Source organism: Chelonoidis abingdonii, chromosome 19 (assembly GCF_003597395.2).
Source record: "Chelonoidis abingdonii isolate Lonesome George chromosome 19, CheloAbing_2.0, whole genome shotgun sequence".
NCBI classification, from domain to species: Eukaryota; Metazoa; Chordata; order Testudines; family Testudinidae; genus Chelonoidis; species Chelonoidis abingdonii.
This window is the reverse complement of record NC_133787.1, coordinates 34740830-34812918: the sequence shown is the minus strand read 5'-3', so window position 1 is coordinate 34812918 and position 72089 is coordinate 34740830. Positions and strand designations below refer to the sequence as shown.

At 43.1% G+C, this 72089-nt stretch overlaps 1 protein-coding gene across 1 annotated transcript; it reads right to left on the bottom strand.

Annotated features, from left to right (window-relative positions):
* Positions 1-19086: 19086 nt before the first annotated feature.
* Positions 19087-44789, bottom strand: WFDC1 (WAP four-disulfide core domain 1). The gene is made up of 7 exons (XM_032777559.2): positions 44254-44789; positions 32848-33043; positions 30739-30822; positions 26795-26935; positions 23855-23896; positions 22822-22885; positions 19087-21315 (listed from the first exon to the last, which is right to left on the bottom strand). Exons 1-6 carry the CDS (start codon positions 44407-44409, stop codon positions 22827-22829), a joined length of 678 nt encoding a protein of 225 aa, XP_032633450.1. The 5' UTR covers positions 44410-44789; the 3' UTR covers positions 19087-21315; positions 22822-22826.
* Between the last annotated feature and the right edge of the window lie 27300 nt (positions 44790-72089).

The window sequence follows — 72089 nt, the reverse complement described above, 5'->3', positions numbered from 1 at the left end:
ATTTAGATGCTAGGAATGCTTGTGGACTACGTGAAGAAAATAGGACCATACGAGTGTAAAATGGGTATAAACTGGACATGAATGAATTTAGGCTGGAAATTAGAGGGTGGTTCCTAACCTTTGTGAAGCAGCCTCCCAATAGGAGTAGTGGGGGTAAGTCACCTATCAAGTTTTAAGATGGAGCTGGATAAATTTAAGAAAGGGATTACATGACAGGGTTGCCTGCAATAACAAGGGGCTGGACTTGATGACCCAGCAGGTCCCATCCAGTCCTGTGGCCTACATGCACTAAGATTTTATGATGAGTTTGCTAGAATTGAGCTGGGGCAGAGTGTGACACATAAATTTGCATAACTATGCTAAATCCTCTACCTGTTGGTGATGGACAAAGAGCAGTTAGTTGTCCGTGCGGCCCAAGCTTTAACTCAAGTCATTTGCAGTTCAGAGGTTCACTTAACTCACCATCATCACGGATCAGAACAAAGTAAATCAATTATTCAACTGTTAATTGAATTCAACTGTTCATTCAGAAAGCCACCCAAATGAAAAGAACAGATCTGAACCCCACCAGACCCTTGAAGTTGGCATCTAAAACTAGACATGAATTTCGCAGGTTGGCCCCCCCTCTGAGTAAAATAATGTGGGATATTGGGGTGAGTCCGTATTTCCACAAATTACAGTTATGCATTATGTAATGAGCCTTACATGTAAACTGTTTGCCAAGTCTTCTTTATGGCATTTGCAAGCTTCTTTAGGGGGAAGAGCTATCACTTCTTTCTCTTGTTCAATTGCTGTCTGCATCCGTTCTTCATCTGTCTGAGTAATACAGATAAATTGTTAGGGAAGAACTTAGCTAGTACAGGCATTTCATTCATCTTTTGGTTCCTCTCTTAATCTGGCCTCTCTTCCCTTATCCTTCAGTCATAGAGATTTCACAGTTAACTAACAGTTAAATAATTAACCCGTGCAACCCCTCTCCCCCACCTGTGGCAGGTATATGTTATCATTTCTGTTTTACAGATGGGGAAAGTTAAGGCAGAGAAGTTAAATTATTTGTCCAAGACCAGAGAGGTAGTCAGTGTCTGAGCTGGAATGGCTGGTCTGACTATTCCTCTGGTCTGACCACTCAGTCATGCCTATAACTCACAAATTGTTATGCTCCTGAGAGGGGATACAGTTCCCGCTTGTACTGTGTGTGTGCGCGCGTGTCCATTTTAAGTTGGAAGTGGAAACTTATTCTCCAACAGTTCCAGGAAATCAGGCCATGCTACAGGAAGAGGGGAGAAGAAAGAAAGTATGAGGTAAATATGTTGGTAAATGCTGAGAAAAACAGTCAGCCATCTGGCAGTAGTTCCAGAGAGGAGTAGCAAGGGAGTTGCACATAATGGCCTGGAGAGGAAAGAGGCAGAAGGTGAACAGGGCCAGGCCTAGTTCCAGAGTCTTCCCCCTGGAATTTTTAACCAGAAATCCTTCTTGGTACAGAAGAACGAACCTGTTCCCGGGAAAGGAGAGCTGGTGATTTATTTTAGAGTCAGCTCAAATTAAAGCTCCTTCATGAAGTCCTTGGGAGATGCCTGATGCAAGGAATCGCAAAGCAACCAAGCCAAAAATGCTTACTGCAAACTACTTAAACTCACATCCACTCAAAGGCAGCCCATTGTCAGATATCACTACGTTAAGTACACCATGTTTCGCGCGGTGTCTTAGGCTTTGATTACACTATGCACCTTTTAGCGACACAAGTGTGCTGCCACTGCCATGCAGCTAAAAGGCATGCACGGTAGCCGCTGTTTGTCCACGAGAGAGACAAAACACTTCCACCCCGCTGAGTGGTGGTAACGATGTCGGCCGGAAAGCGCTCCTGCCAACAAAGTGCTGTTCGCACCCGCGCTTTTAATCTGCAAAACTTTTGTCTTTCAGGGTGTGTGTTTCCCCCCCCCCACCTCTGAATGACAAACGTTTCATCGTTCAATTACCAGTGTAGACAAAGCTTTACAGTAAAGCTATTTCAGAAGTGAGAATAAGTCACGAATGAGGGCACAGTTTTTTCCAGGCAACATAAACAAATCCATGCCTACTTTGTGCCAATGGAGCCAATTTTTCCCATGCCACCATCATGGGCTCTTTCGCTTATCTTAGTCTGTATTTTTAGCATATGCAACAAGGCTTGGAAACTTCCTCAAAGCACTGGTAATTTGAGACCAGTATAAAAAGGTCTATAGGCCTTCTCTTAGATTTTACAATCTCTAAATGATGTCTTTGTATCCTTTTTACTATATTTTTCTTGAACTCCTTAAGAATCACCATCCCAGTGTCTTGAAACAAAATCCGACCTTGGAGTGAGAGCTCCTTCTGAATCGGTGACAGGGCCTGGGAACATGCTGTCCTGGTCATCCTGTGCTAGTAGCTTTAATCACTTTCTGCAGGTTCTCATCCTGAGCTGCTGCTCTGGCAATCGCAGTCCACATGGCCTGTGAGACCTGAGAATTTTCTTTTAAAATCAAATTGACATGCATAATGGCTAACTCTGGACTTTGCGCCATGGGACTTTGGCTGAATGCTCTCCAGAGAGCGTCTGGTGCCATCAAATCTCTCCCGGGTTTGTAATGAATTTGCAAATCACACCTTTAAGTGAAAAACTAAGATCTGTATTCTTGGCAGGAGGGAGAAGGGGAAGGGAAAGGCCCTTTTGGCAATAAGTGGTTTATGGTCAGTTTCAGCTAATTGTCTTCCCATAAATAAAGACAAAAAACTTTTTACACACATGGACTGAGGTCAAAACCTTCTTCTCTGAGCATATCGACACTCAGCTTTTGTTAGCACCTTTGACACACAAGCCACTTGACCTCCGGTATTTGAGTATGGTCCAGTTTTGACCATTCTGCTTTAAGAGGACTGGATTGATACCCTCCTTGGAGTCATCCGAGGATAACTTGGCACAAGAGATATACTAACTATGATGGCTTTATGCTGCCATAACTTGTGTCGACCCAAGCTTGTAGCATAGACCTCGCTCTAGTGCATACTGTCAGTACCTCAGGACTCTAACTCATTTAGTTTCCTCAAAACTCTTTATTCAGATTTGCATCCCAAGTCCATGGACACCTTTGTGCAGCAGCACTTTCAGGTTGCTGGGTTGGGCAGCGAGATTAGGCACACATTTCGCTACTAAATCAGTATCCAGTGTCCTTTAAATGTGTTGACTCCCTCTAAAGCACTCAGATACCACCCCAATGAAAGCTGGACATGCCCCTACCTGGATAGATAGAAAAAAATTCTGCTAGGGAGAAACAGCGTGATTTTCCTTTACAGAACCGTGGTGGTTAGGCAATGTCATCTTCATTATTAAGGATTATTTGTATTACAGTAGGTTTTAGACACTTTAGTTGAGGACAGGAATCTGTTGTGCTGGAAACTGTACATAAAAGTAGTGATAGACTGTACCTTTACAATCTAAATAGGCAATCCAAACAAAGGGTGGAGGAGGAAACTGAGGCACAAAGAAGGAAAGTGATTTTCTCAGAGTCACACAGCTGATTAATGACAGAGCCAGATATAGAACCCAGGTCACCTGAGTCCCAACCCAGTGCCTTATATCTATAATCGTAATTCACTCCTTTTAATAAGGTGGACAGATGTCATACCCACTGATCTGAAATTTGGACTGAGTTATACATAGAAAGCCATTGCATTTTTTATTTTGCTGATATATAGTTATAGGTTTTGCTTAAATAAACTGTATTGTTACAAAGGCACAATTATTAAAGTGAGTTTATCTGCATGTAGTGGGAAAGGACACTCAGAATGATCTTTGTCTTGCAAAGCCACAGTGTTTGAAATGAGTTGGCATGTGCTGGACTAGCATGTAGATACAACCTACTTTAAACACAATAAAGAGTGTGTCACTCAAGGAGGGGTTGGCAGGAGAAAATAAAAATTAGTGTAACTATTGTTTGACAAGCTCAGACGGTGCTGCAAGTTACAAAGGTAGCCTAAATGTCTGCTCAAGTCATGCATAGTGTTCTGCACCACCACACCTTACAAGAGGTCACATCTTCTTTTAGCTCTCTGGCTACTGTTGTTGTCGATCTATGATTCATTACAGATCACACTGGGACAAAGCAAATCTGGAAAGGCAGAGCTATCTACAAATCTCAAATGCTCATTGCCTCACCATTCACCAGGGCATATGAAGACTTTTCGTTTCTGTTTTGGTTAGGGTTGTTCATTCTGGGGTATTGTTTGCTCCCTTCTCCTTCCTATATTTAGTCGGGGAGTAGATTGCAATTTGGTGAAGTGCAAGCTGCAGGAGTGAAAAGTTTTACTCTGCATGGCACTGCAGCAATGGACATAGTACAAAAACCTGGGAAGAACAAACTAGAATTCCACAGCAAGATATTCCCCCCACTTCTCCCCCCCATCTGTGATGCTGTGTCACTAGTGCTGTTTAATCCTGCTTAAGTACTGTTGCCAATTCTTCCACTCTCCTTGCAAGTCTCACAATATTTGGTGTTTTTCTTACAGCCCTAGGCCCGGAAGTCCTGTGAATATACCAGAATTACAGCTTTCACTTAAAAAAAAAGTTTCTAGCCTTCATGGTTACAGAGATAAGCCTGAAAATGTGAATGCTGATGGTTCTAAAGCCACAAGACACGTAAGCTTTAAATATATTTAAAAAAATATTTTAAAAATGATTTTAAAGTCAGGCTCATGATTTTGACGGCCTCACTCATGGCTTTTGAATGTTTGCAGCTAGCAATGCAGTTGACAGGTCCCACATACAGAGACCCCCTCACCCCAGCCCACTTGCCTCCTCCCCACCCCCAATTAGTTAGTTCAACACTGCTGCCACACAGCATATCACACACACACACACACACACTGCTCTCTCACTCTTCCCTTGAGAGAGATTTTAAATGTGTTCCTTCTTGTTCTCACTGCGTTTCCTGACTTTAAAGTAAAGACAGGCAGACTGGAAGTACTTCACTCATGCCTTAGAGGGTGCAGATTACAACCACAAGGAGTTTTTAACCTAAACACAGACCCGCACAGAGTATAGTTCCACCCACTCCACTCAGCAACAGGGTGGGACCCTAGAAGCTCACCTTTGTAAGGTAGCTGCTTATATAGAGTTTCCTGGGTTTCCTCTAAGGGCTCGATTGGGCCTTTAAGCCTCAGCCCTGCTTCATTACTCCACCCTGTAAACCTGTGTGGGAGCTGCAGAGAATGAAGTTTGCATTCCAGCTTGCTGGAAAACATTAGGGCCACTGTTCCCTTTCATGCCCTGTTGGGGACAAGCTGCTTTTCTTTTTGTTAAAGGAAGTTAGTGTTTGCCAAAGACTTGGGCACCTGACTAGGAACCAAAATGTATTGGTTATAACAATAGACTGGTTTCCATGGCAGTGTTTTTCTCCTTTGGTATTTCTGGGGGCAAATTCAGAAGGATCAAGGGCAAGATGACCCCTAAAGAGCCAAATGTGTCAGCCAGCAAACTTGTTCCCTTAGAAAAATCTTTAATCAAATGCTTAAAGACTATGTAAATAGGCTCTGACTTTTTGCTAATGTGTGATATGCTGTGCTGACCTTTCACGTTGTCTGTTTTTAAACAGTACTCCTTTCCTTCCTGTAATTTTCTTCTAAAGGGCACATTTTACCAACTTCACTGCCAGTGTATAAACATACAGTTGAGCAATAAAAGGAGCAAGTAAAGAGGGATAACAATGGGCCGTCTCCTACACCTCTGTTGAGAAGTGAATGAGTAGCAGGGCAAAGCACATACCCCATTACAGTACATGCTGGAAAAAAAAAAAAAAAAAAAAAAAAAAAAAAAAGGCAGGCTTATACTGGAATTGTAACTCAGCACTACATTTAGGGCAAAGAACAAAAGCCAACCCATTTCCATTGCCCGATGGACAGGAAACTTAAATTCTGATCCTGCAAACCCATACATATATATGAAGAGCTGGTAGAAAAATCCAATTTTGTTTCCATGAAGAACTTGAATCAAATGGTTTTGTTTAACAAGTTTTGTAGAAGATTTTGATTTTTTTACATGAAGAAAAAAAAAAAAAAAAAACTCAGAACACCATTGTGCTTTGAATGGAAATTTTAAATTTTGTTTTGGGTTTTCAAACACCAGAATAACAAAAATTTCAAACAACAAAAATAATTTGAAATGAACTGCTTTGTTTCTTTCATTTTTTTCTAAAAAATTGAAATCAAAATATTTTCAAAAATATTCCAACTTTCAATAAAATTGCATTTTTTGTTAAAAAAAGACAACAAAACACAAACCAAACAGGTTGGAACATTTTGACCCAGTGTGTATGTATGTGAGGAATCCTTACAATCCTAGAGCTATTTGTGTGAGTGTTTGCAGCACCAAGTCCACTAAGAGGAAACTAAATTAAGAAAAATTCATTGACATGATTAAGTTGCAACACAGAGAATGAGCACAACAAGGCACAGTAGAATGAAAGGAATGGAAAAACAGACTGAGCTATAGAACCGGTAGAAAAATAGGAAACTCCCCCCCCCCCCATCAAAAAATGTCAAGTTTTGACATTTTTAAACAAGAGCAACTGTTTAAGAAGTTCTTCAGTGGAAAGGGACACGTTTTCCAATCCAGTTGTGGGAGCAAACATTTAACTGGAGATGCAAGGAATCTGATTTGAACCCTAATTTGTTTTGTCACATATATTTTAGGTGTAAATTTTGCCTGAAACAGGGGCGATGGACCTTTTGAAAATCCCATCCAAAATGTTGGATAGTCAACTTTGTCTTGACTAATTCAGAAGTATTGATTCAGGGTTTACACTATCTTTGCCTAGGGCTTTGGAATTGAAAGATTATATTTGCGAGGCCCATTTCATTGTTAGTGGCTTTTCTGTGACTGCAGCAAATGATAATTTCAGCCAAACAGGGCATTTTTCCCTCTTAAGAAAGGGAAACGCCTCACCTATGTTCATATATAACTGAGCATCTGTCTCTGTTCTCTCTACAATATTTACAATGCTTATGCACTCAAAGCTATGGAAATCATAGACATGTCAGTCTGGACGGAACCTTGAGAAATCATCAAGTCCAGTCCCCTGCACCGAGGCAGGGCCAAGTAAACCTAGCCCATCCCTGACAGGGGGTTGTCCAACCTGTTCTTAACACCCTGTTCTGGGGATGGAGATTCCACAACCTCTCTTGGAAGCCTATTTGAGAGCTTAGCTAGCCTTCTAGTTGGAAAGTTATTCCTAATATCTAACCTAACTGTCTTTTGCGGCAGAATCTCCCAGGGCTGGATGGTATCCAACAATGCTCTCAGAGGAGAGAAAAAGAAGGAAGCAGCAGATTAATGGCATGCTGGTTCCCACTCCAGGAGCTCATCAAAGGTCCCTCTACATACATACTATGTGTTGGGGTCTCTCTATATTTGTGGAGGCATGTTGGAGATCTAGAAAGCAGCCACTCAATGCATCATACTCCCCTTTGAGCCTCTTCATAAACCTTTAACCCTCCCACTGACTTCTCTCTCTTCCAGCCTGAAGGTGAGGAGGATGTGGACAGGGGTAAGCCAGTGGCAGCATAAAAAAAAAATAAAAAAAAAATTGAGATATACCTCTCTCTTAGAACTGGAAGGAATGGTCACTGCATCCAGCCCCCTGCCTTGACTAGCAGGGCCAAATACTGATTTTTGCCCCAGATCCTTCAGTGGCCCCCAAGGATTGAACTCACAACCCTAGGTTTAACAGGCCAATGCTCAAATCACTGAGCTATCCCTCCCCTCAGCTACACCTTGCTGGGAAGCTAGATAGGAAGCAAACCTTGCAGGCCAACCATCATTCTCTTCCTGGGAGTGTTGTTGCAGAAGAAGACTATGATAGCTACTGAACAGATTCATCTCCATTTGATATCAAGCACCATCTGTGCGAGGAAAGCACCATTAAAGATCTGTGAAGCTACTATAACACAGCTCAGAAACTGATCTCTGCAGTTTTGTTTTAGGGTTTAGAAGAGACCAGCACTTGGTGGTGTTCATGGAGGTTAGAGGTGGACAAACTTCAACCTCTGTTCTGAACTTTCCACTTTTAAAATTCCCTGTTTGAATCATGTTTGTGCCTTAGCTCACACATAATTGTTGTTTGTGTTACTCCAGCCACTGAGATCAGAGCACCATTTTCCTAGGCCCTGTGCACATGTATTTTCGGAAACAAAACTCAGATCTGAGACGTTAACAATTTTAAACAGAAGTTTAAACAGCAAGTTTAAATAGAAAAAAACCAAAGAATTATTATTCCCATTTTAGTGATAACTGAGGCACACAGATATTAAATGACTTAGAGTGTGATGACATAAGTAGGAACTGAATTTCAGTATACTAGATCCCAAGTTAGTTCCTTAACCGTTACACCATAACAGGCAGAGACTGGTTTAAGTGGGGCTTGAACTTTTTTACTCTCTCTATTTCTCACAGTAAAACAGTGTTTCCAACTAGAAAGTAGACAGTGTATTAGTCAATTACTAGATAATAACCAAAGCAGGGCATTTAGCTTGAGTTATCACATTGTTTAAAGTATGCCATGTTAATGGTTATAATAATAACAGTCAATAGCACCAATATAATAAAGTCTTGGAGCACTTGTGTATGTAGTAAATTAAAACCTTTCTTCCACTTGGATGTAACAACCATATTTGGAATTATGCTTTCAGAATATAATGGCATCCTAATGGAATCTCTATGGATTACCACTGAAATTGTTTTGATGTGTTAATATCACATCCTAATGACATTGTGGAAAGGTCTCCAGTTGTACATTTAAATGATTTTAGTAACTTTGTAGACTTGCATTGAAGTCATACTGACATTGTAATGAGGTCTCTGTGGTCTTGAATGGAAATCATTTTCCCATTGTCTCAGATTCTTCCCAGGCTTACACTGAAAATGTAGGCCTTTAGGAACATAGGAATGATCATACTGGGTCTGACCAATGGTCCATCTAGCCCAGTATCCTGTCTTTTAACAGCAACCAGTGCCAGATGCTTCAAAGGGAATGAACAGAACAGGGCAAATGTCAAGTGATCCACCCCCATTATCCCGTCCCAGCTTCAGGTAGGCAGATGTTTAGGGAATCCCAGAGCATGGGGTTGCATCCCTGGCCATCCTGACCAATAGTTATTGATGGACCTGTCCTCCACTAACTTATCTAATTCTTTTTTGAATCCAATTATACCTTTGGCCCTCACAACATCCCCTGGCAATGAGTTCCACAGGCTGTGCATTGTGAGAAAAAATACTTCATTTTATTTTTTTTTTAAACCTACTGCCTATTAAATTCATTGGGTGACCTCTGGTTCTTGTGTTATGTGAGGGGTAAATAACACTTCCTCATTCACTTTCTCCACAACAGTCAAGATTTTATAGACCTCTATCAGATCCCCAGGCCCCTCCCTTAGTTGTCTCTTTTCTAAGCTGAAAAGTCCCAGTCTTATTCATGTCTCCTCATATGGAAGCTGTTCCATACTAATCATTTTTGTTTCCCTTCTCTGTACTTTTTCCAATTCTAATATATCATTCTGGAGATGAGGCAACCAGAAACTGCATGCAGTATCCATGGTGTGGGTGTACCATGGATTTACATAGCGGCATTATGATATTTTCTGTCTTATTATCTATTTTCTCCCCTAATACTTCCTAACATTGTTAGCTTTTTTGACTCCTGCTGCACCCTGAGTGGATGTTTTCAGAGAACTATCCACATTAACTCCAAGATCTCATTCTGGAGTGGTAACAGCTAATTTAGACTCCATCATTTTGTATGCATTGTTGGGATTATGTTTTCCAATATGCATTACTTAGCATTGATCAAAATGAATATCATCTACCATTTTGTTGCCCAGTCTTCCAAGATCCCTTTGTAACTCTTCACAGTCAGCTTTGGATTTAACTATCTTGTTTAATTCTGCATCATAGAAGGTTAGGGTTGGAAAAGACCTCAGGAGGTCATCTAGTCCAACCCCCTGCTCAACGCAGGACCAACCCCAGCTAAATCATCCCAGCCAGGGATTAAACTTTGCCACCTCACTGTTTACTCTGTTATCCAGATCATTTATGAATATGAATACCAGTCCCAGTACAGATCCTTGAGGGACCCACCTATTTACCTCTTTCTACTGTGTAAACTGATCGTTCATTCCTACCCTTTGCGTCCTATCTTTTAACCAGTTACTGATCTGTGAGAGGGCCCACCCTCTTATCCCAGGACTGCTTATGAGCCTTTTGCATGGGACTTGGTCAAAGGCTTTTTGAAGATACAAATACATTGTATGCACAGGATCGCCTTTTTTCCCCCACATGCTAGTCCACATTGTAGTATCATATTATAGTGGTATCATGTTCTGCATAGACTTAAAGTGGAATTCAAGGAGATCATGTGCTCACAGAGATCCCAAATATTCATATTTATTTACAATGCTGTAGAGAGAATGGCAGAGCCAGAAGACTGCAAGTTCTAATAAGTTACTGACTGACTATAGTTCCCCGACTGTGGACAAGTGACCGGACCCTCACTCGAATATTGGCCAAATCAGTGGACCGGTGTTTAAAAACTGCATCTACATTCCTCTTTATTGGGTTACCAAAAGAGAGAGATTATTTTGCTGTCTTAATCTCCCATCACAGCAAGATCAGAATAATTTTTGGCATCCTAACCATGTCTCCATTTTACTCTGTGAAGTTGGGCTGTGTATGCCGTAGCATCACGTACAGGCACAGAAAGAGGATGGTCTCGATCTCCCTCTCACACATATAATACTGCCACAGTTTTGGCCAACTTGATACTAGAAAGAAGATAACAGATGGGAAGGAATGAAGAGCAGATTAGAGAGTTGGAGGGAATAGTTTCTGAAGAAAGATTAAGAATATTATCTGCGATATACAGAGCTTGGGTAAATGATGATTAAGGGGCACATAACTGCCTATAAGTATTTGGAAGGTGCAAATGCCAAGGAAGGAAAGCAATATAGTGTTATAACGAGAAGGAATAAGTCCAGGTATGGAAGAAAGGATGGAATCAGATTCCTCTTACCCATGTGAATGGGTCCCAAGGTCAACACCTCACATGAGTGTGGCAAGGATCAGGATTCAGAGCACACTTTGTTACTTGAAAATATCCAATCCTGCCATTATCATTAATTCTATTACAATAGACCCTAGAAATCTCGACAGAAATCAGAGCACCATTGCACTGGACAAATCCATAGTAATAAGAGGTAGGCACAGCCTCAGAGCTTACAGAGTGGCTAGAGAAAAAATGTAAAAGAAGAAAGTTGAACATACGGAAAACAGAAACCAACAATTTCATTCTCTCACATTCAGTGGCAAATAGAGGGGACACCAAAAATGTATATTTCAGAAATGTTCCAAACTACATTTTTGAGAAAACAAAACAAAAAAAAAATCTTTCTGAAAATGAGCGATGTTTTGAAAATGTCCATGGATTATTTTGTAATAAAAATAATGATAAAGTGCCATCCGAGCAGCTGGATGTCTCATCCCACCCACTGATAGGCTCTATTCTGAACTGAAGGAATCACCCATTTGAAAGTTCAGCCTCAGGACTCATTCACATCCTTGGGCCTTTTAACTCAGAATACTGGCCTGCATTGTTTAAGTCTGTTTGACCCTAAAGTCAGTGCAAACACAATGACATATGCTTCAAATCTGAGTATGGTTAGCGAAGTCTTGACATAAAGATGAATGTTAATACTTAGGATTTATAACAGAAGTATTCAGTTTGCACACACTTTAATTAACCCACACAACACTCCAATAGGCAGGTCAATGTCATTGTTAATATTATCCTCCATTTTACATATGATGATAAAACAAAGTAGCACAGCAAAACTGCCATAGCTATAGAGATGTAACATTGCCAGCAATGCACTGTAGGCTTAGCCCCATCTACATACCACATTTCATAACTCACAGGCAGGAGACATAGCAAATCCTTACCTCCCCATTCCCAATTGGCTGGTATTTCTGGGCTAAGTGGAAAAGTGACCCTTTCTGGAAGAGTTTGAAGAAGCGTCTTTCTACCATCTTTGCTTTGCCTCAGCAGCAGCAGCTCCTCATTATTCTACTGCTGCTGCTTGAATGTCACCTGTTCCTGGCTGTGGCTCAAATTCCCTTGCAAGAGTTGATAGGCAGGTGTTACCTGATGCCTACAGAGGAAGCCACGCCCACTACAGGTGCTTGGGAGAGGCTACACACCCTCCTTCACTCTGGCTGCTCAGCGCAGCAGATACCTACAGAGTGTGCAGCTTATTCAATGCCATGCCAAAGTATTCCTGTGTGTGCTTAGTCAAAAACATGGTTAGTATTTGTATGGAGCAGTCCCAGCTGTAAAACTGTTAAGGGAGTGTAAAGCAATTAATTTTTGCACCTGGAGGTCTTTTAGCTCTATTGTTTTCTATACTCTCTGATAAAATGCAACAGCAGCACCTTGTGCTGCATTTCAGCATTAGGCAGAAATGGTGGATTGTTTTCTGCAGGCAGCTCCATGCAAATGCAGGTTATAGTCACTGCTGAGCTGAGGGAATGAACAGAACAGGGCAAATGTCAAGTGATCCGCCTCCCTGTTATCCAGTTCCAGCTTTAGGTAGGCAGCTGTTTAAGGACTCCCAGAGCATGGGGTTGCATCCCTGGCCATCCTGGCTAATAGTCATTGATGGACCTATCCTCCACTAACTTATCTAATTCTTTTTTAAATCCAATTATACCTTTGGCCTTCACAACATCCCCTGGCAATGAGTTCTACAGACTGACTTTGCCTTGTGTGAAAAAATACTTCAGTTTATTATTTTTAAACCTACTGCCCATTAAATTCATTGGGTTCTTGTGTTATGTGAAGGAGTAAATAACACTTCCTCATTCACTGTTTGTAAGTTCACAAGGTGAGTATGGGGAAATCACTGGGGAAAAGCTTCCTTAAGAAATGTTTGAATCAGTGTGGGTGTGTGAGTGAGTGAGACAAGGGTGATGATGGAATATCTTTGATTAGACCTAACACATATTTAAAGGATGTTTCAAGGTGAAGTATATCAGTGTCAGGGAAGATGGAGGGAACCACAAACTCCTAATATACTTGTTGGAAGACTGTAATGCTCCCAACTTGTTAAAAACTGGCATGAATTCAAGATGTTTGTCTCCTAACAAAAATGTCCTGTTTAATTTTATGTAGGCTTACTTGTACATCCTTTCCCTATTTGGGGAGCATTTCTGTGGTGGATTACAACCTGCTGAAACAATACTTAAATCAGTTACCCCTTTCCTGTGCTCACAAATTCTCATCTGTTGACATGGAGCATTGTCTTGTGGTTTGAACCAGAGCAGCTGAATCAGAATTCCTGGGTTCTCTCCATGATACTTTCATTGACTTGTTAAGTAACTCACTTAGCTCTAAATTGCTAGCTAGGTCTAACTTTGTTTAATTAAAGCACAGCCCAGAGTTTTTGGTGGTATGAAGATTAGAGCTGTGCTGGAAATGGAATTTCCCTCCTCCCTGCAAATTTTGCATTTTTGGGGCAAAAAAACATCCTTCTGAATCTGAATGAAAAGTTAGATATGCAAAATTTCCCACAAGATGGTCATTTAAAAAAAATCAGTTTGGAAATTTTTCAAAAATGTCCAGTCCCAGCTTCCTGGCTCCATTGTAACTCACCTGGTGAGCTGCTAAGGAGCCACGACCCAGGATGCCCTAAAATCCCTGAAGCCTCAGGTCTGCGGCAGCCTGCCAGGTAGAAATCCTGCCTCGGTTCTGTCTCAAATTTTGTCAAAAGCAACACACTAACAAAATTTCAATTTTCATTTTCAATTTCCATGATCTGTCCTTTTCTAATGGGAAGATGTTTCTTTAAAAATTTCCAACCAGCTATAGTGGAAATGCATCATCTCAATGGGATATCTGGAAGCTTTATGTCTCAGGCAGGATTTCCAGGAGCCCTGGGCATCACAGAAATTACATCTCATTCAAAGGGTATATGCTACAGACCTATGTCCATTGAGCCTACCTCAAAGATTATGGGAACAGCTCCAGGTGGAGAAGGCCAGGGCTAGTTCTTACTTCAGAGGGGTATTGTGAGATGTAAATCGATTGATTGCAGATCATTTGGAGACCTTTAAACAGAATGTGCCTTAGAGTATTGAGCACAGTTATACTATTCTTAGCCATCTGGCTGCCTACGGAGAGGTCCTTGCCTGCTGAACTGATCTGGATGTGCCATAGGCTAAATGAAAGGAGTTAATGAATTGCTGGAATGTGGTTATGCTTATTCACCTGGGAAGACACCAGAGGATGGTGTTGGACATCTTTCAGATCTGTAAAAAGCAACAAAGAGTCCTGCGGCACCTTAAAGACTAACAGATGTATTGGAGCATAAGCTTTTGTGGGTGAATGCCCAGTTATACTTTCAGATCTGTCACCCCCAGCTCTTGTTCAATTGTTTGAGGGAGGACACTGCAAGGTTGCTCAGTATTTACAGCCATGGTGTCACCAGTATGTTGAAGACACTAAGCACCATATCTGCTTTACCTCTGTTTCCTGATTTCCTAAGAATAGGTAAGGATCTAGACAAAAGCCAGCTGGCTCAGCTGAGTGCAGATAAAGCGTAGATAGTACTGTTTGTCAGGGAAATAAATTCTGCACAGAAGGTGAGTTATTAACTACTCCTTTGAATGTGTCTGTTGTAGTCTTTAGTCTCCGGACCATACCAGATAGCAAAAGCGTCTGGAAATATTTTCTTTCATCATTAGTTAACAAAGAGATCTCACCAGACACCCACGTCTAGTCTACTGCAATCACTCTCTTAGGGACCCACATGCAGGGCCAATATATAGATCATGAAAGTGATCAGGGAGCTGGGGCACATGACATGGAGGAGAGGCTGAGGGACCTGGGCTTGTTTAGTCTGCAGAAGAGAAGAGTGAGGGGGGATTTGATAGCAGCCTTCAACTACCTGAAGGGAGGTTCCAAAGAGGATGGAGCTTGGCTGTTCTCAGTGATGGCAGATGACAGAGCAAGGAGCAATGGTCTCAAGTTGCAGTGGAGGAGGTTTAGGTTTGATATTAGGAAACACTATTTCACTAGGAGGGAGGTGAAACACTGGAATGGATTACCTAGGGAGGTCAAGGAATCTCCATCCTTGGAGATTTAACAGAGCCCTGGATGGGATGATTTAGTTGGGATTGGTTCTGCTTTGAGCAGGGGGTGGGACTAGATGACCTCCTGAGGTCTCTTCCAACCCTAATCTTCTATGATCATGTCAATTTCCTACCAGGTATACAATTCATGTATTTTGTGCAATGTGCCTGAACATAGGTTTTCTTAGCCAGGCACAGATGGCTGGCAAGTTATTATCTGCTGATGTCTATGTTTCACTGATTCGTTTGGCAAAAGCAGATGGAAGGCCAAATTGTCTGTTTGTGTAAATGGGTGCAGTACTATTGACTTCTAATCCAGTTATACCACGGGACCCTTTGGCCTGAAATTTTCATTTCCTTGACATTATTTGAGCTGAGAATAAGCAGAGCGAAGGAGATGGAATGGTACAGTATGATAAAAAACACAGACAGCCCGACCACAGAAGTGGAGTGGTACAACTGGACAAGCTTTGTCAGAGTCTCTGTTAATTTAGGCCTGTTTGAATCAATTACATTTCAGTACCCATTTAGCTGAATTATACAGCTGAATAAATACAGATTGAATGTGTACTCAGAATATTCACTAGACATTTCATAGGAATTATGGAGTGGATGAAGTTTTCTCTTCCTATTGCCTTCGATTTCTAAGTGTCATGCACTTAAAAGGAAGTACAACTCCTTTGGCCATTACAACGCACAGAAAATTTGTGGGGCAAAGAATCCTTGTAGAGACAGTAACATTAACAACAGTGCCCTGATACTACTTGTATTTCCTAAGTGCTGACATAGCAACTCAGATCCTTATCGTATCATATTATATTATTATTATATTATGCCTGGGTTGTTTTTTTTTTTAAGTACAATAAATCTAGGAAAGCTAATATTTTAAATAGGCAGGAATCGTTTTTCTCCAAAGCATACAGAAGGCAGAACCATTATCAATTAACATTCTTCTAGGCTACAGGAATGCAAAATGGCACATCAGGGGAAAGTAAGATGCCACCCGATGGCCAGTGATCTAAAGCAAAGCTGATCACTGTTAAGGCAAATAGTCTGTAATTACATAAGGTGAGAAGGAGCAGGGAATTATGTAATACACGATTGCACCCTCTGTCAAAGTGAGCAAATTGAGGGGTGAAGGCTAACATCTGGCTCCACAGTATTCTAAGGAGGCTTCTCTGCCTACTATGTTAATGAGGATAATGTATACATGACTCATAGCAATGAAACATTAACATTTAAGAGAGACTAAAATGGAGATATGCTTGCAAAAATGTGTCGTCACCATTTCAAAATCGGCTGATTCATGGCTTTATTTAGTCTTGGCAACCAGCTTTTGGCACAGGCCAAATCCTGCCCTCATCATGAAAAAGCATCTACACAAGACTTTCAAGGGAAGCTCTTTTCTAGTAAGCGATAGGTCCTGTGCAGAGAACTCAAGGTTTGTGTCTTGGGGGGTATTGCGTATGGCTAGTGCGACAGATATTGCAACCCTATGGAGTATCTTTGGGGACCACTGTATTGCATTTATGAATGGTTTATGTAAAAGTGTTTTATTCCACGGAGGATGGTTACCACAACTCCTTCAGGAACTAAAAACAGGTGAGTTGTGATTACCCCTGGGGACTGTAAACAACTGCCGCAAAGCACCCCCTCCAAGGAAAGAACTTTTGGTATAAAAAGCTGAGCTTGAACTGACACATGGCCTCTTTCTAATCCAGCAAACAGACAAGATCTTCTGTCCAACGGGAGCCCTGGTGCTCACAGAAGGCCCTACTAAGGCCCCACAAAGTGATGGGTGACTCCTGATATGTTTAGTGTGCAGTTAAATCTGTGCTTTGTTCTTATTATGGTTTTTCTCTGTGATGCTTTTTCCTTCTACAGTACTTGTGTTTCCTGGTGTTGGCACTTTACAGCAATTCACACCATCATAGACCCACACCCGCTGCCACTATAGTGTCACAGTTTCAGAGTTAACTGCACTTTTGACAGCCTCTGCTCTAATTTTTCCTACCCATGTGCAGAATGAATTTTGTTACGTGCACCACTATCGAGGTAATGTGCAGATGTGCGTCATCAGTAGAAACCAAAAACCTAGATATATGTCCCTTCCAGTCCTACACTTCTATGCTTCTGTGCTGTGAGCCTTACAGTGAGATCTGTTCTGCCATAAGAGAAGCAGCACCCATTAAAATGAAAATTGCTTTGCCAATTGCCAGTGAGCCTTCTGAAGCCAAGCCTGCTACCCAAATCCTCTCTTTGGCCTCAGAGAAGTGTGTGCGTGGAGCCTTCAGACCTCACTGTGCCTCTTGTGTTTGTGTAAGCTGGAAAAGTCATAAAATAAACAGGAATCTGACATAGCCCACAGAAGAATGTAACCGGAGTGCTCAGTGTGGGTGTGAGATGGTTATACAATCAATATGCATTAGCTAGATCCAACCGGTTGGATTGACGGAGGCTCCCCAGCTACACAGACAAACCAGACTTTCTTGCTCTGCTGAGCCATGTTAAAAGCAGAATATTTCAGGACTAGCACTAGATCTACCGCAGGGCTTCTCAAACAGGGGTCACCACTTGTGTAGGAAAAGCCCCTGGTGGGCCGGGCCAGTTTGTTTACCTGCCCCGTCTGCAGGTCCGACCAAACTTGGCTCCCACTGGCCGCGGATTGCTGCTCCAGGCCAATGGGAGCTGCTGGAAGCGGTGCAGGCCGAGGGACGTACTGGCCGCCGCTTCTAGCAACTCCACTTGGCCCAGAGCAGCAATCTGTTGCCAGTGGTAGCCATGATCGGCCAGACCTGTGGATGGGGCAGGTAAACACACCAGCCTGGCCCTCTAGGGGCTTTCCCTACATTAGCAGTGACTCCTGTTTGAGAAACCCTCATCTTATTCCCATCTGATCTAATCCGACACCAATGCCATTGAACCCCTTCCCCAAACACAATTAAAAACTATTCTCTTTCTCCTCGGTGGATAAACTGATGGTTCGTTGCTCCTACTACATTTATAATTATGGACATGTGAGAGGAGCTGCACCCTTTGCTATACCTATACAGCAGGAGCAGCAAGTACAGTGCACCCATCCAGAGTGTGGGTGGAGGAGCTGGGGGAATGGGGTCATGGCTCTGCTGGCATCTAGAAACACCTTAGTTAGCAACATCCAGCCCCCCACTCCACACTGAGCTGAGGCCAGCCGGTGCTGAGAGCTGGTGTCTGGTGGGAGCGCTGGGGTGGAGACTCTGTGCCCTTTCCCCCTTCTTTAGCTCAATCATGTAGGGGAAGGTATAATTTTGCCCTTACTCTCCTGAAACATTCTTGTTCACTCTGATACAGAGTAGGGCTTCTCTAATGGGATGTGAAACCTCTCGTCGTTCAAGCCCATCAGTAGTGACCACACATTTCCAAGCTAATGGCTGGAGAGGTAAGTGAAATGAGCTGGGTGGAATCAGTTCCCAGCTGGCAACATCGCAATAATCCACCCTGATAATCAGTGGGCTCTTGCAGCAGAAAAGCCAAGGACTGACTGACCCATGGCAACTCAACCTTCTGGCCCCTCCAGGCATAGATGCGGGAACTATGGGTGCTGCCACATCCTCTGCCTTGAAGAGGTGTCCAGCATATACAGGGTTTACAGTTTGGTTCAGTGGCTCTCAAATTGTTCCAGCATCCCTGCCTTCAGGTGGTCAAGGTACATTAGTGAGAAGGGCAAAGATTAAGGAAAGCTCAGGCTGCTGCCAGCTATACTGTCCTACGGATAAATGAAGGGCTTCGGTCATCTGGGCTTTTGCTTTGGCAGCTTTCATCAGGACTCAAATTCATCGTAAAATGTACTTTCTTTTACTTTAAAGAAGAGCGGACTTGGTGTTAAAAACACACACCTGAAACTAGACAGAGTTGAAAAATATACTGGATTTGTTTTTATTGAGCACCAAGGTAGGAGAACCTACATTTCTAATCACAAGCAGCACAAAACGTGAGTGATAGTATGGAATGAGTCTTTGGGCCAGATTCTCACGTAGTGGAGGTCAGAGCGGCTCCATTGAAGCCACCGATTGACACCAGCTGAGACTCTGGCAGCTCATGAGCACCGTGAGCATATAACATTACATGTAAAGTTTACTGTAGCACCAGACAAGCCTTAAAATATACCAAACACACATATTTAAAAGCTAACATTACCAATTTCCTATTGAGCTTTTACAGTGTTGCCTTAAAACCATTTGTTTTCTGGGCAGCAGTAAGAACTCAGGAAAATTTGTCTTGCAAGATATGATGTCGTCAAAAGTAGTATGAATGTTAATATTGGAAACGTAGCCTTCAGATCTCCACTCTGGCTGATTTTTTCTAAGTTTGACAATTTAAAAGAACTTTAAAAGAAAAATTAACACCCTAGCACCATTAGGTAGGCTGGATTTTCCACAGCATGTAGTAAACAGCAAACATTCAGCAGTACCTTATTTTATCAGTTTTCTACCTTTTTGTTTTTTTAGATTCATTTTTCAATGATTAAATTCCTGCTCTACAGCTCCTATCCAGAAAAGTACTCAGCCATGAGCTTAACTAGCATTGCAAAGCAAAATGCCCACCTCGAGTTAAGCATGTGCTCGAGTGTTTTGCTCAATGAGACCGGAGCCTAGGTGTTTGATCCTGAAAGGTCCTTAAAACACGTAATATTGACTGAAACCAATAGGAGTTGAGGGCACTGAGCTCTAGAGCTGATTTAAAAATAATAAAATGTTTTGTACATGCTTTTTACTGTTGTTTTTTTTTGTGGGAGGAGGGTCAGGAAGGAATTGCATTGGCAGAGACCCTGGTTGTTGTTTTTTTCCTCCTTCCACTGCAGCATGGGCAGGGATCACTTGCTGGCTTAAACTAGAGTAAATGGTAGAGTCTCTGTAATTTGAAGTCTTTAAACGATGATTTGAGGACTTCAGTAACTCAGCCAGAGTTTAGGGGTCTATTTCAGGAGTGGGTGGGGTTCTGTGGCCTGCAAGGTGCAGGAGATCAGACATGATGATAACGATGGTCCCTTCTGACCTCAGTCTCTCCTGTTCTTTTAACACTGGAATGAAATTTTTCAAAATCTGACAATTTTAGCTGGTCAAAAAATAAACAGAAAGAAACACTCAGTATTTTCAACTTCCCCTTTGCCATATAGGGATTTCAAACTCTAGGGGAAGAATAAATATTTGCATATACCGTAGTACTTAAGGGAATATCAGACAACGCACCATGGCAGGCCATTTCCAGCCTCATGCTGTTAAATACATAGATTACCTTGTAGACTAAATCATAAAAGGATAGTTGTTCACTGGGGCAAATTCATCCCTGGTGTAGCTTCCACTGATTTCAATGGTGACACAACAGAGACAAATTTGTCCCATTTTCTTTAATGAACATATTAAAGTCATTCATGCTATTCATAAACTATCAGTCGATTCATTTCCTTTTAGGTAAGAGACCTCTGAGTTCTGTTAATATGATGTACGTGCAGTATGAAAGTCATTGATTGTATTCAGCACACATATATTAGAAACATCACAAGCAGGCTGTATATACCTAAGGCCTGATTTTAAACCCGCGTGCACCATTTTTATACCAGTGTCACTCCTGAGTTACACCTACGTAAGCGAAATCAGACTCAAGTCCTCTCGTGCATTATAGTGTGTACTGTGCTGATACAGATCTGAAATGAAATTGTGGATCAGACTGGTTATCTGTTTCAGTTGTAAAGGTGCTGCTCTTAAACACTAAAGCTGCCGTCAAAGGAATGGATTTCTCCCCCTCTTCACCGGGCTGAATTCTAGAATAGCTGCTCTTGCACCAGGCAGGTCTTTAATCAACAACTTGCAGAGATCAGGAAGATGCTGAATAGCTGTATCTGAATTGCAGTTCATCTGAACCAGACAACTACTGGGTATTTCTTTCTTTAAAAGCTCCTTAATAGTTAGGTCCCACTGAATGAAAATCAAATTTTAAAAAAAAGGAATTTAAATGTTTATCATCGCTGTGGTGTTTGCATAGAACATATTCTTACCCAACCATGTAACCTCAGCAATTGGTCTCACTTAGGCCTAATGAAAAGTTTACTGTTTCTTTTTGTCCCTGTTTTAACGCAGCCGCATCCGATTCTGAAAGGTAAAGACAGCATCAGTTTGGGACAGGTCTTTCCACTGATCTCAATGGGCTCTGGATCAGGCCCTGTGTGAGTGTGCGTATTCATGTGAAGAATCCATGGTACTCAGTAGCACTACTCTAAAGTTATTCCCATGCTTAAGTGTTAGCAAGGTTGGGTTCCACTGTAGGCTCCTTCTAAACTACTGGTCTCTGTGTTTTCTCATTCAGGATCAGATGTGGCTGCCTCAGAGTTGGGCCCTTAGACATCCAGTATAAAACATTTGGGCATTTACTATAAAAAGAGTTGTACACATTGCATGGACATGAATGTTAATCTTTGGCTAACTGCTGTTTTGAAATGTTTCAGAATCCCCAAATTCTGCTGCATGGTCCTATTCTACATGCGAAAAAAAACCCCATCAAATGTAAGAGGTTTTTTTCAGGAAGCCAGACAAATATTGAGAAATCAAAACCAAATGAAAAGGAACCTGAAGAGATGAATTTCACCATGAATATTTTGCAGAGATCCCTCTGCAGCACAGACCAGCCTTGGGATGGTGAATAACATTTCCTGTTTGTCAGCATATACCTTTCAATTAAATTCACTTAGGGTATGTCTGCACGGCATTGTAACTCTGGGGCTGTGGGACCTGCGCTTGTGGACTTGATTTTCCCACGCCCGTGCTTGAGCATCCACACTGCATCGTAAACCTGGGTTTAAAATCGCTGGATCCAGGTATCACAGTCATGCTAACGTGGCCACACTGCAGCATGCAGCTCTTCTGACTGGAGTCTGCGTCTTGAGCTGCATCCACACTGCAAAATGACAGGGTTTGGACTCGAGCCTTAGCAGGACTCAGGCTCTGACCCACCCCTCCAGCAGGGTTCACAGGCCTGAGTCCAGTGGGGGTCCTGGCCTGAGTTAGACTGATTTGTGTGTGGATGGAAAGGGGGGTTGGGTTCAAAGCGGAGACTGAGCATGGGCTTACAGTGTAGTGTAGACATACCCCTAGAGTGAATTTCAACCCTGTGCAGAGGGCCAGTATAATCTGTTCATTCCCTCTGAAGCATCTGGCACTGGCCACTATCAGAAGACAGGATTCTAGGCTAAATGGACCATTGGTCTGACCCGGTATGGCCATTCTTATGGTCTCAGCACCATTAGGGCTTTAAGGACACCTAAGTGAACAATATGCCTGATGCCAGAGAAGGGTAATTTCACCTGTAAAAGACTATATCTTTAAATCACTGTACATTGAGGAGCTGTCAGGCACAGGGGGAAGGAATAGCTCAGTGGTTTCAGCATTAGCAGCCTAAACCCCAAGTTATGAGCTCAATCCTTGAGGGGACCATTTAGGGATCTAGGGTAAAAATCTATCAGGGATGGTACTTGGTCCTGCTGTGAAGGCAGGGGACTGGACTCAACTCAGTGACCTTTCAAGATCCCTTCTAGCTCTATGAGATCAGTATATCTGCATATAATTCTCACACACCCATCTCTTTATTCAGAAGGTACTTACCCAAGTTAACCTAACTGCTTCTGCTGCTGTTTCACATAGCCAAGTACATTATTGGAATTACTCCCTGTAAAACAAAACTCTTGCCAAATTAGGGTTACAGCATGTCCTTTCAGTAATGAACGCTTCAGAAAGATTTCTAGCCAAATATTTTAAATGGTCTGTGTCTTATTTTCTAGTTCTTTGGTGGGGCTGTTGTAGCTGTGGTAGGTTAAAATTACACCAGTGTTGTCTCCAGGAGTGGTGCCAGGGTTTTTGGCGCCCTAGGCAGGGGTCCTTCCGCGCTCCCGGTCGTTGGGGGCAATTCTGCGGCGGGGGGGGGGGGGGGTGTCCTTCCGTGGCTTCCTGTCTTTGGGGCACTTTGGCGGCAGGTCCCAGAGCAAGTGAAGGATCCGCCGCAGAATTGCCGCCAAAGACCCGGAGTGCGGAAAGACCCCCCGCCGCCAAATTGCCTCCGAGGGTGGCAAAATGCCGCCCCCCCAAATCCTAGCACCTTAGGCGACCGCCTAGGTCTCCTAAATGGAAGCGCTGGCCCTTGAAGTCCCCAAATTCTGCCTTTGGTTACTCCCAGTACGTCAGTTAGGTTGCATAGGACTAAGCAAGGGGAGATTGACCATTCCATTCTAGAGCTGAGAGTTATCATGATCTAAGGTATGGAAAACTAGCAAGAGGGAAAAAAAAAAAAAAGGTTCAAAGTAGTGGGCAGCTTTTCCTAGCTTTTAGCCTTCCAAGAACAGGATTTCTTTCCTGATTAAATCAAAGGTTAAAATGAATTTGATTGGGTGTTTCCCATTCCAGACATGACTTCCCTGTCATAAACCCACCATATATTGCAGCACTGTTGGCAGTCTCATCTCTGGAGGACCTTGTGGTAGGGGCCTCATATGTCTGCTCTGAGATGCACTGGCAAAGGGGTGCTGAGAAGCTTCTGAGGAATGTCTCCCCACTGTGCCATTTCATAAGCAGCAAATTCCTCATAAACAATTGGACCAGTGTAAAGCTCAGCAATACCAAAGACCCACAGATGGTGTCTTACCAAAATACTCCTTGTAATATTTATGTCTTAGGTTGTGTCCATCTGCAAAACAAGAAGATACATTATGATCAGGTTTGGCAGAATTTGATTTTTTAAAAATTGACAGATGCTATCCATGTTTATTTTTAAGCATTTTTCTCTATTTTTATTGATTTTAAATGTTTTACAGTTGTGCAAAATTATGGTTTCTAAGCAATTTTGTTGGCTATTTTCATCAATTTAAATTTTCACAGTCGCTGAAAATTGGGGTGTGTGTGCGGGGGGTCAGACAATTATTTAAGGACAGTAGGTGTTGAGATTCAAAAAGATAAAGCTTGATAACCATTAACACAAAGTGTCAACATTGCATGTCAAAATATATAAAGTAAATATCTTTAAATCAAACTCTGATAAGTTCACAAGCAGCATTTTTCTTACTTTGCCGATCTATACATTTAGAATATTATTGGCGGAAGTATTTTTCATCAGTTTTTGGGTGTATGGTGAAATCGACATTTACTGATAAAAATTGAATCCGTCCAAGCCTAGTTATGATAATGTATCCAATCAGGCTTCACACTTAACTGCTTCCTTTGGATTAAATCCTGGCCCCTGTGCAGAGCCTAAAAACTCTACAGGGAACTAAGAGGACCAAGATTCCTACCCTCAACATTTGGGTAGGGAACAGAGCATGCATCTCGCCTTCCCATGGCGGCACTTGTGTTATCTGGGTATCCATAGGCTGCTATGCAGCTCCTAGCAGTACATTTCGACCAGCGGATCCATGCAGTCACCTCCTCCTAAATACTCTGACCTTTAAAAGTAGTCATGGTCTAAGGAACCAGTCTTTCTTACACAGAAAGCATTTATTAAAGAAAACATAGCTAGAATTTGAGACAATATAACAGGCTTCTGCACAGTTCAAGTTCCAGCTTCATCTCCTTTGTTTACCAGGGACCACACTGTGTCTGAAACTTTTACAGCTCAAAGAGACATCTAGTGCACGAACACCATAAACACAAACACATATCATTACATTAGTGACTAGAGCAGTACTTCTCAAAGTCGGTCCGCTGCTTGTTCAGGGAAAGCCCCTGGCGGGCCGAGCCAGCTTGTTTACCTGCCGTGTCTACAGGTTTGGCTGATCGTGGTTCCCACTGGCTGCGGTTCGCCGCTCCAGGCCAATGGGGGCTGCAGGAAGCCGTGGCCAGCACATCCCTCAGCCTGTGCCGCTTCCCGCAGCCCTCATTGGCCTGGAGTGGTGAACCGAGGCCACTGGGAGCCGCGATTGGCTGAACCTGCAGACGAGGCAAGTAAACAAACCAGCCTGGCCCACCAGGAGCTTTCCCTGAATAAGCAGCAGACTGGCTTTGAGAACCACTGCACTAGAGGACATTAAAAAAAAACCCCAAGAGACAGAAGAAAGGCAAAGGAAGTTGAAATTCTTAAGCCTTTAGTCTTCATGGCCAGAAAAAAACAACAAAAGCGGACTCTGGTTTGATACTTCTACTGGTTTTTATTGTGGTTAAGTAGGAAAAGGAGATGCTGATGTTTTTGGGCTGTGATGAGTTGCATCGGAATATACAGTCCATGAATCTTTCACAGAAGCTGCACACTCTTGTACAGGTTGAAAACAGTCTCAGAAAACACATCGTGTGCGAGCTCCCGTATGGGTAAACAGTCCAGTGAAGAAAAAAAAGGATGATCTTTGTGACTCAGACAACAACAGAAACTATGGGCAGATGACAAAACAATTTCAATCTTGATTTTTCTACTGTTGTTTAAGAACTTTACTGTTTGGTATTTAAATAGAACGCGCTGAGGTTTACTATGTCCGTAGATGGGAATAAATGCTTTCCTGTTCCAGCCAAAATGCAAACGCACAGACATTGATAAAATACATTTACAGGGCCTATTCCTCAGCTTGTAAATTGTCCTAGCTCTATTGATGCCACGTAAATTAAAGAGCTTAGTGGAGCTGTTCTGAGAATTTGGCTTATAGTCCAGAATGTCATGTACAGCAAACATGAAGGAAAAAAGAGAAAAGTAAATTGCAGCTAGGATTTATTTAGGGGCTGATCCTGAATGGTGCCAAACACTCAACTCCCTTTGGCTTCCATGGGGATTGAGGTCAGTCAGCACCTTTCCAGAAGCCTCGAAAGACCGTGAACATGAGCTATTTATATTGATTGTATCCTTTGCATTTTTCAAAGGCAGCAGTTTAATTTTCTTTTGTAATTTAAGGCGTTACACATAGACAGCTTTTAGCTGTTCAGTGGTTCCCCCAATTAGATGGTTTCCTATCCTACATCTTCATAGTGCGTTATCCTTGAGTATCACACTAGTATGATCAAAAGAACACACAGTAAAGACTAGTCACAAAACCATATGCTCTGGATTCTACCCCCCAGTTACATAATGGCAACCCACTGTTCTCTCAGTGGGGTGGCTAATGTATAACTAGGCCCAGATGTTAGCCCTTCACGTTTATACAGGGTGTTCATCTCACTCTGAACTCCCTCACTTCCCCCTCCCTCCCCCGAATTTAGCTCACATATTTGGTCTTATGGCATTTTCTTTTCAGGCCAAAGCAATGACTTGGTTGCCAGCACCACGTGCATGTGAGACTTGGGTTCTGAACCCGCCACTCGACTGAGAGAGCAGGGAATGGAGAGGCTGCAAGAGGGGATGATGTTCACTCTTGGGGGGATAGCTGCCTGCAATGCAGCAGGAACATTTCCTTTGTCATATGGAAATGTGATGAAGCCATGGTGGAAAGATCAGATACATCGCTGAAGAAACCCAGGATTAAAAGAGGGAGGAGGTGAAAACCCAGGAACTCTACTTAGCTTGACTTGACATTTTGAGCCGTTATCTGCCTCAGGGCAGGCGACAGACCCCGCAGCATAGCCCCTAAGTTGGATAGAGCAAGCGAGAACAGATGTTTTTGAATGAACTGACCGGGATTTCCACGTAGCTTGATGCACTGACCCCTGTTGGGGATTCCTTCGGCTGTGTTGCCAGGACTGATGATGTGGCATTCATATCCCGTAGGGCAATGCAGAGGCTCATCCCCATCCTCAGTGGTGCTGCAGGCCTCCGCTGGAAAACAAGCCTGTGTGTCATAAACCTAGATCTTATTACGCTGGGCTAACCGGAGAAGGATAATCCCACTGTATTCTTCGGTAGCCCCTCCCAGACAAAGATCTCAAAGTGTTTTACAAACAATAATACTGAATATTTAACATGTATAGAGAGCTTGACGCAACATACTGTCTGCTTTACTCCACTTAAACAAAGGGAAGAATGACTGCTTCCGCTAACTGGTGAGTCCCTGATGTAGAGGAGTGCCCCACAGCTGTGGAACCAACTAGCTAGCTGTCTTTCCATTCTTCCTGCAACCCATTCTACAGGGTGTGTGCTGGGGCTGGGGACTAGTGGAAAAGAGGGGTGGTGGCCGTTCTCTGAACAGTGGGTAGCCTCTTCTGGACTCCAGCTGGCACAATTTGGAGCAGCCATCAAGCTGCTCTAAGCAGCATCCGGGATTGGATCAAGAACCAGCGAACCATTACCAACTCCCTGGTAGTTCTCCCCTTCTTCTGTGCCCAGAGGTTGCTGGGTACAGCAAGGCAAAATGGTTCCAAAATATTCAAGATGCTCTACATCTATTAACTAATGAATTAATTCTCACACATGACTCCTGTGGGGTAACCCAGTATTATCCCCATCTGTAAGATGTGGAAACTGAAGCACAGAGAAGTTAAGTGACATGGCCAAGGTTATGTAGCAAGTGTGTGTCAGAGCTGGGAACAGAACTGGGTCTCCTAATGCCGGTTTCTGTACTTTAACCACATGACAATCCCACACTTTCTTGCTTTCATTTGTTGGCATATTAATTTCAGGAGAGTCTCCTATAATGCCCATGCCTTGATTGAGGGTACTCACTTCTGGAGCACTTCTTGCTAACTGCTCCATTCAGCTGTGATCAAATAAAATAAGAGTCAAAAATAAATATAGGGGGAGGAGAGATATATTTTACTGACACTTGTACAACCCCAGTGGAGTTGAAGACAGACTTTTCTCATTAGGAATTGCCAGTCTGGATCAGAGGTGGCTTCCATATATTCTGTCTCTGATAGCGACCAGCCACAGATATTTCAGAGAAAGGTGGAAGGACCCCCAGATGTGAGATAATCTGCCCCATTCTTAGGTCTCATTCTAGTCTCTAATAAGCCTTGAAGCAAGACTGTCCAAGTACTTTAGAACCATTGATTAATTAAACAAACCTGCGAGGCAGATCATTTTATGATCATTTATACATCTGGAAACTGAGGCAATGAGGTTAAAGGCCTGATTTTCAGACTTCAGGCCTGCGCTCACTTTAGGAACCTACTTTTTGCATGCTCAGCTGTGCATGCATGGGAAACACACAAGGAACTGCATGAACATCTGGAATCTGAAAATCAGGCCCCAAGCGACTGTCTTAAGGCCATCAAGGTTGTCAGTGTCAGGGTTGGGAATGACAATTCTCAGGTTCCTACTTTCCAGGCCCGTGGTCAGATCACACCTCCCTCAACTGAGGTGGGATTGGATGGCTCAAATAATTGGTAATGGGGTGTGATTTCATCCTTATTTAAGAAGTGACATGACCATGATCTAAAAGTACCTATACAGAGAAAATATTTCTGATAATAGAGGGGTCTTTAATCTAGAAGACCCAAGCCTAACAAAATTGAGTGGCTGGAAGCTGATACTATACAAATTCAGGCTAGAAATGATTTAAAGATAATAGCATCTAGCTCTTACATAGAGCTTTTCATCAGTAGATCTCAAAGCATTTTAAAAATGAGGTCAGTATCATTATCCCTGTTTTACAGATGGGGAAACTGAGGCACTGATCAGGGTCATGACTTGCTCAAGGACTTGATGCAGGAATTTACTGTGTGAAATCCTCTGGTCTGTGTTATAGAGGAGATCAGGCTAGAAAGTTACAATAGCCCCTTCCGGCCTTGAAATCTATTAATCTAAAAAACTCTTTGTTTGAATAAAGTACATCTCAAGTGTTGGAAAACAGTGCAATGAACTGTGTTGGTCCAATATATATATTAAACAGTGTTGGAGAAATGAATTATATAGAGAGTAGAAAAATATAAAGGAATTTTTGCTTTTCTGTGTGTCCCTGCTGAGGCAACATGTCAGAGCTTAGTTATAACAGCTTCAGGGTTATGTAAACCATAAAACCTAGTCTGTGTGTCTTGCTTTGTAAAACTTTATCTATGTAAATAGCAGGGTGAAACAGATCGTCATGAGGGAATTGTTAACTTCAGGTGCCCCCTAAGAGAAGCTAACAAGCAAAAACCCAAGGTCACAAAACCAAACCAGTAAGACAAAACTAGATGGAGCCAGTAAAATTAACAGCAGCGCATACAAAGGAGATCAGAATTGAAGTAGACAAAAAAAAAGTTTTAACAGGGTAAGCAAATTAGTATTAGTTTAGTTTAGTTATGATTTATGCATAAAAATGTTAAGTCGTGTTTAGAATGGGTAGGTACACAGATGAGGTAACAGGCTGAGTAAAGTCACGGAACAGGGTATAAAAGACAGTGGTAGACAACGAGAAAGTGAAGAAGACACAGTGGAAGAACATAGCAGAGGCCAGAGATTTGCAAAAGAAGATCATCCTGTCCCTTCTTCTTAGCATATACACAGTGTTCCTCAGGTAGCACATGACTAGGATTTATCACTTGTTGGATCATTAGCTTCCACAGCCCAGGCCAGATACTGATGGGGAGTGAGCCAGGAGAGGTAACTTGATCAATTACTTTCCTGGACTTATCTGTTTTTGCATGCATATGCAGCGTAGTTGTAGCTGTGTCAGTCCCAGGATGTTAGAGACACAAGGGGAATGACATAATATCTTTTATTGGACCAACTTCTGTCTGGTGAGAGAGGCAAGATAAGATAAGAGCGCTGTGTGGCTTGAAAGCTTCTCTCTCTCACTAACAGAAGTTGAGCCAATAAAAGACATGACCTCACCCACCTTGTCTCTTTGCACGTATATGTCATTCATAGGTGGCGATAGCACTGTCTTAAAATGTACAAAATACAGGCTACATGAAACTGTGTAAGTCTGAATGGGAGTGGATTGTGTTTGTCACCAAATACACCATACAAACTAATCTCGCCATTGAGTCAAGTAAGTCAGTTCTATGTAGTTGGAAGGAAATGGCTCTCCCTTATTCACCCGTCCATCTAACCCAAACACCTATGCATACAGAATGACATGCAATATTGTATTGTCAGGTTATACTATCATGTCATACTCAGCTCTGAGGGCAAAATCTTCTTCTACAAGTTGCATTGGATATATTCTTTGCTCATCCTGTTCACATCACTTTCTCTGACATTAACCACATTTTCATGCACTAATGAGCACTGGTAACGCATCTGCATGGGAAATGGAAGAGGAGAATTTTGCCCCTACCAAGGAGGCTTTCAGCAGAGCTGTATATTAAAAACAAATCTTTTGCTTTAGATTTCAAACACTGTTCACTTCACAAGCCCTGGAGTCACCTTTCTGCATGGGGTACAATCACAAACTGGTTATTATTTGGCCTTTTGCACTGTACATCTGTATCTCATTTAATGGACAATTAGTTTACAGGATGTGTTCTTTCCACGTTAACACGGAGTCCGCAATGTAGATTAAGTGATGTTTCAAAGGAGCCTGAGGCTCTGAACTGAAACCAAAGTACTTACTATTCTCCCTCGAAAAAGGGCTGATTTATTGGCACTGAACTGCATCTGACTTGAATATAATTTTCCAAATCAGTGTCCTTCATCCTGCAGAATTCAACAACCCACAATGCCCAGGTGATTAAAATGCCGAGTTGGACTCACAGTACCTTGTAAAACTTCCTCTGGTCCGTCTAACAACCAACCGTTTCCTCCAAGCCAACGTGGTTTTGGCTGTACCAACCAGTCTAAAACTATTAAAAAAACCCACATTGTTAAGGATGAGCAGTCACAGGGCACACAGTTATTTTCATGCCACTGATTTTCTCCAGTCCCTGATGATAAGGCAGGCGGAGCTCTTCAGGGAGGGTTTTGCTGTGTGTGTTTCAGTGACGTATATACATTCACAGTCATTCAAAATGTCCCAGTCGCAGCCTGATTGCAGCAAGGACCCCTGCAACGTGGTGGAACAAAGGGCTTAAGCCTGCAAAATGCTGAGCAACCTTTGAGACCCTGACCCAAAATCCATTAAACTTAATGGAAGGACTCTCGTTGACTTCCATTGGCTTTGGATCGAGGCAGGACTCAGCACCTTGTAAGATCTGGCCCAAACTGGATAGGGCGTCATTGAGTGCTACTAAAAGTCATAGCAAATACCCCCTGGAGCACGCTCAGAAGCTTCATTCTTGCTCCTGTGTAACCCAAGAGAAGTCATAGTTCAAAGAGAATGATGTCCGTGCCAAATTTCAAGCCATTTTCACTGTATCCCTGGCTATCTCTAAACTTATGTTGGAGTATAGAGTACAGGCATTACATGTGCCACTACCTACTGAATGGCAGACAGGCTGTGTCCACACGTGTCACTGCAGTGCGTAGCTCAACATGGCAACGAGTGTCTCTGGCAGCTGGGAGGCAACGGGAAAGGTTTTGGCAGGGAGAAGGCCGTGGGGAGCTGACAGAGCCTTTCACCACTGTCAGAGCCTTTCATTGCAGGGGGAAAGGCTCCGGCAGCAAGACACTATACTGCTAAAAATAGCAATGTAGGCATGGTAGGTATTGCTTGGGTAAGTAGACTGCCATGTCGGGTACATACCCTGGGGGTTCAGGCATGTAGGGCACTTATTCTACTCTACTTACCTAAGCCGTGCCTCACCACCTACACTGCTATTTATACCTGTACTAACTGGGTGTGCAACATCTGGACACGCTGCAGTAAGTGTACAAATACGGTGTTAGCAGGGCCGCCCGGGAGGAGGCAAGTGGGGCAATTTGCCCCAGGCCTTAGGCCCCAGAGGGGCCCCCATGAGAGTTTTTCAGGACCCCTGGAACAGGGTTCTTCACTTGCTCCAGGGCCCCTGGAGTTTCTTTCGCTCTGGGTCTTTGGCTGCAATTCTGCAGTGGGAGGTCCTTCCACTCCGGGACCCACTGCCGAAGTGCCATGAAGACCCGCGGCAGCGGTCCATCTGCCCTGGGACCCGCCACCAAAGTGCCAGGTCTTTGGCAGCAATTCGGCAGCGAGGGGCCCCCAGCTGCTGAAGACCCCAGACCCTCTGAATCTTCTGGGTGCCCTGGGTGTTAGAATTATTTCATAGCTGGAAATGAATATCTCTTTGAACTGTCCTTTAACCTGGAAACAGAAGAAAGGATTTTGCCCAAACTTTTCAAATAAATTCGTCTACAGGCAGAGACTAAATACATTGCAACATTAAGCGTATCCACTACAATAAAAAGAAAAATGACTGTCCTGAAGCTAGTTCTCAACAATAATCAAAATCTCTGACTTTGGCAAGGAGCTGGTTAAAGCAGCTTGGTCTTGCCTATAAAAACGTTACCAGCAGAACTGGTCGAAAAATGCAGAAAACCTTTTCCAAACACTTTTTGACATAATTTTGAATTTTGGAAAAGTTCCAAACTGTTTGAAGACCAGCAAAAAATGTTCTCAGATTTTTTTTTTTCAAAGTTTTCACTTACATTTTGAATATTCAAAAATTGCCCACTCTCTCTCATTACCAGCCATGTTCCCATGAACATGCAGTGAAAATAACTGATCTCGTGATTTCTGCCATTCAAGTTGGTAGAAATCTTGCAAGATGAACAGATCATGTGTAACTTTCTCTCTCTTGAGCCAAAAATCACACAAGGGCAGCTTTCAACTCACCTGTCTCAAACCCCAAGTCCTATTTTAGACATAATATATATGGGGCTATACCCCCGTTTTACAGCCTACCACTGTTATTGCAGCTGTTTCTATTTGTATCTGATCTCACAGCCCACCATACCTGGAGGTGGCTGCACTGATTCTAAGCAGGCATAGATGCACCCATTGTAACAACAACGCTTGTGTCTTTCACATTCGGAATCTGAACGGCAGCTGGACACCTCACATGCTCGCTCTGGTAAAGTCTGCGGGGGCGGGGGGCAGCGGTCATTCTTCTGGTGGTGGGCACTGTGAGAATGAAGAGGGTACTCATAATCCTTGCAAAAAAAGACAAAAAGGGAAAACACAGATTTGGCATAAGGAGAACATTTGGTCAACACCAAACATATTGCAAACTGAAATAGCTTGAGTGAGCATTAAGAAGCACCTGACTTCAAGTATTCATCAAGGAAGTGACCCCACCACCCTGTGCCTCAGTTTCCCCATCCGTAAAATGAAGATTCTAATCTGTCGCTACCTTAGCAAAGTGTGTGGAGATCAGCTGATGAAATGGGTTACCCAAGTACTACTATTTATTACATTGTTTTAATGATGTGGAAGCATTCAGGAGTCTAATTTTTAAATCCCTAAAATGTCCATTACACTTGTCTGAGAGAGTAAGAGAGAAAGGCAGTAGGCACTTCAGTAACTGATGCCTTAAAAATACTCTAGCAAGAAAGAAAGATAAATTGAAATGAAGATGATGATAGAGGCCTTATTATTTCTGTGTTTCATAACCATTCTGTGTTTGTTGTGATTAATTCCGGCAGCCTTTTACTAATTTAAAACCTTCCTGTAAAATGAGATTAGTAACTGAAGGCCTTGAAAAGAAGCTTAATCTTTCTTTCATGCATTTGGTGCTTAATCTGTTCCCTTTCTGGCCAATATCTTATGCCTCACCTGTAGTATCAGCGTTCTGAATGTTCTACTTTGCCCCTCCTCTGAGCTTTTAAACTAGCTTACCTCAGGGGGGTTATGGGAGTTTTCAGGCATGCTCACCATGGGATTAGAGATTTTTGGTTGGAAGACTATGTTATCAAACACATGATGATCTGGCTAGGTGACAGCATGGTTGGAGGAAGACTGGGATGTTCTGCAGGTCTGAAAATCTGTCTGCCTGTGGATTAAGCAGGCTAAATATTGTCTCTTAGTTTTGAAAATCCTGGGCAAGAGTCATGATTTGGGATGCCATAGTTTATGTCCAACATAAGGCATCTTTAAGGGGCCTCTTTTTCAGAGTGCAGGTGCTCAGTGTCATTTGAAAATCAGGCCTCTTAATCAACAGTTATTTTTGAAAGTTGTGCCTATGCTTGGCCTTAAGTTTTTGTTTTTTAATTTCCAGACTTGTATAACACTCAGGACTTGGGATTTCCTGTGTGTGAAATGTCCAGCTTTGTACCAGAAGCTGCAGAGGAGGACACATGCCCATTTAATACTATGCCAAGTCAAACTGTATTTGGATATGGAGAAAATACGGCCTATCACACACAAACGATGAGGAAAACTCTCAAGTAGAAATACCAGAGTGTGGCACTTTCCCTGAAAAGCATGAGCAGCAGCATACAGAGTAGCATGATTCACACAGATGGCATTTGGATGAGGAGCCAACTCCCTGCGTGCCACAAATTGACAAGCCACTCAAACTCGATTTCTACTCACCATGGGCCAAACCCCTCATCCCTGCACTCAGACATGCTGTTTGAAGTGGGGGAGTTCTGTGGGAAAGGAGGAGGAAGAAATTTCCCCACTTCAGGAGTTCTGCAGACACTACTGCTGCCTCAGCTTCCACCTGTCCTGGTGGGCGGGGCTGTGTAGGTCGATCAGCCCCACCCACCAGCCATGCTTCTACTCCTGTTCTTCCCTCCTTATGGTGGTGCCTAGGAACTTGTGCGCTCAGCTCTGGGAGATACTGATGATGCAAAGCCTCTCTGCATAAGCTGCTCAGATCAGGAGAACCCCGCTCTCATCCCCTGGAAAGGGAATTCAGTGGCTCAGGTCCTGGTCTGTAGCTGAGAAGCACACAGCACAACAAAGGAAAGGTGCGTGTACGTGGGTGTGCATGCACACAAAGTTGGCTCTAAGTCACCTATGTAACCTTCCAACTATCAGCTGTCTGTGTGCCAGTCCCATCCCACAGTGTCAATTAGAGCAACCTGGCAGCTGCTATCATTTGCACTAGCTGCCAACTTCCCTAAGGGGCTAATATGGGAAGCCCGCCCCCAGGCATGCCCTTTTCCCTTGATCACACCCCTTTTCCCAAGGGAAAAAGAATATGATTGGGTCCACCCTCTTCTCAGCGGTTGGGAAGCTATGCAGAGGGCTGGGAAGAGGGTAGCCAAGGATCAGATATACTGGCTCTATGTCACAACAAGTGGCTCTGACACATCACGGCAAGCATTCCCTGGCTAGCTACATCAGCCTCAGGGCTGCTTTGTGTTGGTAGGACAATGCAAAGCATCTTCAGTGAAGGGAAAATCAGACCCATTGTCTAAATAACACATCATTCCTCGGAGGAATGATTTTTGACTTCCGAATTTTTATGTTCTTCAGACACAAAGATTTTTTGACTCTTTTGCTATCTAACTATTACCACGTGCTACCAGCAAAGTGTCTATTAATGCTCTGGAGTATGAAAAAAAAACTTTTTTTGGATTTGCAAAAGAATATGGTGTCAGTGTGTGTGAGCACGTGAGAGAGACAGAGAACCTGGGGAGCGTAAGTGAAACTAAGCTAAACTGAACAGAGGAAACTTCAGAAATAGAGTAGAAAAGTTCGACTATAATCAAATAGTGGGACCAAACTAGACTCAGAGAGCCAGATTCAGCTCTCATGAACACAAGTGTAATGCCAAATAAGCTCCACCGAAGCCAAAGGCATTACTCTGAATTTACACCCTGTAACTGAAATCAGCATTTGGCCCAAAATGATAAAGCTGCATAAGAACATAAGAACGGCCATACCAGGTCAGACCAAAGGTCCATCTAGCCCAGTATCTGTCTACCGACAGTGGCCAATGCCAGGTGCCCCAGAGGGAGTGAACCTAACAGGCAATGATCAAGTGATCTCTCTCCTGCCATCCATCTCCATCCTCTGACAAACATAGGCTAGGGACACCATTCCTTACCCATCCTGGCTAATAGCCATTTATGGACTTAACCACCATGAATTTATCCAGTTCTCTTTTAAACGCTGTTATTGCAAATGGAGACAAGAAAAGAACTTGCTGTCAGAGTGTTTGGTTTAAGAATCTACCTACACTCTCATAATGATGTCCTAGCCTTTGCAAATCAGTCACAAAGGGCCAGATTCTTCAGGGGTCCCCAACGCAGTGTCTGCAGGAACCATGGTGCCGGCCGGGGCATCGAAGTATGCCTGTGTACTGGCCGGCAGCATTTCAGCGGTGATGCTTCTGGATGATGATGCTTGTCGGCGGCATTTCAGCAGATGTTCGTCCGCCGCCATGGTCCTCCATGGCTCGTCGTCTGGCGCCTGCCAGACGAAAAGGTTTGGGGACCACTTGTCTACTGTATTGCACCACTCTAGTCAGGCTTTTCTCAAGAGGGCACCATCAGGTTACAGAGGAACTTGGATTGACACTGAGAGATTCTCTCCATGTCTGGGCACTGTTAAATCATCCCTCCCAGAGGTATCCTCTCTCTGGGACTCAACAACGCTTCTGGAAAGCAAATGTCTGTCTTTAGGGTACTGCCAATTGAACTAGGTATTGTCAAAACAAACTTCCCGGGAAAGGATACCAATAGGATCCACTGCATGACCTTGAACTCCCAAGCTGGATACCGCCCTGTAGTATCAATATACTCAGTATGTTTATCAGGTATAATGTATAAGCATTTCCCATCATTTGCACCTAAGTCTGCTTGCCAAGAGTTTCTGCCTCTCTCCTTGGGCCTGGTAATGGTTATATGTGGGAAACTGCTTTTGTTTAAATAAGAACGCAAATAGATTTTCCAATCACTCTTTCTTCTCCTTTCCAAAGAAATGCACCCAGCGGACATAGGTTAAGAGGGAAAAATCATGGCAGCCATTTAGGGGTCCGGGGATTGGTCCTGCTTTGAGCAGGGGGTTGGACTAGATGACCTCCTGAGGTCCCTTCCAACCCTGACATTCCATGATTCTATGATTCAAATATTGTCATTACATCAATGTTCAAGGAAACACTACAGGCTTAACTACAATGCTTTTCGATTCCAACAGATGGCGCCAATTTGCAACTGTTGAGAGCCAGTGCACAAATAACTCGATTTATTAACATTGGGACTGGCTGCTGCTACTATGGCCTTGTTGTTAGGACTGACTGGATTGTAATCAGTTATTTTAAAATGGAATTAGGAATAATTAATAGGTCATTTAATAAAAAACTGATGCAATTCAGTTCAACGGGATAAGGGGAAATGATGTATATTATTTGTAATGCTGACATGATAGATTTTACCTCCACTTCCTTTGTAATGGATCATGCATAACATATAGTGACAACAATACGGTATTTCTTTATTTCAGCCAATATCCTACATTTGTGCAATGACAAGAACCACCCTTAATAATAGGGAACATTCCCAGAGGTCTGAAATGCCCTCTGATTGAGATGCATCCAGTATATTACCTGGGAACTGTGGTGTAACCCACCCAGGTTCTAAATAAACAAACAATTGCAGCTTGTAGATCATGGGGTGTGGTAGGGAAAATCCAGATCATGATTGGTTTTTAATTTGTTGAGAAGTGAGGGGAAAAAACCTAATTCACCAGTATTTCCACAAATGAAAGCCCCAAATTCTATTCACACTGTCAGCTTCTAATACACCTATTGTAACTATGTTGACAAGCACCTTATTCCACTAGCAGTCCATGTATTTAACAGGCACTACTCATGGAGTAAGATGCTGCTCAAAGTGAGGAAAGGCATCAGAATCTGTTTCTATGAATTGATGGGTCACATTATTAATCATGAGAGCTCTTTGATTTTTTTTTTAAGTTCAATATTTTGATTTCAAATGCAAAGCAACAACAGCAACAACAAAAAGAAAAATTTTGACGAAGCTATCCCCAATTTCTCCCTCTCCCCTGCATTTTTAACCAGCAATAGAGTCGGTCAGAACACTAACTTCCAGTTTTGAAGTTTTGAATTTCAAAAAAAAAAAAAAAAAAAATCAAAGTTAAAATTTTGGGAAATTAGTTTTTTTTTTAATCACAAGATATTTTTTTAATTATCTGGAACCAGGTCTATTTATAATTCATAATCCAGTCCAAACACTGGATATCAGTGAAAATGTTCAGGAATCCCAACAGTTCCATAGACTTTAGCAGGGACAACTATTCATCAAAGCATTCATTTTGGAAGTTTATTATTTGTTATTCTCCCATTTAAAATATTATTGTCACTCAATCCATAGTCTGAAATGTATTTACCCAAAATATTTAGCAAATGCAGATGGGTAACTGATACTAAAAGAAAACGAATGATTGATTCACAGATGATTCACTAATTGAAAGGGCAAAATTCATAATGAACAGTTGACCATAATGAATGTGGCTTCCCTTTTTAGAACAACAAAAGTTCTAAGACCAAGAATTCCCAGAGTGGCCTTTTCCCTACTAAGTTTTCTCCTTACTTTCTCAGTGTTCCTTAAAAATTCACTGCTGCACAGCACATTTGCAAAATGTAATTAGTCAACATGCTGCCACTGCTTTGGGTATCATAAGATTTTTAGGAAAAAGGGGTGGGGGGGAATAATTCCCTCATTTAAAAGCCTTGTATTAATGCTGTCTTGGAATAATGATTTCCATGAGTGCCTATTTAATAGCTTGCCTAGGATTTACATTTTGGCTGTGAGCATGACTTGGATTTTTAAATATTATGGACTCTGGCAGTCTTAAAATTTCTGCTCTTGAGGATATTTTTCAATCCTGGGGGCGAGTTGCTGTTTGTCTCAGGAGACTCATGAACCCATTTTAATGGCGATATCTGCATTAAAGACTTCCAAAAACTAGTTCACAGCCAAAAGTTAAAAGTTCAGCTGAGGAACCTGGAACGCCAAATCCAGAATGACTAGGGGGAAAAAAAAAAAAAGGAATGAAGCCTCATTATCCTAAATCACTCACTGTATTCCCAGACTTTCAATAACATCTGAGGGATCTGACCTGCCTCATAAAAATTCCATCCACCCTTATATTTTTCTTGTCTGCAAATGAGAACCAGTTTGCCTCTAAGCACAATGCTCTGACACTTGAACTCAAAGGAAATCTAAATAGATTTCTGCTCAACATAAGGATATCCGGCAAGACATATTTCTAGTTGAAGTTCCTGTTGAGAGAGATTTAGGGCCAGATTCTCATCTGGTGTAAATATGCACAGCACCATTGATGTCAATAATGCTACATCAATGTACACCAGATGAGGGTCAGATCCTTTATGTTCAAGGCTGGCTTCCTTTCACTGTTCTAGATGCTTGCCTTTAGTGAGACAATGCTTAGAGCCCAATCTTGTCCCACTACAAATCAATAGGAGTGCTGCCGTTGATTTCAGTATGTGCTGTATGATGGGTGAGATTTGTTCAGTTAATGGCCACCAGTCATCTTTCCTCTGACACAATAAAGAATAAACATCTTGTGCATGATGTGCACATTCATGGAAATGAGTGATAAGAAATACCTGCTAGAACATCATCTCCATTTCACTGCTACTGCTGGACTTTGGAAACTTCTCCCACTCTCAGTAGGGATTCCCACTGGGTTACATCCTTAGTCCTCTGCTGTCTCAGTATGCCCTATTCCTCGGGTCTCCATCTGATTGCCCTTCTAGGTTAATACCGCACAAATCTGCTGTTCCAACCCCAATCTCTTCCATTTGGGCCACTCTTGTATCACTGACTGCTTCTCTGACATTCCTTCCATCAACTGAAATCTAACATGACTAAAACAGAATGTCCCAAATATTCCCACTCCTTCCTTTTGCTGCCAGAAGCAAAGGATCTGAAACGTGATCCTGCATTCATTCTAAATACGGTTCTTGGTATAAGCAGGGGGCAATAAATACATTAGCTTGGGGCAGATCAAACAAGGGACTAAGTACAATGTCTCATTTCTCCCCCTTTTCCCCAACAAGACAACCCTGTCCGATGAGATGTGAGGATCTAGGTGGAGAAAGAAGAAGGCTGATCACAGGAGCATTCCCCACTCTGCATGTCTGGTGCGCATTCAGCCATGCATGGACAATACAGCACATTAGTGCAGAACCATACATCAGACATTGAGAGACTCCAGGACCAGTGCTCTGCAAAGGGAAAAGTCAGACATTGGAACTCTCCTTCTTCAAGCATGCAAGGGAAGGGAGAGAGAAATGCAGCTTCCACCCGCTCCTAGAGAAAGTGATTACTCCTGAGCTTGCCAGATCAGTAGCACCTGGATTAGCTGCTGCCAGAAAAACAGTCCTTTGAAAAGCAACTCATTCAAGGAGGAGGGCGTATCCCTAAGGGAAAGGATTCTGTGCCTTTATAGAACAAGCTGTCTGGCTGGATCTTTTGCTTCAGAGTTTTTGTGAAAAGCAGAAGATTCAGATTTTGACTTCACTGTGGTTTTGCAACATGGCAGAATTATTATTGTTAATAACAATGGTATTTTTTCCAGTGCCCCACACTTCACAAAGCACCTGTCGCGTGCGCAGAGCAAGTCTGCTACTGAACATGTCATTGTCAGCCTCCTGGGCCATAGCCCCTGGCATTTTGTCTTCGTGGCCCTGGGTTGTGCCTCCTGATGTGAATGCCAAACCCCTCGGTGTGCACAACCTATTCGCTGTGCTGCTCTGGGTGCCTGCACCAACAGTGCACACGTAAAACAAGTTTAGCATCTACTTTGTGGGCCCAATCAAACTTGAGCATACAGAAACAGATGCCAGCTCAACAATGGCTGAAATTTTGACCCAACGTATTCAGGAGGCAAAAGGCATTGGCCAATATTGGCTTTTAAAAGGGCAAGGTCAATGTGACTTTTTTTTTTTAATTTGCTACTTTAAAAAACAACAACTCTTTTTCTGAGATGCCCTTTAAATTGCATGCCTTGAATTTTTAACTAAGATTTTTTTTTTTTTACAAAAATTGTATACCTTTTCCCTCCTTTTTGTTGATGTTTAGAACAGTGTTGCCAACTCTCATGATTTTGTCATAAGTCTCATGACAATTATTGTTTCCTCAAAGCCCCAGCTCCTGGAGTCAAGTGGATATGTGATGATTTCAGCCTTCATGCTTAAAGAAAAAGGAAGTTTCTTGCTCTCGTGACCCCAGAACACCTAAACACCGAACCTAATGACTCAAAAGGTAGAAGGCAAATAAAAAGAACCCCCAATCTATTGGTTTTTACAAAAGCTCATGATTTTAAAGACAATCTCATGATTTTTGGTGAGCCTGACTCATGATTTTTGAATGTTTGGCAATACTGAGAGAAGTCTTTTGGCCCCAGAATATTTTGAACTCCAGAAACATGCTCAGGCCCAACCCCTCCCCTTAGCTTTGCTGCTACTGATCCTGATGGACAACCTTTCAGAGTTGGAACACTGTGGTCATAGTGTCCAGTACCACTTTGGAGACTAACTGCCTGGCTAGTTTTCTCTTTGCAACATACTAATTAGGCAAAAAGGGTTTTCAAGTACATTACAACTGGATTTCTGGGCAGGAAACATTTGAGTCTTGCTAGAAAAGCATGTTGTGCTTTTGCAGGAAGTTTCCTGCATTTCACTGCTTTGTTTTCAGCTATAATGGCCTGAAGATAAGAGTGAGGCTGGTCCCCGATGACGGCATGTCAGCCAGCAACCCACACCAGCAAGCAGTGCTAATGAACACCTGTCAGACGTCTAGGGAGGCAGAATGGAGGAGGTACTTCCAGAGAATAGTCAAGAACAAATCATGTTTGCAATGTTGTAGCCATGTTGGTCCCCTGATATTAGAGAGACAAGGAGAGAGAGAGAAGTTTTCAGGTTTACACAGAACTCTTCCTCAGGTCTGGGAAGTGTAGTCAGAGTGTCACAGCTAAATGCAAGGTGGAACAGATTGTTTAGCATGCGTTGTTGACACATATTCCAAGGGATCATTCAAGGTAAAGTGGCCCATTAACACCTCTCAAGTCATAAGGGGAAAAAGAAAGTCTGTCTCCTACACGCCAACAGAAGTTGGTCCAATAAAAGATTTAAACATTTTATTAAAGTTATTACATCACCCACTTTGGTTTGGCTTGATTTGTTCTTGACAGACAATCTAATTCCTTTTGTTGACAGGGTTACTCTCCTAGTGCATAGGGAGCAAAGCTGTTAGTAAGGCTTTGACACAGTTCCACATGACATTCTCATAAGCAAACGAGGGAAATGTGGTCTCTAGAGGAAATTTATAGGGTGAGTGCAAAACTGGTTGAAAGACTGTACTGAAAAAGTGGTATTAATGGTTCACTGTCAAACTGAGGGGGAGGGGGAGGCATATCTAGTGGAGTCCTGCAGGGGTCTGTCCTGGGTCTGGTACTATTCAATATTGTCATTAGTGACTGGGATAATGGTGTGGAGAATATGCTTATACCATTTGTAGATGACACCAAACTGGGAGGGTTTGCTAGCACTTTGGAGGACAGAATTAGAATTTAAAATGACCTTGAAAAATTGGAGAATTGGTCTGAAATCAATAAGCTGAAATTCACTAAAGACAAGTGCAAAGTACTACACTTGGGAAGGAACCATCACATGCACAGCTACCAAATGGGGAATAACTGGCTAAGTGGTAGTACTGTAGAAAATTGGATGAGAGTCAACAATGTGATGCAGTTGCGAAAAAGGCTAATATCCTGAGGTATATTAACAGGAACGCTGCATGCAGGGGTGAAAGTAAGGTGGTATGGGCCAGTATGGCGTACTGGTAAAAAGTAGCTGTTAGAATCGGCCCGTACCATTGACTTTGTCAGCGCTTTAATGTCGTTGCCCCTTTGGTGCTCCCTCCCTGCCCCGGCCGCCAATGGAGGGAGGGGAGAAATAGTTGCCCCTGGGCCGCTATTTAAAAGGGTCCGGGGCTCCAGCCACCGCTGCCGCTACCACAGCTGTGGTGGCCGAAGCCCCGGGCCCTTTAAATTGCCGCTGGAGTGCTGGGAGGAGGACTGGCTGGGGGACACTAATCCCAGCCCTGCCCCTTCCACCCAAGGCCCCACCCCTTCTGGGGGGACCAGAGCTGGCCACGTACCAATAAGAGCTCAATTTTACTTTCACCTCTGTCTGTATGTAGGTCACCGGAGGTAATTGCCCCACTTGATTTGGCACTGGTGAGACCTCAGCTGGAGCACTGTGTCCTGTTCTGGGCAGCACACTAAGCAAGATGTGAACAAATTGCAGAAAGTCCAGAGGAGAGCAACAAAAATGATAGAAGGTTTAGAAAACCTGACCGACGAGGAAAGGTTAAAAAAACTGGGCATGTTTAGTCTTGAGAAAAAAAGAAAGGGGGGACTTGCTAACTGCCTCCAAATACGTTAACGGCTGTTCATTGAAGGTAGAACAAGAAGAAATGGGATTAATCAGCAGCAATGGAGATTTAGGTTAAATATCGGGGAAAACTTTCTAACTATAAGGATAGTTAAGCACTGGAATAGGCTTTCAGGGAGGTTGTGGAATCCCCAATATTGGAAGTTTTTAAGACCAGGTTAGACAAACACCTGTTGTCAGGGATGGTTCTGGGTATATCTGGTCCTGCCTCAGCACAGGTGGCTGCACTAGATGACCTCTCCAGATCCCTTCCAGCCCTGAATTTCGATGATTCTATAAGAGTAGGCAGACCTGAAAATGGATTCTCCCTTGAACTACTTGCTCCATGACAGGAATGACCTCTTTACCTGTATATACGTAGTACCTTTTATGTGTGGATCTCAAGACACTTTACAAAATTGTTCATTAGTTAAATGTCACAAAACCCTTGTACATATTATCCTCACTTTACAGTGGATGGGTAAAATGAGTCACAGAAAGATGAAGTGACTTACCCTAGATCACACACACACACACCAAGCCAGTGGTTGGGTTGGGCTTAGAACCCAGGAATTCTGATTCCCAGTTCCCCTGCTCTAACCAGTGCACAATGCTACTTTCCTTTTGGTATTTCATGCTAGCACGTCTATGTACATTCATATGGGTTTTGCACCTGCAACCACATTCTCCTTTTAAGTTTCCCTGCTCCAGCCTTTCCCAGTGCAGAGCACCTCCGTGGGCTGTGGCTATGGCATTACAAATTTATTTTTCAATGTATAAAGTGTGCCCTCGTCTGTATGTCTCATGTTGCAGCAAATAGGTGGTAAAAATTTAACAAAGCCTAGCAAATTTACAAACAGAAAAAGCGTAGGATCCAAATACTGATCATTCCCGAAGGACACACTGGACTGAGAGAACTCACACCATTACATACGCCTGCCTCTCGCTAGTTCACATGCAATGTGCCCCCCTCAGCTAGGTACTCACATCAGACTTCTCTGCCAGTTTCAGATGGAGAGCACGTTTCCAGAGATTCTTTGCAAAGCCCGATTCTGGGAGTAAGATTGAGACACACAAGGCTGCAGCAAAGATCTTTTTGTAGAAATGCAGCTTGGGCACCAGGCGATTGCTGCTGGAGTCCATGTTCCTGATGAGAAATAAAAAAATACGGATCCCAGCTTTCAAGGAGCCAGACGAATCAGAGGGAGGGAGAGAACTGACTGCTGAAGCAACCGGCTCTTTGCTGGGCAGCTTTTGGGAGGCAAAACAAACAAACAAACAAAAAGTTTGGGAACCCAGAATCAGGAGCGAGGAGCTGCTGTTGAACTTTCTTATTCAAAGATAGATCAGGTTCTCCCATCTCCTGTTCCCACGAGGCACATTTTCCCCTTGAATGATCACTGGACAGATTATTTTAAGACCTTTGTTCACAACATCTGCCTCTCTCAGGGCGCTCCATTCAAAGCCAAAGCATGGGATCAAATGGCAGCTGCTACAGGGGGAAAGAAAGGTCTTGGAGGAGTGCCCCGAGGAGCTTCTAGCTGCAAACTTTCCAAGAAAACAAGTACTCTCATTGTGTACCCTCCCCCACCCCCAAGGAGCTGTACCCTATTTCTACAGGGTGGTTTATTCTCTGAGGGAGGCTTTGGGTTTCCAGAAGGATATTATTTAAAAACACGATAAACAAACGGATGTGGTCATTAAAACAAGTTGACTTTAGCTTTCATTTGAAGGTTGATTTAAATTAGGGGAAGAGGGGGCCACTGGGGGAAGAGGAGCCTGCCAGCGCTGGGAATGAGTTGGAAATGCTGTGCCCAGGGGAAAGGAGTTTATTTAAGGAATATGGAATGAATGGCTGGCTTACAGTGCCATACAATGTGTGGAATTGAGCAGGGACTGGATTTGAGACTTATCTTGGATAACAAGATAGGGCCTTATTTTCAAACTTGATTGCAGAAATAACTATTTAGGCACTTACATTCCTGTTTTAGCCACTTAAATCCAACCCTAGGTGCCTCTAGAGAAGCAGGTAGCTGCTGATTCCTGAATTTAGGCCCTAATCCTGAGGCACCCACATTTGAAGATTGGATTCACAAATGCCAGTGGGAAATCCCATGTTTTATGCTCTCTGTGGTTTGGGTGCAACATAATACTTATGGAACGTTAAAATGATTTCAAGTGTTTGTCACAGACCATGCACTTACGGGCCAGTCCTGCTCCCCACACTCCCAACAAGCATAGAACAAGGGCAATTCCATTGCCCCAAGTGTGGGGAGAGGATTTGAAGCAGCTGCCAGGGCTATGTGGAACCCTGCACTTTGTGCAGTGCAGATCTGCAGGGGGTCCCTGCACAGCAGTGTCCAGGAAGTATTTGGAGGTGAGGCCTGGGCAGAGGATCCCATACTGTATAACTCCTCCCCGGAGTGAGTGAGTGAGTTAGCATCACAGAGTCTAATCAGGCCATTAGGCTACGGCTTTGGTGGAACAGTTCTACTGCCATAGATTGGCTTTGATGGGAGGACTCACTCTTCCCTCTGCAGATCTTCCCAGAACCCAGCTGAGTTTCTAGGCCTGGGCCCTGCCCCTTAAGGACAAATTCTGAACTCTTTACTCAGTCTAAACCTAGGCAAAATTTCCTGTGAATTCAGTGGAGCAGGAGTTACAAAGGGCACTGTTGGGGGCCAGTGTGTACTCCCCATAATAAGCCTGCCTGATCTGTGCTGCTCCTGTACCACTGGGACCTGCTGATTAGCAGGACATTGTTTTGCCTGCTTTGCGACCATGGTAGGAAAATGACAGTGAAACAATGGAGTTTTCAGCCAGAGGGGGGATAGACCTCCTTTGACCCCTCCCCTCAGGAGAATGACCTTAACCACCTGCCTACAGAGGCCAGGGTGAGTGGTCCAGGGGAGGAGACATTATTCCTTTAACACTGGTCTGTTGCCAGGGATGGAAAGCAGAATACTGTCAGTGGTCACTGTGAGCTGGCCTCCCTGGTTGTCGATAGTGACAGTAGGACCCCATGGAGCAGTCCCCCTTCCAGCAGCTCAGGAGATGTGCTCCTTCTCTGTCCAAGAGTCTTGAAAAGTATTTTGAACTGAATCATCAGTATCTTGCTGCTCCTAGAAACAGGCCCATTCTTGTTGTGTCACTTCCAGGTCTGCTTTATCTTATGCTGGGCACAGGCCAGGAACAGCAATTCCTGGCTCTGGGGACAGGGCCGTCCCTAGGGGGAGTTGGGGCCCGGGGGTGAAGTGATGAATGCTTCACTTCCGGGACCAACAGCGCTGGCCAATCGCATTGGCCTGCGGGGCTCCCCAAAGTGCGGGGCCCGGAGCGGTCGAACGTATCTAGGAGCCTTCCCAGGCCCTTTTAAATCACCTGGCCCCGCCCAGGCAATTGGCCCCCCATCGGCAGGTCTGGCTGGGCCTGCTGTTGGCCTATGATCCTGAGAATGCAAAGCTGCCTTAACCCCTGTTCTCCCACCTCCCCAGTTGTGATGTATGAGTCTTAGCCACAGCCGAGGATCTAGGCCCTTCTTTTCCACGGTTCATGGAAGGCTCGGTCTTACTGCTCTCTGGAGTCTTTAGAGCTAAGCCGGTGTGGATGAACAGTGTTGTTGTAGCTGAATTGGTTCCAGGATATTAGAGAGACAAGGTGGGTGAGGTCATATCTTTTATTGGACCAACTTCTGCTGGTGAAAGACACAGTCTTGTGTAGCTCAGAAGCTTGCCTCTCTCACCAACAGAAGTTAGTCCAATAAAAGATATTGCCTCATGCCCCTTGCCTCTCCAATGTGCTCTCTTAGACCATTCTAGAAAGCTCTTCCTTCACTTTGGGAAGCAGAGGCATTCCCACCTTCTAAGTTGTGCTGAGCACCTAAGGGCTGGCTCTCCTTGAAGGAGGCTATTTGCCACAAAAGCCTTCACTGCTTCCTCTGTGTTTAATAACGCCCATCTCGCGGCTGTGGGTCAGTCTAGCAGGTTACTTTCAGTTACTCTACTGATGGCAAAGGCATCAGGCCCATAACTCCATGTCTTTATAGTCAGTGAGGGCCTTGAACTGACCCATTTCCTTCCCTGGGAAATTGAGCCCCATCCTGGGTAGTTCCAGTGCCAAAGTTAGAGCCCATCATCCTGTGTCTCTTTACAAATCTCCATCACCTCTACCCCTGAATCAATCCTAAATTTCGACTGAAATCAGTCGCCAGCATAAACCTGGAGTAGTGCCGTGATGGCTCAGATATTTAAGTACCTACAAAGACAAATTCATCCCTCATATAAATCAATCAATCATCTGCTCGTGGCAGGATTTAGAATCTGTTGGAAAGCTTGAATAGCAAGATTTGTCTTCAGCTGACATGATTATATGCCTCAAACTGTTTTCATTCTTTTTAGAATGCAGTTCCTCCTTTTGTTGCTGTTAATAATAAAGAACACTTTGATAAAGCTTTGATCACACACAATTGCTAACATCTGAGTATTCTGCCTATTGTGTGTTGGGTGATAAATGACAGGACCGAATGCTTAGAAGAAACAAGTGATTTTTATTAAAGTTTTTCCACTTTATCTACATGCTTGTGTAGATATTTCTCTTCAGTTCTGAAACCAAAAACTGCATTAAATGACAGTTATTCACTATAAATCTCCCAGAGTTCATTATTTTGTTGAATACATGCACATGCCAGATTTGGAGCTACTAATACTGGAGATTAATGGTCAGGGTAGAAATCATTTGCTGGCCCTTTTCTTGGCAGATATGCAGCTTTGACACATACCCACTAGAAATGAGGACATTCGTCTATAGTTTATAGATTGCACAGTGGAGAAGTAAGAATTCCTTTGCATTACTAAATATCTAGGAGGTGGTTAAGGTCTCAATTTAAAGCCCTCATCTCACTAGCCAACACATGAGTTCTAAAAAATCTTAGCACTTATCTACTTGGTAGTTTTCATCCAAAATTTCAAAAGCACTTTACAAAGCTGTGGAAGCATTATTAACCCCACTTTACAGATGGGAAAACTGAGTCCAAGAGGGGGTTTCTTTGGCTTTTATTTAAAGCGACTTGCTGAATGTCACAGGGTAAATTAGTAGCAGAACAGGTCATGGAGCTCAGATTCCTGACTCCTCCCCTCATGCCGTATCCACTTAAAGAAATTGTTAAATGCTGGCCCAGTGCTAGTGTTTTTATATGTGAGCACAGTTCCACCTATTTTAGGCCTTGGCTATACTTGCAAGTTAGAGCACATTAAATCAGTCCCGGGCACCCTAACTCCTGAGGTATCCACACTGGCAAGGCACTTAGAGCGCCTGGACTCCGCGGCTGGAGCGCTCCTGGTAATCCACCTCCACAAGAAGCATAAAGCTTGCTCCTTCCTGGCTGAAATGCCCGGGTGTCAGCGAGGATGACATATTGCATTGCTGTGCTGTGATTGGCCTCTGGAAATGTCCCATAATACCTTGAAGTCAAATAACCACTCTTCTCATTGTTTTGAACTCGGCTGCAGGCAGGGGTGGCTCCAGGCCCCAGCACGCCAAGCGCGTGCTTGGGGTGGCAAACCGCGGGGGGTGCTCTGCCCGCACCATGAGGGCGGCAGGCAGGCTGCCTCCGCGGTTTGCCTGTGGAGGGTCCGCTGGTCCTGCTGTTTCGGCGGACCATCCGCAGGCAAGCTGCAGAAGGCACCCTGCCTGCCATGCTTGGGGCGGCAAAATTCCTAGAGCCACCCCTGGCTGCAGGCATGCGAATATCCCCTTTCAAAGCTCGGTTTCTGACACCTGGCATGCTTATCAGCTCTGGGTCACAAAGCAAACCATCACTGTGGAATGCTCCTGCTGCAGAGGCAGGCATTTGTGCATTGTGTGTGAGAAAGAGAGATGGGGGTGGCGGCTGATGTCATGGTTTTCCCCATCTCTCTGCTGCTGTCTGAACTTACAAGACAGCATGCTGACACACTCTCTGCCCCCCTAACACAGTCTTTCCCCCCACATACACACAACATGCACCCTGTCACACTCCACTTCTCTGATTTGAAAAGCACGCTGCAACCACTTGCACACTGGGATACGTACCACAATGCACTGCTGTCTGTGGCGTTGCGAGAGCTGCTAATGTAGCCACGCCACTGCGCTTGCAGCTGACAGTGTGAGCACACGGCAACATTTTTCCTGCTGCCGTCTCGAGGGCTGGTTTAACTCCCTGCACTCTACATCTGCAAGTGTAGCCATGCCCTTAATCAGTCATACTCTCTATCAGCTGTGAATTCCTCACACCGATCCCAGCTTCCTTCTCATATGGCATGGCTTCCATTCTTTGCAATAAGTTCTAGCAGAGCCAGAAAATTCCCTGGCTCTGCTAGGGCTCAGAGGACACAGCCCCTTCATGCTAATCTATTTTAGAATCTCAGAAGTCAGGGATGGAAGGGAACTACTTGGGCAGATTCACCCTGGCTAGGGCAGGGCCAGAGAAATTGTCCTCTGAGAGGGTTCACTCAGGGGTAGTGTTTCCACTTTCTTCGTGCCTTGGAAACAGCTGCTTTATTTCTGCTGTAGACTCAGTAAGAACCCACTAGCTGGTCAAGTTCACTTTTACGCTTGGATTTAAACAACCCATTCAAAAAAAAAAAATGGAGCTTTGACTTGCTGAAGAACTCTAGTTTAATGAAGTGGTTCACAGCAGGTTTACGGCTCCCACCATCCGTCTAAAGAATTTCTGCTGCCTGTGATGTAATTATCGGAATCAGGCACAAATCCTTAGAGCCTGGCAATAATTAGAAGTTTAAAAGGAATATCCTCTAACCTTCTTATGATCTGTTGAAATCTTTAGCTGAACTGTCTTTACTTCTCAGCAGAGTTCTGAACTGTATGACTTCAACTGCTAGGTATTTAAGAAAGTATTAAAACAGAGATTGCAACATAAGGATTATGTTAACAGCTTGTTCTGTTCAATTATCTGCACACAAAAGTTGTACCTCTGTAGCTCTACGGGTATCATTAAGCAGTTCTTGTGCCTAGCTTGTGGCTGGCCTCTACAAGGGATGGAAAACAAGAGCAGAGAGAAAGCTGCCCTAGTCACTCCTGGAGATCCCACCCTTTCATACTTTGAGGGTTCATGCATTAATGCAATGTTACCGGTATATTTTAAGTGTTACCATCCCCCTAGTGGAGGTGCAGTTCAGAGGCGCCAATTCAGATATTTCGGGGGGCGGGGATGGAGGGAGGTAAAATCTGGTTCCTGCCAGTTTCCGTGTGCCAGATCACATTATTCATGGAAATTTGGCCCAGACATCCATCTGTCTGTACAGAAGAGAGGCTGGATCAAAGTTCAGTGGTGTTGCAACCACACAGCTGGAGAGATGCTCCATACCATTTTGTTAGCGTCCATAGTATATTGAGAATGGAATCATGGCTATGACCCCTGCTGTCTCAGCAACCTATGGAATTTTGAGAATCTGCAAAAACCTTTGGTGGAGGGGAACAGGGGGTTACTTCCCCCACGAAGCCCCCAGTTGGTGCCATTCATGCAGTTATACCAATATAAAGATATTTATATCAGTATAGTCATTCCCATATGGGAAAGAGTCAGCTATCTTGGTATAAGCCACCTTTATACCAGTATAATTGCGTGCACATAAATATTTACACCAATATAACCCCAAAGTGAAAAATCACCCCCTAAACAGAAAGTTATACCATAAAAAATAGGTGTAGCCCATGTCTTAGACATATTTGATAAAGCCAGAGACTGTCTTGGGCTCATTTGTAAAAGATCGTTCCCATAATAAAATATTTTATTCTGTATTCTTCATATTTTATCATGGGACAAAACCTGGGGATATGTGATTCTGCAACGAGTCCAGTTTCCCCCACTCACAGTGTGTATAAAAACAGTGGGACAGTTGTGGGGCTTGGTCCTTCTCTCTTCATGGCACAAAACTCCTACTGACTTCAAAACTGTCAGATGAGGCAGTTTCATCACCCTAGCTGAGAGTATCCCTAAACATGGAGCGTCACCTTCCTACATGCATGGCTCAGTGTAATTCTACAATCAACAAAATATAAAACAAAGTAATGGGCCAGATCCTCCAGTGCTGGAAATTGCTGTAGTTCCATTGTAGTCATGATGATACACAGCAGCTAAGGCTTTGCCTCCGTGATGGGATGTGACCTGTAGAATCCATCCAATGATGCAAGCTTGCATATGGTCCCAAGACCTGCAAGACATGACTAGGCGCTCCTGCTGCATTATTCATTACAGAGAAGCACAGGGTGATGGATCAGGTTAGCAGCATTTGGATGGGAAGACAACTTTGTAGGACTTGGAGAACAAAATCACACTTGGAGTCAGACTCTCACTGTTGAACCAGAATAAATTAAATAGCAATAAAAAAATGTTCTCAGTGAGGCTCCAAATAGAACTCAGAGGGTGTTTTGTGCAGCCATGGAAAAAATGCCATTGTTCAGCCAAAAACAGACTAGGTTGGCTAGGCAGTGCCAAGATTTCCCCCTTTCCCAGAAGAAAGGTCTGACTCTTAGGGAAAGGTTAAATCAGGCTGAGTGTTTCCTCAGAATACATGGCTCTCATACCACTCTGGAGGATAGGGTAGCTCACTCTGGCCAGACTCGGTCACAGTTCCTTCATGCCCGGGCTCTCACAAATTCCCTGCACTGAGAGCTTGCAGCCCTTCTGTTTTCTCTGCCAGCTGCTGGATGAAGTCTATATGATGAGGTAAGCGGCAGTAGTGAGGCTGGGGGTTAAGTGAGATTGTTATGCTATATTGCTGATGCCCAGGGACGTGGTCAAGTTGTTTGTAAAAAATTAGGCCATTTAATTTGTTGGATAACTTGCTCATTAGGGATCTAATGCCTTTAGTTAGTCATATATGGCCTAATCCAAACTCCCTTTGTGACTTTTCATATCAGGAATATAGGTGTAAGTGCACTTACTGAACTATGGGTGAGGAGGATTCTTCAACTCACAGAAACACATATGGATTTCAGTAAAAGCTATTCATATCACATGATAACGTATGCAGCTGGTGGGGTGTTGGTACAGGAAAACATAACCAAGAAGTTAGCCACACGGACAAACGATTAGCTGAATATTATAGAAAAAGACACAACCACATGAAACTCCCTCTTGCTTGTTCGCTTTGAGACATCTTCCCATGACAGGAGAACTGCCTCCAATCTTATCATCCAGGTGTAGGTTCTGTTCTATTAGAGCATGGGGATAGGCACACAGAGAAAAATGGCTGAAAGGAAGTTGAGCTAAAATCTGCCAAGATTATTTCTTTTTCTTCTTCTTCTTGGCAGATGAAGCCTTATGATCAAAGCATGCAAATCTGTGCTCCTGATCCTGCTTTCCTTTTTCACCTAGCAATGCCCCGGAAGTTCAGTTGAAGTCAATGGGAAATTTGGACCCTTCTCTTGGGATGCAAGATTGGTCGCCCCAGCTTGTAGAACAAAAAAAGCCACTATATCATATTCATCGCTCCACTTAAATATTATTAGCATTATTATTTATTTCTATTATGGCAACTTCTAGGTGGTCAAATATCCAGCAATAGGTGAGTGAATCTGCCAAATGGGGGAATGAGAGCACAATAAAATAAATTATAATCAATTTGGCCCCTGGTGGAAAATTGCCCACCGAGAACAGAGCTAAGGCCATTGCTCATTTCACAGAGTCCAGATGACACCTTTCTCCTCTGAGGTGGTGGTTTTAGGCTCAGTACCATTGGAAGATAATGAATCTTGCTTTTCAATATAGTTTCCTTCTGTGAGTGGGAAAAGCTGGCTGCTGGGTTCTGGGCCAGATGTTTGTTACCAATGGGTGCAGGGAATTTATAGCATGGAATAAAAGATGAAAGGGAATGTAAAATGCAGGCAGGTGATTCTGTTTAAGCATCTGGCCTCAGGCATCACAAAGCCTTGCAAAGGTCAAATATAAGCGGCCCCAAACATTTGGAAAGCACAGTAAATGGGATATAAAGTGTTGCTGGTTCTTAACTAGTTTTATGGTGCATAAGATATACATTAGGCAAATGAATTTGATTAGGGAACACTGTGTCCTGCTAACAAAATTAGGAGGAAGCATCAACATTTGTATTCAAAACATTTTGCCTCTTACAAGGAGGAAGTTTACAGAGACAAGTTGGGTGAGGTAATATTGGACCAACTTCTGTTGGAGAGAGAGACAAGCTTCTGAGCCACATTTACTCAGTCTGGAGAAGAATTTTGTTTTTTTCATACAATGAGTAGCTTTTATTATTTCAGTAGGCGCGTGGAAGAACTTGTGGGAAACCAAAATAGCTCCTGTGGGCGGGACTGTCCCCTGCAGAGTCCATTTCCTCTGTGGCTGTCTCCCCCACCTCTCCAGGCCTCCCAGGAGGCCTCTCTGAGCATTCAACATCTGTAAAGGGGGAAGAGGTGAAGACTAGATAGGCTGGAGGAGCCAATCTGACACACTGTGCCCTCCTCCAGCCCTGTGGAGGCTGCTATAATCTTGGGACTGCACGATCTTTATGCTAGAGCCCTCACCATATTGTGGGTAGTCAGAACTCCACAGGGACAGTGGGGGATAGAACACAGAGCCCCCTGCTCCGGAAGCCCAGAGCCCTAGATCCCAGGGTGGCTGAGTCACGACTAGGATGGAGTTGGGCAGTTTTTTGCATTGACCTTTTAAAGGGCATCACCCTGAGAACTTGAATGGACTCCCTACATATATTTCACGAGATAAATGATTGCCTGCTATAAGAGTGCTCTATGGCTGTATAGATGTTAGTTATTAGATAAGGGGCTGGGAGCGGAGCTTTGGCTGCCATGATGGGGTGGGGCGGGAAGAAAGGGTTAAGGGGGCCAAGGCTGGAAGTGGGTCTGGAGCCAGGGACTGTGGCTGGGAGTGGGGGCATGGCTGGGCCATCGTTTGAGGGCTGAGGCTGGGGACAGGACTGTAGTAGATCTACGAGCGGAGCAGAGCAGGGCTAGATGGCATTCTGTCCCCCATGGGGACTGGCCTGGACCCTGCTGTGCCCCCTTCCCCCGAATGTTCTTCCCTGCCCCCCTAGGGGGCATGCCCCACAGTTTGGGGATCTCTGCTATAGAATTTGTTGTTGTTTATCGCACTCGGCTTCCTTTGTGCAGCTCTTTACACCAGCTCTCAACAAAGTGACCACCTCAAAACAGTGTCCGCTTCTTTCGTTTTTTGTTGTGCCTGATGAGAGGCACTGGGTCACTTTGGCAGTGGCTGTGAGCAACATGCCAGTCCCCTCTTGCAATGCAAATGCATGAGGTTGTTTGTGAAAACTGGAGTTTTTTGCCTCAGCCCGTCACACACTCTCCACAGCAGCGGTGGCTATATCATTCCCCTTGGAACTGACAATACGGAACTTGAGCCATGCTCCTGACTAGGGTGACCAGACAGCAAGTGCGAAAAATCGGGACCGGGGAGGAGGGGTGCTAATAGAAGCCAAATTAAAAAAAAAAATCCCCTAATATCAGGACTGTTCATATAAAATCGGGACATCTGGTCACCCTACTCCTGGCATACTGGGGCCCTAGTGCACTGAAAGAAGCATGTAAGGGGGCTGTCAGGGACTGACACCACTGCAGCCAGTCAACCTTGCAGGGGAACAACCGCTGGCTGACAAAGATGCTTGTTCAGGACTTGTTAGAAGGCACCTAAGCACTGTGGGCCCTGTGAGTCATATCCAGCTATATCATCCTATTGTTAAGATGAGGAGTTAGCTGGTCTGTCTTCTCTTCTTGTATCTTGGAAAAAAGATATTATGAGGAGGATATTATGACTTATGAGGAGAGGCTGAGGGAACTGGGATTGTTTAGTGTGCAGAAGAGAAGAATGAGGGGGGATTTGATAGCAGCCTTCAACTACCTGAAGTGGGGTTCCAAAGAGGATGGAGCTAGACTGTTCTCAGTGGTGGCAGATGACAGACCAAGGACTCACAGTGAGGGAGGTTTAGGTTAGATATTAGGAAAAACTTTTTCACTAGGAGGGTGGTGAAGCACTGGAATGGTTACCTTGGGAAGTGGTGTAATCTCCTTCCTTAGGAGTTTTTAAGGTCCAGCTTGACAAAGCCTTGGCTGGGATGATTTAGTTGGAGATTGGTCCTGCTTTGAGCAGGGGGTTGGACTAGCTGACCTCCTGAGGTCCCTTCGAACCCTGATATTCTATGATATCGAAAGACTCTTTCTTGCCTTTTACCTTCATTTAACACTTTCTGAGAAGGCCATATCTAAACCTGGTTGATGACCTCTCATGGTAAGTGCATAACTTGTCCCCTGAGCTGTGGTATTTTGAACTGTTTGTACCTGGACTTATATCCTCCAGTGCTTTTTTATGTCTTGAAGCAGAATGCTAAGTTTGCCAACCCTCCAGGATTGTCCTGGACTCTCCAGAAATTAAAGATTAATCTTTATTCAAAGATTATGTCATGTGATGAATCCTCTGGGAATATGTCCAGACAAATTTGGCAACCCTAAGGGGGCCAGGAAACCAGAAACTGTCACATCACATATATTTCCTTTATCCAGCTGTTTCTTTCAGTCCTTGGGTTCTCTGCTATGTCAGAGTTTTGTTGGAATCTGCTAACGATGCAAAACTCCTGGATCTGATTCTGATCTCATTCTCTACTGACTTCAATGGACTTACTCCAGTTTTATGCTAGCGTAACTGAGATAAGAATCTGGCCCCTTCTTTGCAATCTCCCTATGCAGTTATTCTGTTTGGCACATGCAGCAATCAACAGGTGCCATCACATAAAAAGAAACCTGGCAACAATACAGCAATGGTTGAAAAGCTTCCTGAAGAAGTATTATGGCTTCCAAAAATTATGCAGCTAGTCCATTTAAATCTATATTGCTGAGCACCAGTGGAATAGCTTTCCCACACAAGTGGTGAATGGGCAGAAGGCTGTCTAGCTGCAGGGACTTGAATGTAGGCAGCTAGCAGACCTTTTATGACCATCGAATGAGGTGGGCAAATGCAAGATCCCCCAACCAGTGCCCGTTTTGAATCTGTGCACCTATAATTAAGGGGATGAGTCATTGCTAATCTGGATGTTGGCAGATATAACTTCCTCAGCTGTTCAAGTCGCTTTTTTCAGCCCTCTCAGTCATAGGTTAATTTTGTTCAGGTTTTGGAAGAAACATAAATATCAAGGCCTCAATCCTATGAGTATCTGAGGGTGAAGACACTTTGCAAATTACTCTTTTGCTAAGGGTCTGATCCTGCTAACACTTAAGAATGTGAGTAATTGTTTTCAGAACCAGGTCCTTTATTCTGAGAGCTTGTTAGTGAAATGTGTGCTCCCTGGGGGCTGATGAGCCAAATGCATACACTAAAGCATCAGGCACATGCCTGAAGCAGTGACTCATTAAACAGAGCTGTCACTTCAAGAGATGGACAGGAATATGGAGAAATTGTGCTCAACTAGGTGGCTACCCAAAAGTAGGGTGGTTTATTATTTATCTCACTTCTACCCAGTAATGAGCTATCAGTAATTTAACAGGAGGCTACCTTAAAAAAATGTCCATCTCATGCTGTGTCTCGAGTTGGAGCAGAGGTGTGATTCCCAGCTTGCATAGACACATATGCTAATTCTCATCCTGCTAGGATGCTAAAAATAGTAGTGTAGCCGGGGTAGCATGGGCGGCAGAGAGCAGTGGCACAGACTAGCGGTGTGGAGTACAAACCTATGTGGCACAGCCAGCTCATGCTGCCACTTGTCACAGCCTGTGCTATCCTGGCTTCACTGCTATTTTTAGTGCACGAGAGCTAGTGCGAGCATGTCTGTGTGAGTTGGGAATCACTCCCCTAGCTCCAAGTGTGGATGGTGATATGTGGCACATTCCCAGGATAAAATTCTTCTCTTCCCTGCCAAATACTAAGAAGTTCCCTCAGTTCCATAGCTCCATCCAAAAGCCATCAATCCCCCCTACCCCATATTTTACCCAGTGCTTTTCATTCAGTTTAGATACTGGGAATGGATTGGTCAGATTCACTTTTCAGTGGTGGGGGGAAGGGGAAGTGAGGGGGTCTAGTCAGTTTCACTATCTCATCCTCATGCACTAGTCCAGCGCTGTTTGGGCTCACAGTTTCAGAGGAGAAGGTTTATATGTAAAAGGATAGATAGAGAAGCAGTGAATTTTTGATTCAGAGTTTTGTAAACTAGCTCTTTACAATCCTGATGTTCTGAGTCTATGAGAAAAAACCCATAAAAGGGAGAAAAGTGTTCACAAAACACTACATGGGTGTTTGCCAGGCTGAGTTACTTGCAGAGCCACTGGGAAGTGGAAAGGGCAGGAGGCGCTGCCCAGAACCAAACTGGGCATGAGGTTCCACATGGATTCTTGGCCCCATCCTTGCATAGCTTGGGACACGTGTAATGTCTTCACCTCTGCTTGCTGTTCTAGCCCCACAGCTGCCAGGCAGCATGGCCAGCTCACTCCCCCTCCCTCCTTCAAGGGTCTGATCCATCTCCCATCAGTGAGAATTGGCATTGGCATTGAATTGGCCCAACGTGCTGCCATTGATTATCCTTTCATACCTGCAAGCAGGCTCCTACTTTGAAAGGGGGTAAAAAAAGCCCAATATCAGGACATAGGGCCGAATCCTGGAATCTTCACTGACTCCTGACACAGGCGGAGCTCCTTTTTAAGTCAAGGGAGCAAACACTGAGCAGCAACCGACTGAGGCCCTAAATGCTGCAAGAAGCAACATTCACTTTAAGTGGTAGTTTATTGTGTAAAACACAAGCCCTTGATTTTTGCATTTCAATCATCTTGGGCCATGAAAATCAACGAAGGCCAATTTCAAGGGACAGCCAGAGACTTTAAACTGCCACTCCTGCCTGAAAACGTTTTACTGCCTATTGTTGCAAGTATTAGTATTTATATTGCCATAGGGCCCTGGAAGTCTAGTCAGGATCCCATTGTGCTGAGCGCTGTTCAAACAGAGCATAAAAGATAGTGTCTGCCTCAAAAAGCAAGTGTCACCCAAGATCACTGGAACTGATCAGGAGTGAAATCCTGGCCCTACTGAAACCAATAGGAGTATTCTCATTGTCTTCAACAGTGCCAGGATTTCACCCTATCTTTTCAATTTACTTCGTGCTCAGGATAGCACATTGGGCATGATTCTCACCGATGCTCCTTTACATGGCTCTGGTAACACAAAGGTGCCTTAAGGAGTCAGTGTAGTGTCCTTAGAATAACTGAGAACCAGGTCCCTTGTGTCTAGTAGTCAGTTGCCCCTGTGGTCCATGTGAGTCTTTCACAAAATAAACAGGAAAAATGTTTTTCTTTAAAAGGGAAATGTGATTGTAAAAGGAGAACATTTGGCAATGGGAACTCAGTGTCCTGAAATAACTTTTCATTTGTATTTGAAACAGGCCAAGTTTTCAGGTTGTGACCCTCTGGCTTTTAGTTATGGTCAATTTCACAGTAAGAGGACTGATCCTTATCTGGTATAAATTGTCATAGTAGGCTCATCAAATCTTATGGTGAAATACTGCCCTCCCCCCAAATTAATAGCTAAACTCCCATTGACTCGAGTAAGGCAAGAATTACAGACTCAATGCTGAAATGTGTGGATTTTAAGCACTGCAGGAGTGTGAATACCAGCTTTCAGCTAAGTTTTCATGAGGAAGTTTGCGCACAGAAAAGTTTCCATCGGTTTGAGGGGCACAAATTTCAACAAAATTTTAATTTGGAGCCAAGTTTAAGTTGGCACTTTCCTTTTCATCATGTAGATTGGATGATGTAATAAATAAAGGGCATTTTATTAAAAGCTTCAAAGTGATCTCACAAGGGTCAAGACAATCAGAAATATGTGAAACTCCTGATTATTGTATTATATCTTTGCAGTTTATGTATAAACATTAAATTTGCTTTGTTAGACCCTTTGTATCTGGCAGAGATTACAGAATAAAAGCATAACTGCTGATGAGAGATGAGGAGCAGTCCCAGATTAGAAAAAACACAAGATAGAACTGACACTCCTTTCATCCCAATACAGCTGAGACACTGAGGGTCTTTTGTTTTTAGATGAACTGCCCCCAGAGATTAGAAGGCTAAATAGTTGACCCCCCCAAAAAAACAAAGATAGTGTGTTATTTTTTAAATTACTGCAAATATAAAGCCCACACACAGAGACACAGACTTCTCTGGCCTTCTCTTGGGGAAGACATCATGCAAAAGCTGGAGCTACACCAAACAGTGTATACAATCTATTGATGGGCTGCTGAAGACCACCACAGAGCTGTTTGGAGTTGGGGCCAACATATGCAGTGACTTGGATGCGAGTGTTTGAAATAGAAGGCAAGGGAGCGAAGCAAATGAAAATATCCTTCCTCTCCCCATAAGGATGGTGATTAGCTCCAAGATTCTTCCCACACCTATCTATGTATATATATATTTTAAAAAACTTCAACATTTTTCTGATTCTCCTTCCCTGAAACTTTACAAAACTTTCCTCCAACTTCTAAAAATAGCTAGTTATTCCCCACCCTCACTCTTGGCAGGCTTTATAGTTTGTTGGATATAGTAGGAGGATGGCTTAGGCACTAGTCTTATAAACTTTAAAGCAGAGACCCCTTAATTTAGGCACTGATCCTGCAATGACTTACATGTGCATAATTTTAGGCACATGAATACACTCTGATTGAACTCTACACAAGATCAGTGGAAAAAAAAATTCTCAGGCTGTTTCTTTTAAGGAGAAAATTAAAACAAGCTGCTTGTGGATTGCCAATTAGAATTCCTTGTGAGCAAAAACTCTTTGTAACCAGACCAGCCAGCTCCCAAGTACCCTCTTGTGAGGTCAGTCTGCAGCAGCCCTACCTCAGTTTCCCCACTCTCCTTCAACTCAGGGGTCCTTAAATCAACTTCAAAACCAAATACTTTTTTGGTTTTGCCAAACCTCTCCATGGGGCTGGATTTATCAAGTAAAGTAACCAAATCAATCCCAAAACAGTGTTCTCAAGCCTCCCACAAGTCCACCCATGTAATTCTTCATGCTGGGGCCTCCAAGGCCTTCCCTGCCTGGTGTCTTTTCTCTAAGATTACAGCCTGCTCACTTGCAGCACTTAGTATCATCTTTCCCAATTCGCTTTATAGTCTCTCAGTTCCCACCTAATACCTAAAAGCCTCCAGCAGAAGTCCATTTACTCCTAGAAGCCATTTCCTGCCTTAGTAGGCTTTAGCTGAACCTTCTCACCCCCAGCTTAACTCTTCTTCCTATCACCAAACATCTTCCTTCCCACTGTTCTTTCTCAAAGCATCATCTCCTCTAGACCCAGCTGGTTCTATTAACTAAACCACCCCTTTCCCAGGTGCGGCAGGTAGGGCTAATTGTACCAACCTTCTAGCCCTTAAATGGGGAGGCCCCATTTATTCCTAGTTTCTCCAGATGCCTACCATGAGTGCAACAGTAGCTTATTTCTTTTACAGACCAAGCAACCCTGCATGTTATCCAATAAGAAATACTATTACATGGTAATCAAGCAATATTATTCCATAGAAATCAAGCAGACTAGAATACTGCACAGGAAATAAGTAACTTTTAGGGGTCATTGGGAAAAATGGGGCTAAACATGTTTTTTTAAAAAGCAATTTAAATTTTGCTAAAACTTCATCTGTATTTTTAAATTTTCCAGCCAGTTCTAGTGATTGTGTTTTGATCAGCCATGTGTTCTAAGAGTCTCTCTCACAGCTTCTGCCTCCTGATAGAATAGGAAATATGGAAGATGGTCTGAAAGGTGAGTTTCCTTCTGACATTGACACCAAACAACTTATTGATCTGTAATCACAATGGCCTTGATCCAGAGACGTGCTGTGATTTCAGTAGGAGTTGAAAGTGCTCAGAATTTACCAGGAGCTTCTCGGTCCCTGTCTGGATCAGCCCTGAAAAAAGCTTTGTTGTTTTCATTTTTCACTGTCATCGACCTAGTTTCTGAAGGGGAGGAATTTTACAGCCTCTTTCTTATCTCTGCTTAGCACAATTTTTCTAGTTCATTAAAACCCTGATAGTTTAAAGGCTATGTGTGATTTCAGAGACTGGTGTATTGAACTCCTGCAGTTCAGGCATAGAGCTCGTTAGCATAATTTCCTAAAGATTAGCAAACCCTGCTTCCATTGGAAAGCCTTAGGGAAATGTTGTTAGTCCCCTTAATTTCTTTTGACCGGAACAACAGTGCATGATTGTGGAAGCTGCCTGCTGAGTGGAGATGGGATTCTGAGGAAAGGTTTTTCCTTTAGAAAAACTGCATCAATTGTGATTCAAACCCATTAGCAGCTTTTGCTAATACACCATGGAGTCAGACACTTCTTTTTTCCCAAGTGCGTTGGAACGCTTGGGAGGTTTTCAGAATAACTGTGTTGCTTTCAACCCATATTGGGCTCACTTCAGCCATCAGCTACACTCGTGTAACCCCATATTAACTTCAACAGGCTTGCCCAGTTCTGAATCAGAGCGGAATGTGGTTCAATCAATGGAAGGACAGACTGTATGTTGTAATACAGAGCAGCTATATATTATAATACAGTGGAAAAAATTAACTACATCATTCAACCTCCTAACTACCAATTAGAATGTTCCAACTATACCAAACCAATTCCAGAACCAAAATTTACATGGAAAGTCATCTACCATAGCTCTGCAGTGGAAATTCCTTAAGAACAAGGACAATTTTGTGTATACTCTGGTCCCAAAGGGGAGTTACCCCAGATTTATGGTGTTTTACTTCAGTTCAAATAATACAGCACCAAGAATAACACAAGGGTCAAAATTAGTGACAAAGAGCCTAATGCTGCTTTCGTCTACACTGGTGTAAATCCTTAGTCATTCCAGATTTATGCTGTTGTTAGCAAAGGCGAATCTCCCCCGCCCCAGATGGTTAATCAGCTGCAGCTGTGAAATGAGGGCTAAGGAAAACCTACAAACAGAAACATAAATGAGGGCATAAGGTTTTTAATACTCCCACCTGTAGTCTCATAAATTTAGCTAAACTGGGAAAACAGAGTTGTTGGCCCTGAACAAACTCTTTTTGTTGATTGTATAAGAATAGGACCCTAGGGGATCAGGAGCCAAGAATCAGGGTTTCCTCTGACACTTGGATTGATTACTTTGTCTTGTGCAAAATGCAGGGGATGTGGTTGCTGAGTCTACAAAAGCCTACCCCCATGTCTTTGTTATTTAGTGGGGCGTCTTCTTGTTCCGCTGCATGAGCATGTTCTTCATGAATGAGATTGAATGTGTGTGTCATTTCAGCCAGCAGACCCTCACGGGACAGCAGAGAAAGCTGTTGGAATGTTTCACTCACCAGACCACATACAATAGGTACCCTACAGCTAACAAGAGGAGGAGACTCTTCCAAAGACTAAAGGAAGTTCATGACCGCTTAGTTGCCAACATTTTAAATTGCAACTGTAATTTATGGGAGATTTGCCTTTCCTGTCATCTATGCTACAACGGAGGTAAAATATTGTGCTGCTTACTGCAAGAATTAAATCCATTGCTTTTACGTAAAGAGCCCTTCTAAGCTACCAGAGAACACACTTTTTTCATTATGATAAATGTTTTGTTTGTTTTTATTTTGTTTAAGGTACCAAATGACATGGATCATGAAAGCTAGAAAACTGGCAGTAAAGAGTCCCCAACTCAGAGGCAGGAAATGTAGCTGCTATTTGTACTGCCCTTCTAATGACCTCAACCTCTGACAGGAATCAGTGAGCCAGAAAGATATTTCAGTGCCTAAGCAGACTCAAACAGCAAGGTCACAGATTGCAATGTAACAGAATATCAGGGATACATGAGCACAGGATTTCCCATCGTTTCAAAGGCTTGTCAGCACCAAGAGTAAGTAAAGACCAGGCCAGCTGTTTACGGATGAAGGATATTTTATTTTCAAGGGGGAAATGCAACCCACCCTGAAATTTTCCCTTTTGTGTTCTGAACTTTATAATGGATTCTTCATACATCTTGGATTAAATTCACTTCGTTCTAATTTTGGGTAAGAACGTACACAGCTACAACCTGACTCTTTTTTGAAAAAGAAACTATCCGCATGTGAATGAATTACTCTTCTTTTCAAACCAGGTTTTTTTAATCACTTAACATTTTTGTTTTACAAAAATCAGTGGGAGTTTTACTGTATAATCTTCAGCGGGCTGTAATTTGAGGTTCATTTTAGGTCCAGGAACTGTTTGGTGTTATGGCAAAGGAAGGGTTTATAAATGATAATGCACAGACAGCAATTGTAGCTCTGAGCAGAGGGCACCAGTATCATATTGTTTAGGCATGAGCTATAAGGTGTTTACCTGCCACATCCGCAGATTTGGCCGATCGTGGCTCCCACTGGCTGGGGTTCACCGCTACAGGCCAATGGGGGCTGCGGGAAGTGACACAGGCCAAGGGATATGATGGCCGCCCTTTCTGCAGCCCCCATTGGCCTGGAGCAGTGAACCATGGCTAGTGGGAGCCACGATCGGCCGAATCTGCGGACATGGCAGGTAAACAAACTGGCCCGGCCTGCCAGGGGCTTTCCCTGAGCAAGCAGCGGACCGACTTTGAGAACCACTGTGTTAGAGGAGTTTCAATTGCCTGGCTCAGCAAGACAGGTTAAAGGGGGCCCAAGCTGGCAGAACAGGTAGACTCAGTGGTATTTCAGCACATCAGGTGGTTTCCTAAGGGGCCACATAACCCATCACAGCCACCTTATAGCCCATGCCTAAACAATATGATACTGGTGCCCTCTGCTCAGAACTACAATTGCTGTCTGTCTCTAACACACACACAGGCACAGCCACACTCAGCTGCAGATTAGCTCTGGGAAGACTCGGTTTAAGGGACTTCCTCCAGCATTCTGGCGCTCACTCCTTTTACAAACCCAAAGATTTTATGAAATTTGCCCCCTTCCTTAATGTGGAGAGAGATGTGCACACTTCTTACGCTCCAGTTAAAAATTACAGAAACTGGGTTGAATAATAAACAAAACAAATATTATTAACAATAACAGGCAGATTTTAAGTGGTAAAAAGGGTGAGAAACAGAACAAAGCAGATTACTGACTAAATGAAATCAAACACTCAAACTAAGCTAGTTTCACTAAAGAAATTTGGTTACAAATAGTATTTCTCACTTTAGATGTTGTTGCAGGCAGGTTGCAAAGTTTCTGTGGTTCAGAGTTCCAGTTCTGTTCCTTTTCAGACTGGACCCCTGTCTCAGTCTGGACTCACCCCCTTGCCTTCCCATCAGGCGGCTTTTGCAGTCTTTTTTCTTGGGCAGACAGCCGTGGAGAAGAGGAGTCCAGTTTGCCTTTCTCCTCGTCCTGAAATAGGATTTACATAAGGCGGGAATCTTTTGTTTCCCAAACTTGACCCCTCCTTTTCTTACAGTGGAAAGTTTACCAAAACATTACCTGAGACTTCTTGTATCAGATGACAAGACCACCAGACTCTGTAGGATCACAGCAACCATAAGTCAGCGGCAGTATGGAGTGTCCATCAGAAGACCAAGCTTTTCACAGTCCATCGTCCTCATTGATGGGCCATCCGCCCTGTCTGGCTTTTCCATTGTTATACCTGAAGTGATAGCATTGGGCATCACCCAAAGTAGCATAGTGGAACTACAGATACATAGTCAATGTTCCTAACTGCAGATTCAGAAATGACACAGGCATACAAACTGCATAATCGCATTTGGTAAATCATAACCTTTCCAATATCAGAGGGGTAGTCGTGTTAGTCTGGATCTGTAAAAGCAGCAAAGAGTCCTGTGGCACCTTATAGACTAACAGACGTGTTGGAGCATGAGCTTTCCTGTGTGAATACCCACTTCATCGGATCCAACAAAGTGGGTATTCACCCACAAAAGCTCATGCTCCAATATGTCTGTTAGTCTATAAGGTGCCACAGGACTCTTTGCAACCTTTCCAATGATATCTCACATGAATGATCTTGCATAAAGTATATCTCAGTTATATCACATTCATATCATAAGCATCTTTTCATAAAGAATATGGAATGTTATGTCACAGTGACATCCTTTTAAAGACTGAACGGTAAATGCTAAATCTAACTTCGGTGTCAGCACAAATCCATTAATTTCCATAGAGCTGCACTGCCTTATACCATGATGCAGTGTCATATCTTTGCAAAAATGTGTGTATTATGAGAACATTATACCTGCCTTTGAAACATCTGTGACTGGCTCATTGTTTAAGCCCGGATATTAGATTAGGTGGACCACTGGTCTGTTTCACTACAGCAGTTAGAATCACTGATGTAGGATATCAAGATGGCTTTCTTATAACTACGTGAGATGAAACTCATTGTTAAAGCTAATATAAAATCTGGTTATTACAAGACCATCAATGCCATTAGAGTCCTTTATCTCTATAGTGTTTATAGACTTTGGAGATTTTGATCAACGAAGACCCACATGGATTTAATTTCTTAATTTCCCCAGATCACACATTCCACAAATAAAACCGAACAGATTTCTTTTAAAATTAATTTTAGATTCCTCCTTTCTTGTTCACATCTAACTTTTCTGGCAAGCTGAAAAGATTAAAAAGACTAGTTCATCTTTTAGAAGAGATGTTATATTATAATACCCCATGGTCAAGAAACTAAGCACTATTATGCATTATAGACTTTTATTAGCAGCTGCAGTGTTTCCCTCAAATAAATTAATAAATTCAGAGCCAGCAGGACCTGAGCTTCTCATGAGACACCATAAATAAAAAACCATTGTTTGTTTTGAGGATATAAAGTTTGCTTAGAAAGCAGTTTCAAGTTTCCAAACAGTTATAAACAGAAAGAAAGAAAGGTTTAAAGTTTCCTCTTAAACATTTTTTTCTCCTTTAAAACATTTTATCTTATGATGTTGCATTTAATAGATAAATAATTTCACATCAAGACCGGCATATTTCAGTTGAACTCTATGGATATTCACAGCTGATGGAAATACCATTCAGAGGTACTGTTCTGTGTTACCATATTACGCTCATGATGGCATTTTAACTTGAGAATGACACTCCAATATGACATGCAGGAGGTAGTTTGCGAAATATAACTTTGCAGAGACACACCTATTTTATTGTAGAAATTTATCAGTCTTTCTTAATGTTAGTATCGGGGGTAGCTGTGTTAGTCTGTATCCACAAAAACCAGAAGAAGTCCGGTGGCACCTTAAAGACTAACAGATTTATTTGGGAATAAGCTTTTGTGGGTTAAAAAACGTCACTTCTTCAGATGCATAGAGTGAAAGTTAGATGCCTGTATCTTAATCTTAGGAGTCACAACTTCTGTTGGAATTGTCCTCTGCAAACAAAAAAGCATTTGGGAAACACACACAGTCTTACAAGTTCTTTTTCTTAGTACATGAGCAAGTTTCCAGGCTTGGAAGAAAATGCTGTGCTGGAGTTGGTTTTCTGTGGCAGATTTTTTGTGGGAGCTGCAGCAATCATCAAAGAAGTTTGCTCTCTGCCTTAATCTCTGCAGCCTGTGTCAATTCTTGCAGCAGAGTTGCTCCCCGGGAAGGGGATCAGTGTTTAGAATGAGATCCCTGAAAGAGGGGTTTGCTGGCATGCTTATTTTGAATAGAGCTGGTTGGGGAATTATTTGACAACATGTTTTCAATGGAAAATACTGATTTGTCAAAAACACATTCCTCTGAAAAGTTTTATCAGTTTTGTTGGGAAAGTTTCTTAAGTCCAAAATGGAATTTCTGGTAAAAGCCACAAGAGGGGGAGAGAGAACCCTACTCCAAATAGGCAGTTGATTAGGGCACTCTCTTGCAATGTGGGACACAATCCGTGTTCTCAGAGGGACTTGAACCTGGGTCTGTGAGGTGAGTTTCCTAGCTACTAGGCTGTTCTGGGGTGATTGTCTCTCTTTCTGGTTTTTCATGAAAAACTTCAAAAGGTCCATTCTATATTATTGTTCAGCTCTCTTGTCCCTCCCTCCCATACTTCATTGCTGGAATCCTTTCAGAGATTACACTCAAAGCTGATTTCAGCAGGAAATGTAGAGATGTCAGAGGGAGTTTTAGGAGGAATCTTTCTGAAGTGCATTATTTTAACTTTAACTCATTACCTCGTGCTCAGCTGAACCACCCATTTTGTTCTCTGTTGTGACCCTTGCAATAAGCTTCAATTAGGAATAACAGATGCTGCCCAGAAACCAGGCATAAATTATGTAATACTGAGCATCAAAGCAAACTGAGTAGACTAAACAAAACATATGCCCTGCCACTGTGCATGATTAGCCATGACTAGATTTGCTGGAAGGTATGTGGTGTGGGTTGGGCAGGTGGTTTACATGTCAAATGCTTGGTGGACTTGCAATGAAACACAAACAGACACAAAGCAAATCCCCCTGCTTTGTGCAAGTGCTGAATCTATCTTAAAGGGAAATTGGGGCAGTGCTCTGAAACTGGTTTGCTCAATGGAAAACAACTGCATCTCCCTTCCCCTCAAGTCACAATAATTTTCTTGCTAGACGTTGTTATTGGAGTTGTTTGATGACAACAGGTTCTATAGAAAGCATTAATTCGTTCAAAGCAACAGGGAATATGAAAGTGAGTTGCCACCCTGCATGGAGATGATACTGTGAATTATTCCTGCTGGTGTCTGAATACACTCAAAGTGGTTTCACTTTAGGGGAAGATGATACATAATAAAGTACATTTTACAGAACTGTTTTCATCTTCTTTGTTCTGTGCTTTTTACAGGACAATCTACATTTAACACTTAGAATGCTAGTGATTTCCAAATTGCCAGCCAGAAAGAGATTTATGTCTTCAACTTCCAGAAGACTAAATTACAGTAAATTGCTTTAAATAACACACAGGCTTTACTGGTGGTTTGCCTTGACACCTTCCCTAAGATCACACTCCAGGAAAAACTAAGGGATTCCTCTCAGATTTCTTTCTATTTTCTCTGACTTGTTCTTTTTGGGCCCAGTCCTGCAAGGTTCTGAGAGCTCAGGCCTCAATCCAACATGGCGCATAATCACGTGCTTACTTTAAGAACATGAATAATCCCACTGATTTTACTGGATTGGGGACAGAATGCTCAGCATCTTACAGAATAGAGCCCATTATTTTTATTTGTATAGTGGTAACATAAGAACGGCCATACTGGGTCAGAACAAAGGTCCATCTAGCCCAGTATCCTGTCTGCTGACAGTGGCCAATGCCAGGTCTTTCAGAGGGAATGAACGGAACAGGTAATCATCAAGTGATCCATCCCCTCTTGCCCATTTCTAGCTTCTGGCAAACAGATGCTAGGGACACCATCCCTGCCCATACTGGCTAATAGCCATTGATGGATCTATCCTCTATGAATGTATCTAGTTTTTGTGTTTTTTTAAGCCTTGGCCTTCACAACACCCTCTGGCAAAAAGTTCCACAGACTGACTGTGCATTGTGCAAAGAAATACTTCCTTTTCTTTGTTGTAAACCTGCTGCCTATTAATTTCATTTGGTGAACCCTAGTTCTTGTGTTAAGAGAAGGAGTAAATAATACAAAAGTGTGCTGGTTACTTTACAGGTAAAAATAAAAGAGTTCCTGTCACCAAAGAGTTTATAGTCTAGAGCAGTGGTTTTCAAACTTTTGTATTGGTGACCCCTTTCATGCAGCAAGCCTAAGAGTGCGACCCCACCCCCCCAAGTAAAAACACTTTTAAAAAATTTATTTTGTATTATGTTTTATTTTATATTTATATATACATGCTGTAGGCAAAACAGGGTTTGGAGGTGGAGGCTGACGGCTCAGGACCCCCCATGTAATAACCTCATGACTCCCTGAGTGATCACGACCCCCAGTTTGAGCTAGAGCTTTGATTCAACAAACACTTCTACAGACTATAAGTAACTTCATGCATATCAGCAGTTGCACTGCCATCACTGGGCCTAGTTAATGGAGCAGAGTTAAGCAGGTGCACCAGTGTTATCAAGACTGGCCCCTAAGATGTATAGGAGGCATTACAGGTGCCAGTTATCTGCTAAAGATGAAGGGAATTTACAAGAGGGACATGGAACTTGATAGGGTCAAGAAGCACTCTTTGGAAAACAGCAAACCCAGCCCTGCCTGAATTCCTCTTTCACTGTTGGTTTGTTCATTTCAAGAGGGCTGGAGGAGGAAAAGCCTTAGCTCTTGTAGGATAAGTATAAAATTAAAGAATTAAAGTTAGCTTAAGTTTTTGGTTAAGGATAAATATGTGTTGAAAAGAAGGCCCCAGTCAGCAAGTAAAAGAGGCCATGAGAATAATAAATAGTATTACCTGTAGTGTGGGAAGGATGTATGGTTTCAAAAGTAACTAATAAAATAAAGAGATGCAGTAAGAAGACAAAGAAAAACTGTCTTAAAAGAAACAAGCCTAAACATTCCTGCTGTTCTGCTAGTAAGCAAGAAGTGGGGAAGAAGATAAGAAAGGAAATGCCTTGGGAAGAAAAGAGACTGTAAATTTTATCTGAATTAAGCCTGGAAATAAGGGTGAACGGTCTCAAATTTTAGCTGGAGTCAATAAGTGGCAATGACATCACTTCTTTGTTAAAGGGTATAAAAAATAAACTCTTAAAGGGTTCATTGCTAATACCTGCCTGACCATGCTGGAGCTGACCAAGATGGGACTGAGCCCTGGGTTTAGCCCTTTTTGTAAGTATATTGATCAAATGTGTTATAAATGTTTTGTGACTGTTTGGATCTATTAAATTGCTTATTAGTTAGGCTTTTTTGGAATGTTTAGAGAACCTGCATAAAGTACCCTGTGACCTTTGGATTTAATAAAGGAATTTAGGGCTAACTTGGTGTTTGGTGATTTCCCATCTTATTAATTTCAAATATTATTAATTCCAACAGCTCTGTTTAGAATTCCTCACTGACAAAATAAACGAAATAAAAAAAATGGGAAACAGCCTGGATTTCACATGACCTTTGACTTTTTGTTGTCAATTAAATCAACCGTAAAAAAAAAAAAAAGAAAATCATGCTGACATAACTAGAAACTGCTCTATATTGAGAGATAGGGTATAGAAAAATTCGGAGATGAAGAAGAAAAGGAGTTCCCTACTATAGGGAAGTGCAAGGATAGATGCAATGACCTCCACCATGGGTTTTTAGCAGGGACCTTCAGCACAAGTGTTTGCTGTTTGAGGTAAGGCCTAACTTCACTAGCTGGTAGTAATAGTAGATTCTTATCCTTTTAGTGGACTAGCACTGGCTAATAGAGAGGGAGCCTGTGGTAATCTAGCCGTCCAGTCCCAGACCTGGACTTTAGTGTCCACCAGTCTGGTCCTGTCCCAAACCTGGACTTTTATGTCCAAAGTTTGGGGGCTTACCTGAAACTCCCCCAAGCTCACTACCAGCTTGGATATTCTCGCTGCCACCAGATCAGGAATTAATCTATGGGGCCTGATCCCCCCTTTCCTCCCTCTGGTGTCCCCAACCCTCCCTTGGTGGGACACCCAGATTCCCAATCCCTTGGATGCTAAAAGCAGGGAAAATAACCCCTTCCCCCTCCTTATCAGGCTTGCCTCGCGGCTAACCTGTGTGACCCAAGAAACCAGCTTTTCTGCTTCCCTCAGGACAATGGAGATGCAAAATACCCACAGCTGGGCTCTGCCACCCCCCTTGCTCCAGGAACGAGGGAAAAACTGTAACCACCAGAGAACAGAGAGAATTCTTCGTCTCTTTCCCCGTAGTCTGCTCTTTCCCTGGACCCAAATAGGAAAATAGCCCACAGCCTGGCTTTTCCCTTTGCCTCCCTAGGAAAAGAACTTTCACAAGGTTTAACAAGAAAACTTTATAGAAAAAAAGAAAGAAAATATAAAACAATCATCTTGCATTAAGAAACTCAATACAGGCTCTTGCTTATAAGAAAATATAAAGAAACAGTCTGATTTAAAAGATAGCCCAATTAAACCAGCACAACAAATTAACATACAGGTAAATACACCCCAAAGACCATCATAGCTGAATTACTTTGCGGTTCCTGGGTACTTACAGATGTTTAGAAGAAGTATTAGGAGAGAATTAGAAGAAGACTTGTTTCCTCATAGCTAAGAAAACAACAAAGACCCCGAGTATACAAATTCCCGCCCCTGACTTTAAACAATCCAGTTCTCTGATTGGTCCTCTGGTCAGGTGTTCGGTTACCCTTTTCAGGTAAAAGAAACTTAACCCTTACCTACCTATCCATTTATGACAGAGCCAAATGCACTTATCCATTAAGCCACACATTATATAGACCTGGGAAGCATGAGATGAAAAGTTCTAGTCTTATTTTTTCCATCTCTTCTTTGGTCCAGAAGTTCAGCAGTATAACCTATATCCACACAAGGTTCTCACTGCAATTTCAGAGCTGATGCTCACTAAGAATACGTCTAAACTGCAATTAAAAACCTGCAGCTGACCCAAGCCAGCTGACTTGGGCTCAAGCTAAGGGGCTGTTTAACTGCAGTGTAGACATTTTGGCTGGGGCTAGTGCCCAAGCTCTAGGATCCTGGGGGAAGGAGGGTCCCAGAGCTTAGGCTGCAACCCGAGCACCTACATAGCAATTGCCCTGCTTGACTCCTTAGCCTGAGCCCTGCAAGCCTGAGTCAGCTGGCACGGGCCAGCCTTGAGTGTCTAATAGCAGTGTAGACATACCTGAACAGCACCAGGACCTGAGTCTACAAGATGACTATGTGAACTTGCCGCATGATTGCTATGGAGGTTAAAATTTCTCTTTCCTCTTCTCTTCCTATCTCGGTACCAAATCCCAGATCATGTGGTGAGTTATTATTTTCCAACCCAACTCCC

What these genes read in the sequence shown, in the direction of transcription:
- WFDC1 (XM_032777559.2), bottom strand. Translation starts at nt 44,409, where the DNA reads ATGGACTCCAGCAGCAATCGCCTGGTGCCCAAGCTGCATTTCTACAAA. An exon ending in ATCAGTGCAGCCACCTCCAG is followed by an intron (nt 30,823 to 32,847) that starts GTATGGTGGGCT and finishes TTTTTTTAATAG; the next exon opens with TTTTAGACTGGTTGGTACAG. An exon ending in ACCAGAGGAAGTTTTACAAG is followed by an intron (nt 26,936 to 30,738) that starts GTACTGTGAGTC and finishes CTTGTTTTCCAG; the next exon opens with CGGAGGCCTGCAGCACCACT.